Consider the following 63,492-nt stretch of genomic DNA (forward strand, 5'->3'; position numbering starts at 1 on the left):
GTACTTGATGACCTTCAGAGTTAATACTTGATTGTTCCTGCGGACAGAACTCTTAGTAATTTTATATTTATCTGCAGGATTTATTACTATCAGGTTTTTGTGGAGGAACTTAATATTATAACAACTGCCGCAACATCAACGCATTCTATAACGAGGAACTGTTTGAAAAACATCAGTCCTTCCTTAAACAGAGGAGTATATCAGTACCATCTCGTCACACCGACATACCACAATTTTACTGGATTCCAAAAATGTATAAATCCCCATATAAAGCTCGCTTTATTGCGGGGTCAAAAGGCTGTACCACCAAACTTGTATCCACTCTCTTAACGAAGGCACTACAAGAAGCAGTCATTTTGGAATAAGTACTGCCATGCAATTGCAAAACTTCAGGCGTCAACCGTATGTGGATACTTAAAAACTCTAAACGTCTCCCTGAAGAACTAGACGCTCTAATACACGTACCGCATAATGGCACATCTACTTGGGAATTCTCCACTTTCTATACTACTATACATTCCTCGCACGGATTTAATAGACAAAATTCCATCACTAATTATTTCGGCGTTTAATGAAACCGGTCACCGCTATATTAACGTCAAAAGCAACAAAACATTCTTCACTTCCCCTACATACAAAGGTTACCACTCGATATTCACTGAGTGGCTTGAATTTCTCATTAATAACATCTATGTGAAATTCGGGGAAACCATATATCATCAGTGCATAGGTATTCCGATGGGTTCAAAGTGTGCCCCGTTTTCAGCCCACCTATACCTGTTCTCACAAGAATACAACTATATGCAGAAACTACTAATAAGTAATCCTCACCAGACCCGATTTTTTCTCATTCACTAAACGGTATATTGATGATCTTCTTTAAACAATCCATACATAGCAAAACCTGTGAAAGCTCTTGACCCACCTTGGATGGATTTAAAGGAAACCACAGACACCAGATGGTACATCTTATATGGACCTATATTTTATTATAAAGACCAAAAGGGTTTCCTCTCTCGCAGGCTTTTCAAGAGGGATACGGATATATATACGGATCCTGAGTTTGGCGTACATATCTCGCCTTGTAGTCAGTGTCAGGGTTATTCCATCAAACGCCTTCACTCCAGGTTTTTTAAAGCTTTACAACGTAAATACAAAGCATCCAGAATCTGAAGCGTCCTGCTTTATGGTCGTCTAATTCCGTTTATCCCGGGGGTAGAGAACGAATATTCATCCTGTTGAATGAGATTGCCACGTTGGATATATCAATAGTTGCAATCAAAGTGCATATATCACATATTTTGTTATCGAAAAAAGAAATTCTAGCATGGTACACGATTTGAATACTGATTTCAGTCAGATCTCAGTCGTCTAGAACATACCTTGCGTCTCTCCAACATCAGTGAAAACTGTTGACTGCTTCTCTTTGCACGATTCCGTCCTATTTTCGTACTTAAGATACTTTCTTTGGTTGTTTGTATTAAACGTTGGTTTGGGAATTGACCTTGCGATTATTGACCTGGAACGTCCTTATTGGCTGATTGCAGGTATACCAATGTCTGTTTCGACGCATGTATTCACCTGTTTTCTATGTGAAGTATAGTTCCAATGTATACTTTGTGTCCAGGTTTTCCTTACTCGGGACGAGCAAATTTGTAGGATGGGGTTATGTGGCAATTTCGAGACAATGCATTCAAACATGTCAAATGATTGCATGGCATTTTAGGGGTTAACCACTGCCTTGCCCATACAGTGTAGATATATGTTACCTGTGAGTTTTCGTATGTTACACGCTACATGCGATCATGGTTCATAGTGAACTGACGTTTTACTGATTAATGTAATATTTTTACCATACAGGCTCATCTCCCTTTTTGGACGATTCATATTTTCATTATTAAAATCTATTTGCAATTAGATTTTTGCCTCACAAGATTACATGCAGTATTTCTCTTTGATGATGCAGTGGGTTTTGTATCACCCACTCATCAGTGCACCGAGAACCATCCTTGGTACCTCATGAATATTTGTAAGGGTAGACTATAAATACGGGGCAAATTCACACGTTTATCTCGGACCGGCTTCACGTTCACATATCAAATTCAACTTTGTTAATGTGAGGCAGGCATTTTGCATATATAGCAGCAGATAGACAAGTTGTCAGCTTTGAAGTGGGATTTCCGCATCAGAGCATGCAAAGAGAGCGATGACACAGTTATTCCCAAGCAGTGGGACTGACTTCCACAGTGATTCGGACAGACTTTTCCAAACCGTGATACAGACAATTTGTCTTAAAGTTAATAACTGGGATATTCTGGACCAAAAGTTTCCAATTCCTAAGTCTGTGCTGTAACTTTTATAAACTAAGAAAAGTTGCCTACCCGGAATATGAAATAAGTTTTCCTGGGTAAATGCGACTGGGATTTCCATTGTCGACTTAGTGAGACCTCTAGTCCCAAATTTTGGACCAAGTACGCACGAGTTTACAGTGGACCCTTTGTGGAACGACATCCCCCATAGAGGAACTGAAGGCATTTTAGATGATATTCTCCCAACCATGGATGACATGATGTCTATTTAAATATGGGACTAACATAACAGTGCCAGTTTAAATCTAGTACGGGTATCAAATCAGAACCAAGTTTATGCCACTCCCACCTTTGATATATATGTATAACGCAGTGAACCTGCATCAAATAAGGTACATGCCATTTCATTCGCATGTATACGAGCACACACATATATACTATATCTGAACATACTTGTCTTACATTTTAATAAATTGTTGCCCTTGTTTGTTGAAACTTGAAATCTAATTTTTCTCGGTTATTCGAAGTTCAGAGCTAACAACTGGTTTCTCACATATGGTATTAAATGACAATAGACTGACCGGAGCTGACATTTAAACGAATCTACGTCTCCTGGGGTTCCACAGTTTGACATTGGATGTTTCACGCTACCAATACTGATTTTGACGGGAGTATTACTGAAATGTGGTTTCACTAGTGTTATATATTGTGTCTAAGAACTGAAATATCTATCGATTAAAACTGAGATGGAAAACCGCTACAATATTTTAATCATACATCAGAAATAACCCCTTATTATAATGTAAGGAGCAAAAAAAGCTCCATTTTTTAATTTAGAGCACAAGGTATTTTTGCCTATTTACAGATGAAATTATATTTTTCTTCCTAGAAAATAATTCTTGTAACTTTCTTGGCATAAATCTACAGTCAGGTGGAACTTCATGCAAAGCTATAAATACAGATGCCAACCCAAAGTTGTCACTCTTGCTTGTAATGAGCTCAAGTCATGACCAAAACTGCTGATACATGTAAGTACTATTTCGGCAATTAACCAAACTTAAGGTAATTTTAGAGCATCAAATAGATTTTTTTTTTTTTTTTTTTTGATTGGCGTTTTACGCCGTACTCAAGAATATTTCACTTATACGACGGCGGCCAGCATTATGGTGGGCGGAAACCGGGCAGAGCCCGGGGGAAACCCACGACCATCCGCAGGTTGCTGCAGACCTTCTCACATACGGCAGGAGAGGAAGCCAGCATGAGCTGGGCTTGAACTCACAGCGATCGCATTGGTGAGAGACTCCTGGGTCATTACGCTGCGCTTGCGCGCTAACCAACTGAGCCACGGAGGCCCCCATCAAATAGAGGGATTCTGCTTAATTAATATAGATTCATGCATATAATTCTGATTTGTTTATGAATATAATATTGCAAACTTATAATCGACACAAACTGCAGTTGTTGTTAAATGTAAATGTATTTAAGGCTGCCTGACACAAACTGTGTCCAGTGAAGCGTGATGACTTGTTTAGAATACGGTGGCCCATATACGACATTTTCCTTTTTTTCTTAACTTTTGTAACTTTTTCTTAGGTTTTCACCCAGGTGAAAACCTAAGAAAAAGTTACAAAAGTTAGGAAAAAAGGAAAATGTCGTATATGGGCCACCATACCAGAAAGCTTACAACCAAGAGCATCGTTCTAGACTTAAGCTCAAAACATGTGCATTTGGTCTTGATATCGCTTTCAAACGATATTTTCAATCATAATCAAGATGCATTATTGGCTCAGGGAATAGGTGGCTGTCACTCACACTCTCTCTAAAAGGACATGTCAACAATGGTGTAGGTTGAAAGGTAAGAACAAAATAATATTTGGAATATTTTAATTACTTAATATCATAAAACTCCGTAAATATACGCTACACTAGAAATTATGGTGCATCTATATGAATATTCATCATTTAAATTTCCTTGAAATATCCTCCTAAACTTTGAAAAAAACAACTAACAACAGTTAAAGACGATCGCAAAAGACAAGTCTGGTTACCGTAATCAGACTAATGGCAAAGGTACGAGTCATAAAATTTACAACAAAAATCGGCTAATAAGAAAATGACGAGACCTTCGAATATATTCAATTACCTGACGGAATATTAAACTATAATGATCGTAAAATAAAAAGGTGACATATTCATAGAGACAAAATACACCGCTTAGCCTTATCAATGACCATGGCTTGTCCCTTGTTCCATGACAATTACTGTTGGATCTCAACGACCAGAACTCCTGTGTGGCACACATCTCCATGTTCTCTCTTTGAATAAAAGTAACACCTTTTTATAAAGAATCGATGTCGCTAGTAAATGTACGGATCTGGTCAAAATGTTTTAAATTTGCTGCTGTAAATCATTTACCAAACTTCAGAATCCCGAAAAAGAAACCGGGAGGCAAAATTACAAAACGCGTACTCACCTGAAGCTATCATCGCCACCTAAAGTCAGATGGAGTGAGCCAACCAGACCGCGTGCGCTCACAGTCACTCCTGCTATCCTAATGTCAAAGACAGAATGATCTGATACCACACAAGTAGATCAAATGTGTTTGTGAGGATTGACAGAGACCAACGAAGCTTACTGTGTGTCATATTCGATTTCATACGCCCCGCTTCCAAAAATTGCCTTAAGTCTGGTCAACGCAACTGGTCATGAAGATTTCCCTACAAGGGAGATAACTCGCAAGGCGAACAGGTTACTTCTGGGATCTTTGGAGATGTTCAAATTGAATTTACGTAAAAATTTCAAAACCAAACCTAAATTGAAAAAATATAACCAGATAATGAGTTTTTATTCCATCGACGGGCCGAATAAGGGCTTGTCCAGACGGCTTCTATGAGTGTTATTACACTCATAGTATCAACTGGTGGCCTATCTCCTCATTCTTTACTCGATCACCCACTGATAGATAGGCCTATAGATCCATTCTCCGATGAAAACACCTTCGTAACCCAGCTATCGGAAAGCCATTCAAATGGAAGAAATGCCTGGGGCCAGGACAAATCCATACACAAAATATTTTTGGACAGTTTACCTCTTGTGATCAAATTGAAAGCTGACTGGCTCCACGTGAGTGCCAGACAACTAAATAAATTATCATTTATATCAATAAAGAAATCTCAACATTGATATACTGAGCTGAAACTTAAGTTTTTCGGATGGCTGGCCAGGTAAATAAGGAAAAAAATAGGCCTGTATGTTCGCCGACCGACAGTGGAAAGTCAGTGTACTTTTGCCTTGTCGAGCGACTCGAAGTCATGGCAACAACAACAACAACCGCCGATCAACCAATATTTTAGAAGATTGTTGTTAAAATATTCCTAACGGTCAGTAAGTGGATAAACATACTACAAGTGGGTTTCCAGGCGTGAGTGTAATCATGGTAATCATGGACATAATTGCCACTGTCAGGCTAAACATTCTTCGTACAACGGATGTGTAACCATGTTTCATTGGTTGACACAACTTTTAAAGATTCATGTCATAGGGAATTCCCGAAGTGGACCTATAATGGCTCAATATTTATCAATGGGTGATCAAGTAAAGATGGACTGTATGAGGTTACACTTCGTTTTGTGAACAGGCCTTGCGATTCTTGACCTAGAACGCCCTTATTGGTTGACGACTGTTTCGACGCATATATTAAAAAGGCTGCACTTGCTTTAGGCCTATATGTGAACTACTAGTCATTTTCAATCCACTTCGCTCTTTAATTGTCTCAAAAGGATGTTACGATAAGTTTTTCCACATGCTGTCGTCGTTGTTAGGTGCGCAATCATCAGAAAATTTGAAGCCCAAGAAAGTTTTTGATTCGCTTATTACACAGGTATACAAAAAAAACCAAAAAAAAAAAAAACATCCATCTCTTGTGGCTGTATTCTGCGCCTGTTCGGCGAATGCAGTGTTTTATCTTAGGTGGATTGTCCATTCAGAAAAATTCAAAATTTTCTCTGAATTTTGATAACAGATAACGCATCGTGCCTCCTCTTTTCGTGACGGACTAATTTCTTGTCGGATTGGGCCTTACGGGTAGGCCTTAAAGCCAAAGAAAACATTGAAATAAAGTATTTATCAGATGAAAGACCATTAAACACTGTTCAGGAAAATAGTGTCATTTATTTTTTTAGAATTTTTCAAACCGACTAAAATGCATTTAAAACATAGGATTCTATGCTGATCTGTTAGGACCCAGAAGGTATCAGTGACGTCACATCAATTGTTTTGGCTTGATTTGGCTTGTCCATTTGTTGAATGCATTCATGCCTCTCAATGAAGATGCATTTTGAATGATGAAATATGTGTGTAAATTGGCAAAAAGCTGAAGTGATATCACTGGCCCCAATATGGTCAGAAAAGGTCATAGTAGAATCCAAAGTTTTAAATGCATTTTACCAGGTGAAAAAATATTCTAAAAAAGGATAATATTTAACGGTTTTCCATCTGACATGTACTTCATGCTAGTGTGTTCTTTCGCTTTAAAGTATACGTAGATAAGAAAAATGTATAGCATTATTATCCAGATAATGTATTTAATTTATAAATCTGAAATAAATCCCAGCTGGAAAACTTATGTATTTAAAAGAATATTCATTGTGAGCAGGATTCGAATTCCAAAAAGATTATCAGTTATCAATGAGAGCAGCTGAATCTGAGTCGATGGACGCTTTCATGGAGCTGTATGCCGATTTCCTGGGGCCGTACGGCGCAAGATATCGGGTATAGTTGAGCTGCAAACCTGGCCCCATTTTCACAAAACTTCGTAAGTCACACACACCAAATAAAGTGTTACTGATTAACACGTTAATGTGTTCAAAGTGCCCCAGTTATTAACACTCGTGTTATTCTGGTGACATGCATATGTTGATATGATAACGTTTGTGTTAACTGCGAAACGGATGGAAATGAAAACGAGACCCTTAACACTTTTAGCCCGGACTTTGGAAGGGGCTCCCCGGGGCTCCAGCCCAGGGCCCCGGCGCTTTAAGGGCCCCGAATGTTGTTTTGTATTTTTGTGCATGAATAGTGTGAGAATGCCTTAATTTTATCACAGAGGATTTTGACGTTGAAAAATGTTCTAATTTTCTTTGACAAACGTCTATCATGAATGCTTGATTCTTATTGGTCCAAGTTTGACGCATCTTACGCATTAGGAGGAGCATCAGTGAATATTTTCTCACGATGGCAGACAACAGAAATTATGACAGTGGAGCGCAGAAAAGAAAGAAAAAGAAGATCGCGACAAAGAAATGACAAAGAAAATGCCCAAGCTGACAGGCTTTTTTAAACCTCTTAGCGGAGATGGAACAGAACATCGTTCCTCTCCGTTCCTGAAAACGTTAGTGTTGCTGCTAACACCGGCACTACGGTCCCGCCAGAACCTTTAACTGTGGCTGAATCGATGGCTGATCTGGCGCCTGTGGAATCAGAGGCGCCAGATGTAACGTCGCCAGATGTAACTTCGCCAGATGTAACGTCGCCAGATGGAACTTCAGCAGATGGAACCATGATCATGGATAACCCATACAGTACTGATCCTGCGCATTGGGGGAAAATTGACGAGTCAGTGCGGGCTTACTGGGCTGAGCAAGGACTGGGGAACTGTCAAAATATGAATGCTAGCTTTCAACCATCGGAACGGGTGTACAAATATCAGAGGCAGCTCTTCTCCAGATCGCACTTTAAACGTAAGATCGCAAATGGTGAGTACATCCAAAGACAGTGGCTGCTTTACTCTCCATCCTCCGGAGCTGTGTTTTGCTTTGCATGTCGCATTTTCAGCGATGCTAAAACCCAGTCATGCTTTGAAACGGGTTTCAGTGACTGGAAGCACGCATCACAACGCATGAAAGAGCATGAAAACAGCGAACATCACAGAAAAGCAATACTGACATATATTACACTTGCAACAGCCAGCGGAAAGATAGACACAGAACTGCAGAAACAATTTGAACCAGAGTGTGCTTATTGGACTGAAGTGTTGAGAAGAGTTGTGTCTGTTGTCAAGTTTTTGGCAGAGAGAGGACTCGCTCTTAGAGGCTCCTTTGACATTTTTGGCTGAACTGATAATGGGAATTATCTAGGTATTCTGGAGTTAATCAGCGAGTTTGATCTCTTTTTGAAGACTCACATAGAGAAATATGGAAATGCAGGTGCAGGGACACCTTTATATCTTCCAAAACATGTGAGGAGTTTATTCACAGATGGGTGATCGTGTTCTATCAGAAATAGTCAGTGAAGTAAAAATGGCGAAATACTTCTCCATCATTGTTGATGCAGTCATACTGGGAAGCTTTATGTGAGTCTGTATTCAAGGTTTTGGAAGAGATGGGGATTGACATTGCAAACTGGAGGGGGTAATGCTATGATAATGCTGCCAACATGTCTGGAGTATATAAAGGACTACAAGCACGAATAAAAGAAATTAACCCCCTAGTTGAATGGGTTCCATTTGCTGCACATACCCTGAATTTGGTCGGAGTAAATAGTGTTAATTGCTGTTTTGAGACAGCTGATTTTTTTCCAGTTTGTGCAAAACCTATTTAACTTCTGCTCTAAGTCCACAGCAAGGTGGAAGGTGGTGACAGATGGACTGCAGCCTAATGCAAACAAGCGCATTGAAACATTGAAGTCTCTTTCTAACACTAGATGAGCTGCACATGCAGATGCCACACAGGCAATGCATATTAACTATGCAAACATTCAAAAATAGTTGAAGAACATTGTAAATGACACAGACCAAAATGCAGCAACAAGAAATGAAGCAAGGTTACTTGACAAAAAAATGGACAAGCTTGAAACAGCCTTTATGTGCACATTGTGGCATTGCATTCTGCAGCGCTTTGAAAAAGCAAGTGTAGCTGTGGATTTGGTAGGATCCTTGCGGGACTACATTGGAGGTCTGAGAGATCAGTTTGATAGTTTTGAGTCTCAAGCAAAGGAGTTGTCTCCAACAGTTTCACCGGTTTACAGAGTTAGCACTCAAAGACCAAAAAATCCAAAAGCTTTTTTTGGAGAAAGCGCCACCTCAGAGGTTGAGATATCAGCTCGACAAAAGTTCTCCACCAGTGTTTTTTGGTGGTTGTTGACAAACTACTTTCTGAAATCGATCGCAGGTATGCTGCATATGATAACCTCAACAACACGTTTGGCTTCCTGAACAATTTTTCTGATGTTACTGTTCCAGAGCTAAGAAACAAAGCATCTCATCTCCAAAGTAAATATTCAGCTGACCTGGAGATGGACTTTGTGGAGGAGATTGTCCAGTTTAAAGATTTTATTCGTAGTAAAGGCATCACATCTGCTCCATTGCTTTTACAGTTCATTAGGGAAAAGAACCTGCAGGACATCTTCCCATATGTGGATATTGCATTCAGGCTTTACCTGACATTTCCTGTCACGAATGCAAGTGGTGAAGGATCATTCTCCAAGCTTAGAATAGTTAAGAACAGGCTCAGATCCACAATGGGACCATTTGACTCTCATGTCTATTGAGAGTGATCTAGTGAGAAAGCTGGACTTTAGCGATCTTGTCATGGATTTTGCTGCAAAAAAAATCCAGAAAAGTAGGCATCTTTTCAAGGTTTATGCCAAACTAATGCCTATAAGACTTATCCATATTATAACCCTCATTACTGAAAGGATTTGGTATTATTGGTTAGGGTATTCCTTTTAAACTTTAAAAACTTCAGTATTGTCTGATCTCTTTTTTCCAGGAACGTTGTATTTGTTTATATCCATGTTCTGTCTGACTGGCAGGGAAGCACAAGTAGGGCCCGCACATTGGCTTAAGCCCAGGGGCCCACATCCTCCTAAATCCGGCCCCGGTTATTACCTGTCTATATTGTTTTACATGTGTATTATTTTTATATTTGGAAACTTTCTGATCATTATGAAATGATGTTTGCCAAAGGCCGATTTAAAGGACAGTGGTATTAAAACGCATTTTGTTTTAATTTTATCATGAAATGTTGAGAAATAAATATAATACATGTCATATAATATACATTAAGTTGGACTTAAGTATGCCTAGTTTATCTTTGAGGCGTACTGACAAAACTCATCTTAACTAAATATATTTGTATTTAACAAACAATGAAAAAAAATGATAGGTATACACAGGTGTTAGTTAGTATTTATTTTCAATCAAGATTTTAATAAAATACTTCCTAAACTCGAAATTAACACTAATGTTAAACCGTTAGTATTGACTTCCGCTGAGCGTTGTTCAAGCACGTGATCGTATATTCCAACCGTTATATTTTTTAAATGTATTACCGCCATCGTCCGTTACTAGTAAAGGTAAAACATAAACTTGCTACTCTTACGAAAGGAATGTAAGCAGCAAAATTCGTTTCATCGTGTGTTTGTATCGGTTTCGTTTGTAAAATTCAAAACAACTACATCTTATCTTCAAGAAATACACATGGATGATTACTGTTGATTTTGGAAAGGTATGCATCGTCGTTTTTTTTCGGTTTCATTCTGGGTGTGAAACTTATATGCATTTCCACTGGGCTAAGTTGGCGATACCGCATGGTTCGAATTAATAAGTTGAGAAGTTTCAGTCACCAACCAGTTCAGTTATTTGGTAAGTCCGCATTGTTTTTTGCCAGTACAACATCTAACAGAGATGTTTGTACATTTTGTTAGTTAGTAAGAAATGATTAACGTCAATTCGGCCATCGGAAAATATAAATATATGTTGTTGTTGTTGCGATACTATCTCAATGTTAAAGAATAATACATGCTTATTAGCAATTTTCCATTAAACATTTAATATCATATTAGCGTAACGCATTGCATAAGCATGAAATGAAACTGTCTGATGTATATTTATTGCATTTAATACTTAAGCCTGGTCCTAGTAAAAATTTGTTTGGTAGAAATGTAGGCTTATGAAAGACACACACGGGCACTTGATTGGCATGCGACAGTGTCTTAAAACAGACACCAAAATGAAAGATATCTTAACATTAAAATGTACAGGGAAGTCAACAAAAATTAGATATATTCTCATACATGTGGCTGATAAATAATAATCGGGAATTATATCGTATGTTAGATGCCAGTACAATCTGCGAAGCGTATGTAAATTGAAACAAAAAACACAAAAGTCAACTAAAAGAGCTCCTTCCAAAATGTCTTTATGAATAAATATTCCAAATTATATTAGAGATTATTTTCCAAATGACATCAGAAGTCACTATCGTTTCTTGCAATACACATTAACTTCAGTTTCAATTTAAACAATATAATTACGGATATGTTGAATTGAAATGCAATATTTATTAGTTATCTACATGGTTTACTGTGTTTATAAAAATGTGTGTTCTTGCATTTTCAGGTTGCTATTTGTATGTGAAAAAAAAATACATACCACAGCATCTGATGTTTCCACTGAAACTCACCAGTACCCTAAAACAACTTTATCACTTACCCTTACATACATACATACATACATACATACATACATACATACATACATACATAAATGATTGGTGTGGAAATTTCACTTTTGTTCACTGCATATTTGGCATACATGGCCATGGAACATCAGTGTCCAATGTGCCTTTTCTGTGTTGAAGATTTTGCAGCTCTTACTAACCATGTAATTAGGGTACACAAACATGACCCCAGGTTCTTAGTGTATTGTCAGTTTGAAGGATGTAAGTATAGCACAAATAAATGGTCTTATTTCAAAACCCATGTAAGTCGGAAACATAAACAAACCCATATAGATTTTGATGGTCAGGATATCAATAATGAAACTGATGAGCAAATTTATGATCATGTCAGTGATTGTGGACCTCGGTCAGCTCTACCTGAACATTATTTAACTGCAAGTTACTTGCTGAGACTGGAAACTTCTGCGTGCTTGATGAACTCATTTGATACAGAATATTATAGAAAGTGTTTCTACAAAACACATAGTAAGATGGTACCACCTGTTGGCGTAGAGTTGGGAACAACACTAAAACAGCATCTGGGCAAAGTTAGATCTGTAAGACAATATGGTTATCTTGTAACTTTTGTAGAGCTATAGTCCAGTCCCGAGTTTAAATATTGGGAGGAAAATCCTCATAAAACATCAAATGAAAATGTAATGTTTGATATTTGTGATGGGAAGTATACGGAATCCTCTGGTCTTACAAATCATATTTTATACATGTAAACATGTAGCCCCATTCCCTCCAAGACAGCCCAGAAGTCAAGACGTGTTTTGCCAAGATCACAGCCAGTCTTCATTCATACATTTCACCCAGGTAAGAATTTAACCCTTGTGGTCTCAGAACACTTCCGTGACATATGTAATTGTTGTTACATATCCACTAATCTGACTCTGCCATATAGGATATATTATGCACATCTTTTTGAGTAATTTAAGTTATTACTTCGGGTAGCCATTCACAAGTTAGTGTGATCTCTGCAAAGAGATACACACAGTCTAAAAGGATTGGCTGAATAGATTTCAGGAATTTACACTAAGAAACAAGTGGGATAACTGCTTCTCTCATCAACCTGTTTACAGTGAAAATATTTGGTTAGCTGTGTTATTTTTGGGTAAACCTCCACATTGGAACTATTAACCCACTTAAGTAAACTAGTTTTAAAAAGTGACCACTGTTTACTTGAATTAATCTGGAATTTAAGGATTATATGTATCAACTACTAGCTTTCGCCTAGACTTACTTGATCTCCTAACTTCCAAAACAGATAGTTCCTCTTACACTGGTTAACACATGGTCAAGCCTAATTCCTTTGTTCGAGCTGACCATGCCAGCCTCCAGTAGCTACAGATGTGTATTGCCTCAGTGTATGTAAGCAAGGTGGCAGCACATCTGGAATGGATTAACTTCTCCTTGGCATCTATTGCCCCCAATGACCCCTGCTGGTTAATCCCATCCTATCAGCCCAGCCTCTATCAAGTGGCTAAACAAGATGGAGGCACCAGCAGTACACAGGCCAAATGAAAACTTAGTACATCAGCAACCACTTGTAACTGTTCTGAGTTTCTGTATTTAGTTATGCCTCAGTGATTGTCCTAACACAACACAATCCTCAGAAATTATATATCACTGCAGATGCACATATACTGGAATTTATCATACTTTTGGACTTAGACATTTTGAGTCCAGTGAACATGTTCTCTATGGCCAGTCAGTAAGCATTTGTTATTATTGTTGATAGATACATATATATAGATATTAACTTTGTATATACAGTTAATATGCATATGGGCTATCGCGTGGTAATATTGTGTTTAGTTTATAGATATTATCAAAATCCCCTATCTGACAAGCATGTTGATCTTATATTGTCCCACTGATGTAGACCTAGTCAATTATTGTTCCCTTATGAGGAATTGCATACATACATTGATAAATGGTTATCATGTTTAAATGTTTCCCTCATAATTTGTTATTCTGTCTAAATGCGTAATTTGACATTTTGACTACCTTAAGAACAAGGGTTACCAGCACATACCATACAATGACATGTCACATGCATCACATAAATGTGGTTATCATGCGTGACCCGTATCATTGTTCCTCATGCGGTAACCGTTCTGGGTTGTACAATATGTATACAGCCTCTAGTATAAAAATGTACCACTCAGATTATTATTGTATACATTAGTCTACACTCTTGACTTGTAACCTGTATGTTAAATGATCGAAAGAGTGATTTAAGAATGTTATGTTTTGGTTGGAGGTGAAGGTCAGCTGGCATAGACCAGCATGTCTTGTTATATATGAGATATGACCTGGCATCATAAAATGCATTTGTACCCATCATGTGGATACACTGAGTCATCTAAATTTCTAATGGGGGCCCGGCCCCTTATTAGCCTGGCAACGTACTCGACATTATGTTTAGATGCCTCTCTTAAACAGGATACCGGTAACCCTGTGGCCCTTGGCCTCTCTTGTATTGACTATATTGCAATCATTGTTAGCATGATGTCACTTGGTTTTCTAGATGCCATGCTTAAACGTCACATGCATTATGGTCTGACTGTCAGGCTGACCTCTCAACTTCAACCTACCTTGACCTACATGTATGTGTACAGGTCGCTGTGTATACATGTGGACACACATGTAACATGTCTATTATATAATTGGGTTAATACTCATATCCAACGCCTTAACTTGTTTAACTTACCTGTTATGATCATATGGCATTTCTATTAAGTCTTTGAAAGCTAAGTTCTAAATTATTTACTCATTAATACTTGAAAGCTCTAGTAGCTCTCCCCATTCCCTCCAAGACAGCCGAGCAGTCAAGACGTGTTTTCCCAAGATCACAGCCAGTCTTCATTCATACATTTCACCCAGGTGCTGTACCGTCTTGACTGCCAGACGTTACTCTCTAGGCTGCTTCTCCTTGTAAGTCCCTCAGCGGGAACACTGTCCAAACTCAGAAGGAAGGAAGGAAGGAAGGAAGGGAAGAAACATATTTACAGATACTCCTACTCTTATACTGATTACCTCTGTCTCACGTAATAAATTCCCAGGCTGTGGCAGTTGTGAAAACCCACCAGAGCATTTGCGTTTCTTTGTCCAGCATATATTTAATACTTGTTTCCCCAAAAGCCAGTCACGTGTCCACCCGACAACGTAAGATAGTCTCGCAGGTGATTGAACCGCAGACAAACAGGTCTTACATACAGATGATATAGAAGTTGTAAATCCATTGGGAACACATGTTGAGAAACACAAGCTGACCATGTTCTGTGCCACTTTTGGAAATATACCACCAGAATATAGATCAAAACTCAGTGCTATGTATCTCATTTGTACAGCAAAGTCCGTCCCGCTTAAAACGCATGGCAGTTTTCGTCTTCTTAAAGACGTTATAGGCACGGTTACTAAACTTTCAAGTGGAGGAGTGACCATTAAAGTGGATGGACAAGACAAACTGATTGAAGGAGCACTAATTATGCGTTTTGAGGCCAAGCATGGCCACATCACATTTCATAAATGGACGAACTTTAAGAACCTGCCTCTCAGTTTATCAAACCTTCACCAAAAATGGTTGTGCTCCCAAATGCACAAATGCTGATCCCAAATGCTGACCCCTCTTGGGACTCATCTAATTTTTTTATATGCTGGAGATCATGTAAAAGGAGGAGAGGTCATGAAAGTGAGAGAGTTGCCCATTTTAACACAGCAACTTATAGTCTTCTCAGAAATCGCAACATATGAACAACTGTACAAAACCAGTGAAGTTACTGTCCATGGTTGTACATTCCGGGAAGGGTGTGTAGTTACTCTTGGGTATGACAGTGATCACTATCCATGCTTTGGAATGGTAGAGAACATCTTTGTCAGTGAGCAGAAGAAATATTTTCAGGTGCAATTGGCATTGGTGGTTGATGTGTGTGAACATGTTCTATCTTATGTCGTGGAATTTGGAGACAGCCGTGCCATTGTACTATATGAGCGTTTATTCTGCAAAATGCCTTTGTCAGTTCATCAGTATGCTTGAAGAAATTGCATTTTGAACAAGTATGGATATTCTTCCTTCAACATTCAGTAGGAGCACATTTACAGTAAATCTGATTTCTAATTCTGTTGTGTGGATGGCTATAGGTGAAGACTACTTTCAAACTCTGATAGTGTAATAATACCAGACAGTACTAAGATGATTTAGATTGGGATCGCCTTGAGCCATATGTGTGCAATCCAAAATGACTACCACATCAACAAACAACACAGAATTTTAGGTGGGGGACATAGCTCTGCAGTGAGGGCCGATTTGTTTCACATTTTTTTTCATTTTACTCTTTCCTCAACACGTTGCATTTTCTGAAGCCAAACGATAACATTCAAATATTTACATCACAACACTTTCAGGATATTTTCTTTTGGATTATCAAAGTGCTCTTTTTTTATATATCCACCTGCAGCTAACCTTGAGCTGGGTTCGACTTGTACAAAGCTCGTATTGGAAGAAGATGGCACTGATATTGATGACGACGAAGTATTGCTCGAGTACAAAACCAAAAGCCTGAATGCATTGGAAGATGGAGAGGTGTGGATGTCCGTAAACCAGAACAGTGGAAAGCCATCTGAAGGTTCTCTGAGAGCTGAATGATCAACAGAAACCCATGGACCTGTCAACTCAGCCTCACAAGGCATATTGCTCACTGCGATAGTATTTTAACAGATTAGAAACATATTCTTATGATATGTGTTACATTTACAGGGGTGTGAATTTTTTCTACGTAACCCATGCTGGGTCTCGCAAATTTACCTATGGTAACCCATAGTAGGTCACGCCATTGAAAATTTATGGTAACCCATTGGGTTACCTTGAAAATTTATGGTAACCCATTGAGTTACCTTGAAAATTTATGGTAACCTATTGGGCTGCCATAAATTTCAGTGGTGAGCCCTGCAACTCACGGTAACCTAGGTCTGAAACTTGAAGTTTGAAAGCTAAATACCACAGTTTTCGAAAATGTACTTTAACAGTGCGTGGGTTTTGTTAATTCATGTGTTCTGGATAAAATATCATGGACGCAAACTATTGTAGGTACTCCACGATCATCTGCCAAAGAAATGCAGATGATCCGGACAGTGTGCGACCAAGAATACATACAAGGTTAGAGTGGGCCATGACGATTGCTGAGGACAAAAAATGGGCCAATGGATGTAAGTAGAAGCTCACTGAAAAAGAATGCTGTTTTATTTCTGTTTGTCTTGGTAAGGATTGGTACTGCTAATGTTAACACCACATAGCTGATGAGATTTAATATATCGGGTGGGCATAAAAAAAATGGACCATACTTTGACACTCAGTATCTCCGAAACCCTCTTACGGCAGCTTCTAAAAATTTACTCACTGAAAAGCCATTATGTCCTAAGTATACAGACCAAATTTCAATTTAATCCTTTAAGATTTCTGTGTACATACTACTCAAGCTATGATGTTGAAAATTGGTCAATATATTAACAAAATCATGCCATTTGAATGTCTAAAGTTTGAAAGGGTTTTGAACAAAGGATAATGGAGAAATGCAGCATTAAAATATGACCAATTTTTTATGCCACACCCGATGTATCTGACATGTAACAGCATGCCCCCAATTCTGAAGTGTTGAAATAAATCACTCAACAGTTAAATCTTCAGAACATATTATTTATGTATTTCTTGCTGTATATGTACTTCTGAGCAGCACTCCAAAGAGCAAAGATTTAGTCTTGTTAAATTTCTTTTTAGGAAAGTGACACTATGAGGGGGAAATACTGCTCATTCAGCACCTTTGAGAAACTCGTCATGAAGGATCGCGGCAAAGGGAAGAAGTCTGTCCTGCCTTTCCATTATCCAGGGCAAGTGCAAGGTGCAACCACATACTAAGTGCCATTATCAATTGGTAGCCTTGAAAAGTGATATCATCTGGAGATCAGAGTCTGATCAGATTTCCACTGACTTTCTGTTAGACGCTGACATCATTTTTGCCTATGTCACATGACGCAATTGGAGTGTAAGCTTCTTCAGATAGGAATTTATGAAGTTAGAGAGCAGAAAACTGACTTCAGATAATGTGAAAGCAGATTTAGCATGAACACAAATTTCTAACAGAACTTAGAGGTGGGGGAATTGTGAATATTCTTTGAATATAGCAAACCATATATCCAACAATATTGACGAAAGTGCTAATTTACATTTGTTTTTATATTCTTCAGATTCAGCAGTTGGATACAGTCCCCGGAAAAACCTTCAGAGTGCTCCCTTGACACCTCGATCTCTTAGGCTTTTCCTTGCAGGCGACACCTTCAAATGTGCCTATGTGTTGGCAGATCAAGAGTTCATACTTGCAAGCACCGAGAATGTCTTCAACATACTAACACTTCTCATGGCTGTGCACTATGTTTTTGATATGTCCTATCCAGCATATATTCCCCTTCCCTGGGTTATACTACAACACTGGGTACTGGAGGACCCCTACACTGAGAAGATTTGTTCTAACTGGATAAAACTTTCAGAAGTATTAAACCAGGCTACACCTCCTGTCTCAGTAGTAAACTGATCACACAGAGTAATAATATAACACGTTACTCATGTGTAAGGCGTTTTTGATCCACTGACCAATGATAAATTGTGCTTGTTTGCATTTTGGTGTGTGTGTGGGATTCCACTGACTCATGATAAATTGTGATTGTTTGCATTTTGGTGTGTGTGGGAATCCACTGACTCATGATAAATTGATCTTGTTTGCATTTTGGTGTGTGTGGGAATCCACTGATTCATGATAAATTGTGATTGTTTGCATTTTGGTGTGTGTGGGAATCCACTGACTCATGATAAATTGTGATTATTTGCATTTTGGTGTGTGTGGGAATCCACTGACTCATGATAAATTGCGCTTATTTGCATTTTGGTGTGCATTTTGACTAGCTACCAAATTAACTTTTACATCATCCCATGAGAACGTGGGTTTTATTTGCTTTTTCACCGCTACTTATGGTTTTAAACCTGAAATTTTTTCGTTTTCCTTTTTTATATGAAAACTTTTAAAAAATATTTTTTTTTACATGTATATTATATAAACCACAATTGATGAAAGAAGTATGTTGCATCAAGCAATCTATTGGCTAATTTTTGATTTGCTAAATGCATTTTGGCCAATCGGCCTAGAGTACTTTGTAATTTCAATAACCAGAAATAAATGTTCATAAAACTTTTAAAATACGGTTTCCGTTTTTTTTTTTTTTTTTTTTTTTTTTGAAAATGATTTAATTTTATACATAGCATCCTTATGTATAACCTAGTATAACCTCGGTGTTGTTGATTTAACATCTAAACATGGTTTACGCGTTTAATTTCGTGTGTTAATTAATAAACATCTTATTTCATCGCGTATAAGTGTTACTAACAGTGTTATTTTAATAACACTTTTATTTGGGGTACATTTCTCGTAATTTTTTTCAGAAAAGACGTTGTGGAGGTTACAGTGCCATAAGGCGACGTCATTCACGAGAAAAGTTACGAAAAACGGATTTACGAAGTTTTATGAAAGTGGCCCCGGGTACCCGTTTCACAAGGCGAACGTATCTACCATGGCGACGTAATACTACAATACTGGATGCCACGGAAGGCATGTAACATTACTTGCGTTTTTTTAATTGGGCCTCAGGGGTGTCACCGGTGCACAATATAGTCTTATTTTCCTAATGTGTTCAGCTATGGAGTATCAACCAATAGAAAAGCAATATTTTTTCCTCGGTCAACTTCTTACATGTCTGATTTTACATGCTAGTTAGGAAAAGGTGCATGTAGGTGTCAATGTCATAAGATCCTCTGCGTGTTATCAGACAGACAAGCCATAAACATAACTAGCATCACCCTATTTTAGACCGCGGACATCCGCACATTTGCAGTTATACTCGCGCCAGTATCCTAATTCACTCACACACCGCGGTAAAAATATTGTCAAAATAACATGGGGAGTTAATATAAAACTCTGCTTCATCGCCTCATAAATCCAAAACCAAGTTTTGTTGACGTTCACAATTTATATATGCTGTGTACATCGTACCGTTGTCTAACATACCATAATTTCTGGTTATTATCAGCCGCACTTCCCTTAATACCGTCCAATGTTGTTCTTTTCTCTATTCCGTCCGATGTTATCTGTCATCGCGTCGTCTGCTTTCTGCTGCCGCGAATGAGTGAACTGCCCGGATGTTCGCGGTTCTAAATATAGCAAAGCTGTAAAAGACAGTTTACAGGCGCTGTACATATGCAAAGTGTGGTCTTAACAGCCCTCAACCTACATAGAAGCCAGATAATGGCATGTATGGTATTGTGCAAACAAAAACGGTGAATACCCGCATGCGTTTTTGTTTAGTATAGTGTTACACTTACTAGTGTTTAGTATAGTATTAGCCTAGACTATTCCAGGATATGATTTGGTTGACGTTACGTTCTCAGGACAGAGTTTCACTAGCAGTGAGAACATCCAAACAGCGCATGGCAACGTCATAAAGGGAGCTGATCAACCAGTCAGACTAGACGCTGTCGGTCGCCCTTGATGTTGTTGAAGTGGACCTATATCGAGAGTTGTCTCTTCCTTCTATGATCACCTTCATAGTAGGCATATATAACTATCTGTTTATTCCCCACAGATTGGATTACGTTAGACGCTATGCAGAGAGCCACCCAAGCCGTTGCCCTTTTGTTTTTTCTGTCATTTGCAGGTAGGGCTACTCTATTTGTGAATTTTATAACCTGTGGATTTATACAATGTTTTGCAGTTTAAAATTGAAATACTCTCAAAATGCAATTCTGTACAAAAATACGCAAGATATAAACCACATGTACTCATTAATTGTTACAAGTTTGCAAAGGAACATGCATTAATTTGTACCAAATTGTGTACCTGAGATTCACATTTTGTTTACATGGCGGGCTACACAAACACATGCGCACAAAACGGTACACATTCCTGAGAGTAGATCTACGTCTTGGGATCATTTTATGCTATCGAATATCATCCCGTTACTTCAACGTACATGTAATTTTTAACGGAAGTTGCACCTCCAGGCTGCAAATAACGGATTGATCCAATGATCGTCAGGCTAGTTTTACGCAGCAATCGTAACTTGCGGAAATCAGGATCCTTCAGACTTTCTTCTGTGATTTCGGGGCCTCCGTGGCTCAGTCGGTTAGCGCGCTAGCGCAGCGTAATGACCCAGGAGCCTCTCACCAATGCGGTTGCTATGAGTTCAAGTCCAGCTCATGCTGGCTTCCTCTCCGGCCGTAAGTGGGAAGGTCTTGCAGCAACCTGCGGATGGTCGTGGGTTTCCACCCACCATAATGCTGGCCGCCGTCGTATAAGTGAAATATTCTTGAGTACGGCGTAAAACACCAATCAAATAAATCAAATAAATAAACCTTCTTTGATTTCAAATAGGTTCATTGGAGCATAACGCTTGTAGCTCAACAGAACTGTAAGGCCCCTATACCTTTATTGTAGCAGTAGACGGCTTAGGCCAGTGTTTGCGTCATTTTCTGGCCTACTAGTCCTAGGACTAGTGAGATAGGTGAATAAGGGGATCTTTCTCTACGTATCGCATGTCGGTGTATAAATCTATACACAGTTTATTCACAAACATGGCTCACAACTTTATCAAATCATGCCGGTAAACGTGCACTTCAAAACATATACGGGATCAGCAAAGCATTGCCCAGGCCCAAGATCACAAAGCTGTCTTAGACTTAAGTCAGACTTAGTCTTAACTTTTGGTATTAATTCTGTACTTAGACCCGAACTTAAACACATTTTTTATTTTGTCGTGTAGAACTAAAATAACTTTCAGTATTGACAGTATTCCTCATGTAAATCACAATTTTAGCGTTTAGCGTTATTTTGAAGTTATAAGACTAAAGTCTGACTTACGTCTAAAACAGCTTCATGATCCTGGGCCCGATGCCACAAAGCCCTTTATGACTTAAGTCAAACTCTAAAAACTCTGTATGATGTTAAGTTTTAGTATTGGAAGTTTAAACTTTGACACATTTGCCTTAGATAACATTGATGAGCTGTACAAAGGTTAATTTCTAAAACCGAAAAGTAAGCGCTGAGATCGTATTTCAAATTTTGAACCTTAAAGGCCATTGCAACGTAGGTTGTAGATATATAAAGTGCACCAAGCGAAGGGCAAAGTACGCTTTATGAAACAAGCCCCTGTCTTCTAAATAGCTGTAGTGTCATTATATGTATACTAACTGTAGAAGAACAAAACCAGTACAGCGAAAACAGTCCTACAAGCCCCTCCGGCAGATTTGTTGGGGAAAGGTGGGGGGGAGGGGGGAGATAGGTGTAGGCGGTGCAGTGATGTTAATTGCATTTTCATAAACTTCATTGGTGTAGAATTACTGAAAACACTGTGTGGTCATCACATTTAATAAACAGTGACATGAAAACAATCATATAAACATCTGCATAATTAGGTTATAAGTTTGTACAACAGAATGGCACATACCGATATCATGTCAGTATGTATTAACCAGTCATAAGTTTGCCCGTCATATGATATCAGTATATATTTATAAGCCAAAATTTACATGCAATATCCACGTGCTCCATGTATGACTAGAGAAAGAACGTAATCCGACATCCATGTAGCCGGTATACTAACCAATAAATATATTAAACCATTAAATGTAGCCATATAAGCTGGCATAAATAAACTTTATTTATGCAAGTTAAATGTTGAATGTATTTTTGTTAGCAAAACTTCTGTTATAAAGATATGTATTAATGGCCACTTAAGTAAATATCATGGCGACTACATGGGTATGTAGTTAGTTTCATGTAGCGAACTGGAGGGTATAAATTACACCATGCCACGTTTCTTCTACCCATCATTAAACTGGAGGATATAAATTAACCCAGGCTACGGATTTTCCACTGATCGGTAAATTGGAGGATATAAATTACACTATGCTACGCTGCTTCTATCGATCACTAAACTGGAGGATATAAATTACACTATGCTACGTTGCTTCTATCGATCACTAAACTGGAGGATATAAATTAACCCACGCTACGTATTTTCCACTGATCGGTAAATTGAAGGATATAAATTACACTATGCTACGTTGCTTCTATCGATCACTAAACTGGAGGGTATAAATTAACCCACGCTACGTATTTTCCACTGATCGGTAAATTGAAGAATATAAAATACACTATGCTACGTTGCTTCTATCGATCACTAAACTGGAGGATATAAATTACACTATGCTACGTTGCTTCTATCGATCACTAAACTGGAGGATATAAAATACACTGTGTTACGTTTCTTCCTCGGGTGGGTAAACCGGAGTATATAAATTAACCCATGCGACGATTCTTCCACCGATCGGTAAACTGGAAGGTGTAAATTAAACCATGCTACGTTTCATCCACCGATAAGTAAACCGGGGGTTTATAAGGCTTAACTGATATACAGCATATCTGCTTTCAATTTTAGATGCCATTAAGTGCAGCTTCAGGACTGTGTCCGACAACAACACATCATACACCGAACACTTGTTTTACTGCGTCTCAGAATGCTGTGGTGATGCATGCTGTCCTGCAAAGCCCTATATTTACGAGTGAGTATAATGAGCAACGTGGAACTATAAAGGGTGAAGTTGTCAGCCACACCTTGGTAGTCTATGCGGATTATTTTCTGCAAATCCTTTTCTTTATTGAGAAAAAAAATCGGAAAACTCTTCCACGAAAGTTTAGGTGTGAACCTATTTTTCGCAACGCCTAAATGACGGAAAGACTAAACATCTCGATTTATCCCAGCTGTGTGTCAATTATATTTGAGCACATGCACTATATTACTTACAAAATGTAATTTTCTTTCAGCACAAAAGTAACAGAACGATTAGCTGCGGCTTTCGCCTGGGTGTTCATTGCAGCCACTATCGTGATCGTGCTGTCCTGGACCAATTTGAATGAGCATGTGGCTAGATATTTGCGACGCTGGAAGGTTACAAGGGAAACTGTATCTTGTAATTATTATCGTTTAGTTGTTAGATGTTGTATCCTATTTTCAAGCAGAGCACTACATTTAAGTGAGAAATAAACTTTTTTTATTGTAAGCTTTTATACAGAAAGACTTTAAATCCTTGACTGTAAGCAAGAAATGGGTTATACTGTGTTAAGAAGTTTGCGAATGGCCATTGACCTATAGGGTCTATAACAATGTTTGGCGAAAACCCATATGAGACGAACATGTTCATGTACACCCTCATTTAATCAGCGGCTACATATGCGGACACGTCTTTCGTGTAGGCAATGAATATGACCGGTAGAGAAGTAGCTGCCAATGAAATGAGTCTCAGACACATAGATTAATTGATTTGTGCACTAAATTTGTCACTATAATGATGACAGTCGGTTTTATGGGTGGAGGAAACCGGAATGCCGGCAGTAAACTACCAATGTTTGGCATGCTACTGACGTATTTCTCCACGTGTGGCGTATAGACTTGCACGCTGGGTTAGTGAAAGACAAATCATCAACGAAATTGGGTTTGCCAACGACTGCCTTACAAGTACCATCGACCACACATGTCGCTGTAACCTCACTAACAGTGAGCGTGGGAGAACAATACTGTATGGGTTAGAATGGGAGACTCGAGGACCAGCAACACAGACTGTCCAAATGACAGTAGAACGCATCCTTTTCGTCTGTGACCTTGTTGTGCGTGTGTACTTCATATATGTTTTATGAGCGCTCAAACACCGATAATTGTGAAGTAAAGGAAAGGAAAGAACAAATGAACTCACGTCTTGATACAGACGGGAAAGAGTTTCACGAGTTCCCATTTATTATTACAACTTTCATTTAACCGACGATGTTCTGCTTTTGTGAACAATGATTACTTCGCAACAGTAGCAGATAAAGAGACATTTATATGAAATTGTTTATCCGTAAACCTGTTTAATTTTTTTTTTGTAAACTGTCTGTTTGAATTGTATATCAAGTATATATTGGGTATTCTTTTTAACAGTGACGTCCGTTGATAACAGCCCTCGGTCTATCCCTAACTACGACATTCCTTCGATGGCACCCAACCTGTACACCCAGATGCCAGTCCTAGTCCCCGCGACCACGATCGACGCTAGTAAACACTTGGCACCAACAGACAAAACCAATAAGTGTCTGAGCAACGAGGACAAAACTGCTCCTTTGACAAGCCCGCCATCTTACCCTTCGGTTACGGGACAGCCGGAAACCGAAAACAAGTCTGAGCCTTCCAACTACCATAGCACTTCATCGGGTGAAATGGTTGAAGGAGGCAATACAGAAGCCGAAATTGGAGACAGAAGTAAACTGTTACAGTAATATAACACGTATGTTGAGAATCGAACTTTCCTGTAATAAAACTGTGTAATGACATCGTTCTATTCATTGATTGAGGCTTCATCTGTTCTTGCCAACTTCAGTTGTCTTTTTCGATTTTTCCAGTTGGAACATATGCAAGTTATGTAACCAATTAAACAAATATTAGATTGTTGTGTGCCAGCATTTTCGGATCGTTCCAGCTTCATAAAACATATAAGCTTTTCTATTTATTGTCGTTGAAATTCTTTACTGGAAGCATAAATGTACTGGTGTCAAGACGAGCCCAACAATGTAGGAGGAAAACGTCAAGTCGAAGCTTTGATGTTTATCTTCGAGTTTCGCTTTAATAAGGAAGGTCAACAGCCAAACAATATGTGGGTTTTACTAAGAATACATGTAGGAACACCCATATCATATAAACACAGCCTTAATTCCGCCAGCGAGTTGGTCTAAACGTAGTCAGTATTCCATTTAACTGTGGGTAGGTGAAACCTGTTTGGAAGTTAATGTGGCATAAGCTAGTTGAAGGTTAAGCAATAATTAATTTTAAGCCATTCATACTAAATTTAAAAATAACCTAATGGAAATAGACGTAGATGGCTATACATGCACAACAGCGAAACAGCTTCGGCGAGCTTCGACAGGTATGTAATTTATACCTAAGCTGAAAAAGATGTCATCTGAATAAGATATGGGACTCTAAATGTTTATTGTCATGCGTTTCGGCAGTCTAGCATATAATTTCCACTGTTGTGACACAACCTACTTATGCTGCGTGGGTCTATACTTCAGGAGGAAGTGTGTCATTTTTCGTAGTTTCACGCCCCCAAAACTAATTGCGCGTTGCGTCTACGGTGACGTGTTAAAAGGGAGACAATTCGGTTGAGGTCTGTAAGTTTTAGTAATGACAGTCGCCATTTCCGACCAGAATTGTACACATGGTTCAAAATCCGTACCACGTGACCCATTATGCTTTTCTTTCCTCCGGAGGCAGATTATAGTACCATACCGTCACTAGAGCCCACCCAATAGGTGTTCATACAGGAACAATCTGCCCCAGGTTAACTCGACCGTGGGAAAAAGGAAGGACTTATCTTGGAAGCGTAGAGGCTTTAAGTCACACTTTACTGTGTAAAGACAGCTCAACGCCATATGTGGGATACGTTCCATTTGCTATCCTATGGACATTTGAAGGGACAGTGTCCACTGACTCGGAACTCGGCTCAGGTAAGATCAGCTGAGGTGTTTCGAGTGAGTGGCCACTGATGTGTTCCATCTGCTACCCCGTGTCCAGATTGAATGTAGGTTTTTATGCTGCATTCTGAGTTTAGTAATGCGTTTCCCCGGGCTCTGGCCGCTTCCTCCCAATTTATAACGCTTGCCGCCGTCGTAAAAGTGAAATATTCTTAAGTACGGCGTAAAACACAAAATAAATAAATAAATCTCATCGTAACGTCATTGTATTGTGGTGCTCGTCATTCATGCTTTAAAAAATGTGGCAGTTTTGGTAACGTCGTTAACGGTGTTCAAACGCCCGGAGTTAAATGTTCCCTTTGTCATGATGACGTCACGTCAAACACAGCACGACGCTACAGTTGATACATTGAAACGTTGTAGACGTTGCGCCAGAATTCATTTTTAACGTAATGATGGCTCTAGGTACTGCTTTGCATTAGCAGCAGCTCATGGGATTAAAAATATGCCACCTTCCCGTTATATATTGCCCATATTTGTGTGTGTGTTTTTGGCCAAACTTAAGATATATATGGCATACATTTTAATAACTATTAAAATAATAGAAAAATGTAGCACAATAAACACATGAATTAAATCTTAGGACATGTTCATATCCAAAATCTTTTGAGTTCATATTTAACAGAGGTTTCTGTGAACTCTATTTTGCGTCACAATAAATATTCTATTTATGTATAAGATGTTCTTAAAGAGCAATGTGTAATGATGTCTGAGAAATAAACGACGCTCCGTGCATGGATTTGAAATCAGAATTATAATCTAAGTTGTGGGCTTAGAACTTACTATAACACCTACATAGGGTTATAGTTGGCCATGGGCAGTACAGACCTCATTCTTACCCTGTTGCTGTCAATGAACGAAGCAGGTATGCAAGACATTAGGTTATTCAAATGAAATCATAAAATCTTCCTGTGACTGCACAAGCCCTATATTCTTTTAAAGTCAAACAGTATTGTGCTATATGACTTAAACAGTAAGTGTGGTGATTTTCTCGTATCTATTTGCAACCTGCAACCTGCGAATAAGTACCAGCTCCAGTTTGTCATTTTTGTGCAAAATCTGCAAAACAACAGCTGATGTTTATGCCTTATCTTCCTTACATCTGTGTGTAACGCCTGTAAAACAACAGATAATGCAGTTTCCGCTGTTTCTTCTTAACATTTGTGTGCCAAGGCATGTCAAATAGTAGCTGGTACAAATGGTAGTTTAATCGCTCTTCGACGCACATCAGCGTGGGAAGCTATTTAATATAGACCTTTGCAGAAATATCTTTGGGCACATCGACGTATGTGCGATATTTCAAAAAAAGTGAGAGGAAGTTCGAAATAGTTACAGTATCATATCTTCAAAAAAGACAAATTAATGTACCCATTTACAGTATACATCTGAAATTATATGCGAACGATGTAATTGTGAATGGTAAGAGTAACATGTTGTGTAGTGGATGTGAATTTCAAGCACATAAACACAAGCTAGCGAAATGTCGTATAGCCACATGACAATATGTTCAGGATTCGCCTGGGGGTAGGCAGTAGACTGGAGCATTGTAGTGCTGGAATGGGGTGTTTGATTTACTGTATTTTTCTAGCATTAACCTATGTAACGTGCGCAATAACCTTTTCAGTTATGTAGCATATTCAATCATATACTGTTAATGTTAATAACTAAGGCCTGTGTATAAATGTCTCGTTTGTACTTTTCCCAGTCGCCAGCTATGAGCACGAGTGTTCCGTCACAAATTCGAGCGAAAGCTGCGTGAGGGAGTGTTGCCGTGCAAGTTGCTGTTCAATCGGGGAAGGATGCTGCCAAGAAGACTGTTGTTCCAAATTCCAAGTAGATGGAGGGTACAAAACCCATTCGATTTTTCTGAATACACAAACAGATACTAACCTTAAGGCATAATACAATGTAGATCTGAGATCTGTGTCCTACTTCCCACTATGCTTTCAGAAATACAGCTCTCTTACTCTTAACTCTATCACTAACCTGGAACTCGGCCTTTTCGAATGCGCTGTCCTCAACATGTCAATACTGTACTGCTACAAAAACATGTTTCCAGTAATCCTTCAATAATTCTTACTCGATATCACCTAGTTATTCATTAATAATAAAGTCCTTACCGTCACAATTAACACAAATACACTTGTTACATTGGCAGCAATTTGAGCCGGCCTCAGTATAAAACATTTAAACCAGAACTCGTGGAATGGTTGGAGATGTACGCCATCTAAAGAGCGATTGGCAAAATTCTGGAGAGTCTTAACTTTAATTTCTTTGTTAAGAATGAGCAGAATGGAATATAACCAAAAACTGTGAAAAACACCAATGATATTAACTTTGGGAGGAGCGGCCAAACCCACCATGGTCGGGTGATGCGAAAATGGCGGTTTGTAAAGTTCTGATGCTGTCCAAGTGGCTGCATACGTTACATTTCAGTTAAATGCGATGCTGGGGTCTTTATTATTCCCACATAATGAGTTGATATGAATTCAGAATTACTTGAAGATCACAGGACACCTTTTTTTGTGACGTTCAGCGTTGGGAATTCGAGGATAGGATAGTGAATGTAACGATTAAGAGCGGTTACTTGTGGAAGCTAAGTTTTACTGCCGTATGTGAAAATAATACTTTTAAATATATATATATATATATATATATATATATATATATATATATATATATATATATATATATATATATATATGAAAAGTGAAACCTTACCGATACACGATTTGATTTTTTTTTCTAACAGAGACTGGGCTCTTCAGAACTCAGACTTGATCGGTTACATCGTGATATGTGCATTCCTGGTTGGTTCCCTGATTTACTACATTTACAAACATCGTCATCGCCCTGCAGTTGCTCGTCTTTTAAGAGTTATAGGACTGGATAGATCTACTAATGGTATTATTTATTCTTGTATCATACTTTGTGTAAGTTTCTTGTCCTATGGTTAAGCCTGATGTTATGTTATCATATGACTGAGGCACGTTGACCAATTCAAGTGTGAACGCTTACTATATAACTGCAATCCTGGCAAAAGCTGATACACATACAGCTCGTCCGATAAACAAAGAGATCCCACAAATGTGACCCAGGACGACGGATATGGGGGTCGGATGAATTTCGTATCTACCCATCTTCCGTCAGTGTTGAGAGCTATACGTGATTAGCTTACGACTGTTCATAGATGAATATCAGCCAATGAAAAGCTACACACGCGCCGAATTACTTCGCCTGCATTGAGTGCAAATGTCTTACATATGTTGACTGTATAGTCAGAGATACTTTGGAAATTCCTTAATTAGTTTCATCTTTAATTGTTACGTAAGAATGATGTTGCCATCGAAGTTTTTAATCTTCTTGTCTGGCATATGTTAAGTGGCATTTCAGCTGGCTTTCTCATTCAGGTAGACATGCATGCCACGCACTCGTGACATTATCGTCGTCGCCGATTTTCCCATGACTCCTCAAAGTCGCCCCTTGACAACCATGTTCGTAAACTCAAAACAACCATCTGCCACTCAGTTTTAATTGTGTACATGATAATATAAAAAAAAATGTCCACAACTTCCGAGGGTGAACTCTTTTGTGTGGCGAGCATACTTTTCAGAAATGTTGCGGTATGCTCTGAGGATGAAAGACTGACGTCACTTACTTAAATTACTTCGCGCTTCTTCACTCGCCTCTGTAATCAGAAGCACCAGACAAAAAAAACATCGCTGATTTGAGTCATAATTTTGTGCTTGTAGTCCATGTTCCATTTATGAGATAAACAGAATCTCCACCTCGTGTAGTATCAAATTTATTAAACGAAAGTTTACAAATTTCGTTTGTTTCAAGTCTCGGCGAAACAAACGAAAGTTTTTAACTCTCGTTGAATAAATTGGATACATTAGGGGCACTCGTGGAGATCCTCTATTGACAACCTTAGCAAGCAGTCAGTCGTGTCAGTCAAATATTTTTAAGTACGGAGCAATCTCATTTCTTCCAAAGCTATACCGGTATGAGCATGGGAGTTAGTACCAACATGTAGCTATTGCTATTGTATGGTCAGTGGGCTTACTAAAGGCTGCGCAGACTATCGGTTTGATTCCATGTTCATATTCATACTCTTCTTTCAGGCCCTACCGGACACAATCAGACGAATAATATATCACCGTTACCTGGAGCAAGCGGAGGGGTTTCGCGTGGGTTTAATACTGCATTTACAAACACTGGAGCACATGTCCAGCCATCATCATACCCCTCAGCCGGCTACCCTTTGGCTAGCACAAACGTTTCGAACACTCCATATGTGGATGATGATATACCAACGGTGGCGCCTCCGTCCTATTCGGAAGCCACCGCTACCAGATGATGGTGACGTCAGCTTATGATGAGTGCATGAGCCGTTACCATAAGCTCGTGATATGCTGAGGTTCATCCCACATTATGTCCATGCAGCTCTGACCAATGAATTTTGTCGTGGCTATAAATGCAAGCCACTTTATCTTTGGTTTGAATTAAGCATAATCCAATTATGATGCGAATTTTTCCTATCGTCTTATTTTTTAATTACATGAAAACTTATATACTTCCAACCAAACTGCCAAGTTTTGATATATATTCTTATATAAAAAAAAATGTCAATCTTATTCCGTCGTTTAGGTTTTATCTTGTTTTATCATTATGGTCTACGGCAATGATTTCTTCAAGGCATATAGCTTATCACTAATATTTTTGGGCACTGCATCTATACCGTCAATTCATGGACCCAAAACACCCGATGTCCGGTTACTGAGCACAGTGGGTCTGGTACACACTGCAAGATTATCAGTTCGCTGTTTCAATTTCTGTCTTCGACGTAGGACCTGACAGGAAAAAAACACGTGAAATGTGGATTTAATGTACACATTTTATGTTTTTAACGATTGTACCATCATTAGCAACTCTCACATTGCATGTCGATTACTACCACTCGGAGTCATAAACAGCATCGTTGTACATGTTTCTTCAACTGGAGAATGTACGGAAATACACCGTAGTTACATTTTTGTTTTGGTTCAATCACCCAACCCAAACCAACAGATTACCTGTGTCGGACATGTTTGTTAATTTTACGAGGTTACTGAGCCTCTCCTGCTTTGATGAGGTTTGGTGATAGTTTGAGATACGACTTGCACGTTAATCATCCGAAATGGGATGGAGATAATTACCCGAGTGAAATTACCGTCGTAAAGGCATTTTTAGTAATCGGGTAAATGCTACAGTTTAGGTTACTAGGATAGAACGTGGTGCAACAGTTGTGACCAGACGTTCCCAGTTGTGTCTTGATAGTTGATTGGTTGATTCTCAGATGTCACATGGTGCTGGTATTCGGAGGTCGGCAAATATGAAAAGGGCTGCACGACGGGGGGTCGGCGCATTCGGCACCTGAGTCAACCACACAGTCTAATGCGAGGAGAGCGGGATTTTCCTTAACGGTACGATTACATCGGAAATGGATAATAATAAAGTCTAGATGCTTTAATTCTGAGTGTTGCCCCAGTGTCAAAAAACAAGTATAAATGTTTTTATACTGTAACTGACGTCCGGATAAGGACATGTACATACAATTGCCCAGTGGTCTTATACCCCGTTCACACTGGCAAAATTTAATCCGGATCAAATATGAGCCGGTTTAAAAGCCAAGGATAAAAATGTGTGTGTTCACACGACCATATGGCCAAACCGGTTTTAAGCCAGTTCAGAGATTTACCCTTTCACACGGTCACATTTAAACCGGTGTAGTAACTGCACCGTCATGCTTCACTGACCTGCTTCTTGTCTCACACCTTGTTTCTTACATCACCATTCAATTGTTGTTTCATGATGTTACAAACAGCCATTAGTGCAGACGTTTCTTCGTCGCCCCGTTTATCCCTCGACTGTTCCTCTTTGAATGACGAGCTTGTCAACAATTCCATGTCCGCATGCGATTCAAAAATGCATGTCCGCGGCGTTTAATCCAATTATCGTTCACACGGCGCAAATAAACCCGCTCAAGCCCTGGAACTGGCTTGAAACATGAAGCTGAGGCAAATAAACCGGATTAAATGTTACACTCTGCGTTCAGACGGGCGACGTCAAAGCCACTTTCGCAAGTTAAACCAGCTTAATTTTGCCCGTGTGAACGGGGTATTGTATATCAGGTTAACGTGATAACCTGTTATACACTATGATGAAGATGGGAAAATAGTTGCCATTTACTTTCACAGAATTGACGCGTTATTCATCCGTTATGACGCTTAATATCTTTTATTTATATATTAATAAACTAGCTACATCTGTTGTTGTCTGTTCATTGCTTCATGTCGGTTACAGGAACCTGTAATGTCAGAAGTTAATTACACAACAATGGACGATTTGTCCTAATCGCCTTCCTGACCGATCAAAGGATATTGATCAGCTTAACAATATATTAAGTATATAAATAGTGCTCTAATACATATATCTTAATATGAAATACCCAAAGCCTATAATCGAACGTATGGCATGCTTATATATGTATTTGGAAATTAATTGATCTACGTTTAGGCCCTGGGCTAGTAGCTGAAACAGTAGCAACAATTTCTCAAATACAGTCAAACCTGTACCTACGGCCACCGTAAACGGCCACTCTCTTCCGCGACCAAACAATTTTCCATGCTAAACGACCTGTAACATCCGGGCACCTGTCCAACGCGTCCAGATGCCAAAATATTTTGCAAATTCTATATCAGCCTGTCCTGATCGGTCGAGACTTTCAACAGAAATGACGATTGCCGCGTTGGACATTCAAAAATTTCAAAATGGCGACCACAAGCTGCGGAAGTGTTTGTAGTGATTAAAAGTTACAACTTGCCACTTTGTGATGACAAGTGAAGTGTGAACTTTATTGGTGAATGGCAGTGAAAGTCTATTGTTCTTTAATGAGGCCCAGCTGGCTATAGTCCGGACACTCTGGAAATCCACTGCTGCGGTTGATAAGCTCCATGCTGAGGTCGGAGCTATGAATGCCATAAATAGCGGGCAAACTCAGATAGGCCTATAATCTGACCTCCTGTGGTTCCTGCCATGAATGGTTTCTCTGACAAATTATCTGGCTTGCTTGACGATTATCTTTGCAGGGAAATGGTGTTTTCATTTCGCGTTGCCAAAATATTGCCTGTATCGAACACATGAAGAAATTGATCTTCCTTCACTCGTACATTTAGTTGTTGTTGTTGTGTCACCGGTAATGGCAAAAATGATTGTCTGGATTTTCGAGCATCCCAGCAGTCTGCCATTTACAGTCCAAAAATTTGTTAGAATGGTCATTTATACCTACGTAGGCCAAACTAGCACAAGGCTATCTAGAGTTTGACAATGATGGGAAGAAAGTTCTCCTGTCATGCGTGCCCTGACCTGAAACTCTTTCTGTAAGTGCCCGATGAATGCGTGAGGTCCATAGGTCTAGCCTACCCCACAAAACTTGAAATTATTGAGTTATTAGGCCTATTTCCCTACAACTGTTATATTTCTATGAAATGTGTGTAGCAGAACAGATTAGTGTTTTAACAATTATCTACAAGTTGACTATGTACATGTGTAGATTTCCTAAAAGTTAATTCAGTTGTGATTTGGCTTGGTCTTCACAACCTGTCTTATGTGGCCAACTGTCATATGCGGCCACTTTTTACGTCTCCCTTCACTGGCCGCATAGAGCAGGTTTGACTGTATATACATAAATTTGTGTTGTTTCATGTTATGTATTTCCCCAATCTTCTACGTACTTTAAATACGATATGGCTGTGTATAATCAAGGTAGAATTATGTAGTCTTAATTGTATGATTGTTCCATCTATTTCACACCCGTCTACAGTGTGCAGACAGGAAAAAGAATTTGAGAATAATAACAAGTTATTGAGATACGATGCTCTACTTTTTTAGTACATGTGTGATATTAGTGAAATAAATCCAATAAATACACGCAGTGGAATCAGAACTTGTTACAGTCTATGAACGCATTAACCCCAGGTTAAATTTATAACTTCCTACAATGCATGGTTAATTCGCATGTCTGCACATAGTTACGACATTTTTGCATGTTAATATTCAATTTAAGACACAGAGAGACTGAGAGAGTATACGTGTATGACATATAAAATTGAAGAACATGCTGCAAAGCATAGCATATAAATGACTTTCTGACAAACTTGACAGCTGGGTAAATGTTTCACATCCGTAATTGGCAATCGAAACGGCCTGAAATCTAGAGAGGTTTGTTCCAGGCTCTGTCCGGTTTCTCTCTCCAGAAAAATTGATTCACAACATTTTTGTGTACAGCATTGTTGAAGATTTTATAAGCGCTAGTGAAGAAGTGCACATCATATTTAAAAGAAATATTACTGATAAAAACTGCAATAAAAACTGAAGGAATAAATTAGGTAGACCTGCTCCATGCATTAGCTCTAGACCAATGTTCGATATATCTGCTTTTATTAAAGGAGGCTACACTGAAAACATTGCAGCCTCTTACCAGGGATATGGCTGACCTGTGGCATTATGTAATTGGATGTGTTGATATAGTTGCGTGGTAATATAAATATAGGAATATGTATAAAAAAGATATCAATTATTTAACCACCAGAGCTATATATAAAATTTATTATTTCAATATACATGTATATGACATATACAGAACCTACCTGGGCATATGAAATTAAGAAATGATGTTCCTGCTATGGGTGCCTACCGGAAGTTTTACAGTGAACCTTACGCAGCTTCCTTACGACACAAAATCAACATTACTCGTTTGAACATCGCTTCTAGATTTTGTGGCTCTCGATCTACCGTTGTTGGCGTGGGAGCTCAAATCGAAGCTACAGCGTTAAGGTGTACTACCGGGAAGAGCTGTAAATGAAACCTAAACATTATGTTCCAATCTGCGCGTGAAATGTGATTCCAGTATGATTTCACACAATATCAAAGGCTTTCATTATATATGGTAAAATAACATAATTTTTAATTTGATAACCCTTGACTGATTGGGTGTTACATATAAAGAAAGGCGATAAATCTCATGTTTTACACCCTTTTGTGCGTGCAAAGCGCTCGTCCGAGCCTTCGACCTAAACTAATAACCTCGTCCACTTTACTTATCTTGCTGCAGGGAGATTGACAGGTTTCCATTTGTGACGTAAGAAAGATAGAACGTATATGTGCGTTATCCTTTGAGAACCTGTCAAACGCCTGACAGCAGGACCTTGACGTCGTTTAATTGACGTCAAATGTTCCTTTCCTGGCTCATCGTGATGACGTCACAGAGAGTACAACGTTACAGCCGAAACTGAGATATTGTAACATGGTAGACGTTTCGTTACAGTCCATTTTTGACGTATCTGTGGTTCGATGTCCTGCTGCGCACTGCCTCGTGGGATTAATAGATACGCCGCCTCACTATTGCAAAAGTGTTGACACATGCGTGTGACAGTTCGTCCAACGGCCCACGTTATAGCTTGGGCCGGTTCCCTCCCCCTGACGTCATTTGGCGCTAATCATTTGTGATGTCGCACTCAAGGTACACAGAATACGTCAGGGAATCAGACTAGTAATCGCTTAATAATTAGTGCACATCGTAGAAAAGTGCTGAAAACACGCCTTTCTAGTTTAATTCGTCATCAGCTACTTATATTTAAGCATACAGTATGCAAAGCTACTTTATTAATTCAAGATATATAGAAGTTGCCATACTGAATGGTCTCCCTTTATAAGCAATGACGTCACATACAGAGAAACCTCTATTGTACGTAACGTCGTTCGAGATCAGGCCACTGATGAGACAAAACGACTCGAACTTGACGTCAGCACGTTGATGAAACGCCAACTGAATCTCGTCCATTCAAAGAATTATTTCCTGTTATTCTCCTAATGATGGAAGCTTTCTTAATCTGCTTGCTGTTTTCATTTTTGACGGTAACAGGTAGGCCTACTTTTCACGCTTATTTTTAGCAAATTTTGTTTATGTATATTAATGCATTATATACGGTTTTACTTTGTTGTTATTGTAAGTGAAATGCCAGTTACATCGCTCGCCCTTTCGATGGAATAAATACAACTCATCATGGGCGTCGCTATGGATTGTATGGTGGGGTCAACTATCCTGTCTTATAGGCCACCAAGCAAAGGCCGAGGAAGTTCCAAGGCCTTACATTGGAGGAGACGCGTTCTGCAAGAAATCGGGAGTGCGTGTGGTAGGGGGTGTTTTCGGGGTTAAGTAAGCTCGCCAGATAATGAAATTTTCAGAGTCTGTGGAATATCATCAGTTTTGGGGAAGAATGATTGGAGAGACCTTAGGGCACTCATACGCTCAAAATACCAGAGGACTATCTCTATTAAGATTTTGTTCATGCAAAATACTAAATTCAGTCCTAAACCTATTTTCATGACATTTATCATACATCTTCCTATCTTGTAATGCTTAAGTTTAATTACAGTTGGGTAATCATTTTCATAAGTATTCCCGTGCAGATACTCAGTGCAATAATGGATTTTCATATTCACAGATTTTGTCATTGCACCACTGTACCTGAAACTTTATGTATCTCTTTTATATCATCTAAACATGTATATACTGTCTGATTATTATTTTCATTTTAATTCTCTTTCTTTTATTCTTGGAAATGTTGAGGGATAGAAGGGAGATATTTCGGACATCATTCGAATTTTAGTTCAAATTCATTTTAACCCAAACAGGAGTGTCGTTCGAACCTGGCGACGCCCCCGAGCATATCTTACAGAAAAATGACAAGAATGCGCTCTACCAGCAAAGGGATATTATATAGACAAAAGATAATTGCAGTCACTAGCCTGTCATTGTATTTTCTGCTTTGGGATTTACAACTAAAATATTCTGTGGACTAGATTGACGAAAATTAATTACTTGTATTTTCTTTCATACAGCTGCCAATACATGTTCATATGTCGTAAACTGTGACGTGTTACACTCTGTGTGCTGTACACGTTATGACTGCTGTGACGAAGCCTGCTGTGCAGAGAAGTAAGTATTCCTAGTATACTTTTGTGTGTATCTGTGTACATATATTATGGTTTAAATCTGTGCATTCCTTCACTGTATCCAATCTTTATGAATCCCACTGATTTCCAACAATATGAAATCTCACATTTCCAGTTTTTGCTTACAACCTGGTCCAGTTGCATGTAATTCATTAGACCTCTTCAGTAGCCTAATGGCTAGACCATCCGCCTCGAAGTCGGGTGTCAGTACAATGTGACTAGGTGGGGTGTCATGTATGATGTCTTAGGCATGACACTTCAGGTGGGGGGCAGCACTTTGCCGGCATGGATTCGCCCTGCGGGGAATCAATATAGGTACAAGCACCTAATGACACCTGTCCGTCATATGACTGAAAAATTGCTAAATACGACGTAAACCCCGAAGCATAATTTTGACACGTGCGTGAAATATTCTTGAGTATGGCTTAAAACTCCAATCAAAGAAAACAATTTTCAGAAATGGCTTGGTGAAAATTATGAAGGTAAGTGCACTTCATGACTGTTCATCACACGTTGTCATGGTAGTTAATTGCTCATTTGTCTATAAGTGGGCTTTCGACCCGTTTCACAAAACGCATAGGGTTATGGGCACATAACTTCCATGACGAACAAGGCGTGCTTACATGAAGTTATCTTGACGTTACGTTCACCTAACTACCATCGCAGCTGTATCAAAGGGTCAAGTTGTTCTCAAGTATTAGCCCACACCGGAATTAAGTTATTTTTTATATTTAAGATTTTAGCCAAATTCAGCAGTCAATACAATTTTCTAAAGCAGCAAATTTAGGCCATATTTAATATACTGTTACGCCAGTATTTTCGGACTAAGCACTAAATTGAAGACTTGGCTTAAAGTTAAATCTGGTATTAAGTCTTAAAACAGTTTTGAACTACCGGGCCCTGAAGACATTACGTCGTCATGAGAGTCACGTGCTTGCAACGTTAAGACGACTTTGTGCAACAGCACCTAGGCCGTCTTTCACGAAAACTTCGTACATGATTTTTTTTTATATCCTTTCTCGTAAACGACATCTTAATGTGGCGCTATAACCTAGAAAAGTGTGAGGTGATGTACACATCGCTAACATCAATCTTTCTGTGACTTTCTTGCTTTTGCTGACAATGAAACAAAAGTGTGCAGTTTGCACGTACTTTTCTGAGCGGCTCCTTCTTCCTTTCAGGGTATTGCTCATTAATATTGACGTTTTCAAGAAGTTTCATAATTAGGGTCAAAATGGACTAATAAATATCACGTGATAAATTGCATAATAGAGCAAAGACTCAGCTTGATTTGCCTAAATCTGAGCGTAAATTGTTCGATTTTTATACTCTTTTCAAGTAATAAAGCCAAAATTTTACTTCTTTGGCTGTACCCAATGTACATATCTTCTTGAAAAGTTTTACGTACACTTAAGTGTTTTTATTTTTTGTGTAATATAGGTTCGCCGAGGACGAGGAACCTGAGGAAACTGATTACACAGTTTTATATATAATAGTAGCATTTTTCGTTGGAATCTTGCTGGTGAAGTTCAAACCTACAAAGGTACTGAAGTGTCTTACTTGCGGCAAGTGTTTCAAAAACAGTGGTGAGTATATATACTGTCTGTGTTCTTTTAATGCCTACGATATAAAAGAGTATGTACGTCAGTTTCATATGTGAGTTGGTTATTAATGCCATTTGAAATCCACTTTCCAGCCCCAAAACTCGTGTCGATGTCGACGTTTTGTGTCGAGTCTGCACGCAATACGGCCCCATGTAAAACCTCTACATCGAATATCAAATGGACCTTTAACTTGCAAAAGCTCTTCGCACATTGTCGACATTTGAAAGGTGGCGTCGACCTTTAGCGTGGAGTTTTTACATGTTTAAGCCCTAGAGCTAGACGTCGAATTCTGAAACATTACATTGAAACGCGACATCGAGTTTTAATGGGCTTTAACATACATGTAACAACTCGTCGCCAACCCCTTTGACGTCGACGAGTTGAAGGTGCGTCGAGATTTGGGGGTTGATACAAGTGTATTTTCGTGGCACAACGAAGACAATAATTTTACCTTTATTCTTACATAAAGGTAACCCCGGGTTCTGCTCGGTTTCCATCCACCATAATGCTGACCGCCGTTGTATAAGTGAAATATTCTTGAGTAAGGCATAAAACACCAATCAAATAAATAAAGTGTTATAAAGCAGAAATGGTGCAATAATTGTTACACAAGGTAATAGTATTACCGTACCCATCGCGACAACCTTTAGAATAATATTAGGCCTATTTCATTAAGAGATGGTACTTGTTACTGTTATGTGTATGCCTTTCAACTGGAGCTCGTTTGGTAGCTCGCTATACACAGGTCAATGCATGATTTGCGCCTCTCCTTCCCTTTGGCTCTTTTCATCGTCAAAACTAACGATAACTGATCCGACGCTGTTCACCTTTCACTTCAACAAATATTTATGATATTCAAAAATCACTAGACAGTATGTTATGTTACACTATACATCTTTTACATATATAATCATGAACTGCAAGCACGCTCTAAGACAAGTAATTTCTTCACCTCTTAACACGTATATGTAACATAAATGTGTCACTTATAGATTGTTGTTTTATCAGCGTTACATTGATAATGTTATCAAAAAAAAAGACGGCACTGAGCCCGTGCTAAGAAGTGCAACGAAACGTAAGAAAGTTTCCATCATGCCGACTATATGACAAATTGGATTGTTTCAATTTTAATATTGTAAATTATACTTACTTGAGTAGCAATATGGCGTGTATACATCTCATCTTAAAGCATTTGCTAGATCTCTGAGTTATAGAACGATTAACGTCAACTATCGTCAGTTATTGCTGCAAAAACTGGTGAGTCAAGATTTTTCCACTCAAAGGCTTTCATTCTAATTTTCCTTAGGCTTACAGTGAGTATAATTCTCTTATAACTAAATATAAACAAAGTGTCCAGAATCCCGCATCAGTGGTTGTATATTCGTCTTGTTGAATTAGGTCTCCACATTGGGTATATAAACAGTTGCAATCAAGCGCAAGTAAGATAAATATTGTGATTATCGACAACATAATCTTACATGTTACACGATTCGGATACTGATTTCATGCATTCGCCTAGCACATGAAAACAGGAAAAATATCGCCATTACAGGCATGAGTAGGAATCGAATAAAATTCATTTTGCACCATTATAAAGGTTTGCAACAAAATGTAAAATGGCTGTGCCTGTGGCCCTAGATATTTACTGGAATCGGTCTAAATGGTGTCTTATTTGAATTTTAACAGATTTCTGTTGTGCCGTTTTTGTCGTTTGTTCATTTTATCTCAAGAATATTACACTTTTACGACGAAGGCCAACCAGGGGGAACCAATAGCCATCCACAGGTTGCAGGCAGGCATTACCATGCATTATCGGAGAGGAAGCTAGCATAATCTGGACTTAAACTCACAACGATCTCATTGATGAGAGGCTCCTGGGTCATTGTGCAGCACTATCTTACGAGACGAGCCCATCACCAAGGCTCTTAGTGTTATGAAAACTTGTACAAGGGGAGGAAGATGAAAGCTTTTCTTCGTCGCCAACCATATGGCGTCTTGTAAAAGATGCACAGATGAAATTCACTTGACTTAGAGTGATTTGGGAACTTGAGTGCGAACTCCCACTTTAAAAACTTTCATGAAACCGACCCCAGGCCTCTGAAATGCTAAGTCCACGTGCACAATCCCGATAAATGAAATTAGCACCAGTAGCAAGCCAGTACCTCATTGATTTACATACCGATGTACAACCTCTTCGTTCTGCCTACAATGGTTCTCGTCAAAAGGCTGATGACAAAAATCACCGAGATTAGACAGGTTAGGCAATTCTTGAACAACCTACGAGTAACGAGTGACATCGTCGTTATTTGTGTTGCTTAGTTTCTTATTTGTCATGCTATTTGTCAGTCTAGAGGGCGTTTTATCTGTCTAAGCGCAAAATCCTGTTGTATGGACGTGATGGTGTACCTGTAGAAGAGATATGTGGGACCTATCACAAATGCTCGAAAATCAGCGCAGAAACCAGATTTAATTATTATTAGCTCGTTAATGAGTAGCTTAACCTCTTCAGTAATAGTAATAATCAACGAATTAAAACTATTACTGAAGGGATTGAAGCCTGAATGGTAGAACACCTAATAAATAAATAAATAAATATTTGTCTCTCTTTATTTTAGTTGCTGACTCAGAGGCGCCTTCACAGTCGCACCATCCCACGAAGACACCGCCTAATGACTGGGGCGCATCTCGTCCCGTCGAAACACCACCACCTGACGCCGTCTCGGTCAAGGCTAAATCCGACCTTCCTGCCTCTGACTCTATGAGAACACCATCCTCTGAAACAAGCGATCCCGAGACTGTGACCCAGCATATTGCATCTGACCCTACGAGAACACCGGCCTCTGAAACGAGCGCTGTCAAGACTACGTCCCATCATATTGCCTCTCACCCTGCAAGAACACCGTCCTCTGAGACTGGGGTAATTAAATCTTCGTCCCACCATTCTCCATCTTCATCCACAAGAACACGGCCTCCTGAAATTAGCGCAGTCAAGATTTCGTCCCATCATCCTACTTCTCACCCCACGAGTACACCGTCCTCTGAGACTGGCGCAGTCAAGAGTAGGCCTATCTCCCGCCATTCTCCATCTCCATCCACGAGAACACTGTCTCCTGAAACTAGCGCAGTAAAGATTTCCTCACACCATTCTACACCTCACTCCACGAGTGCACCGTCCTCTGAGACTGGCGCAGTAAAAACTTCGTCCCACCATTCTCTATCTCCTTCTACAAGAACACTGTCTCCTAAAACTAGTGAATTTAATCTTCCGTCCCAACACACCGCGAGAACAGCGTCCTCTGTCACAAGTCCAGTCAAGACTGGCTCCCGCCATTCTCCGTCTCATTCGACGAGAACACCATCCCCTGTCACAAGCGCAGTAAAGACTACATCCCGCCCTTCTCCATCTTCATCCACGACAACACTGTCTCCTGAAGCTAGTGCACTCACGATTTCCTCCCACCATTCTCTATCTCACACCACTAGAACACTGTCCCCTGAAACTAGTGCAGTCAAAGTTTCGTCCCACCATTCTGCTTCTCAGCCCTCGAGAACAGCGTCCTCTGAGACTGGCGCAGTCAAGACTACGTCCCGCCATTCTCCATCCCCATCCACGAAAACACAATCCCCTGTGACAAGCGCAGCAAAGACTTCGTCTCGTCATTCTCCATCTCCTTTCACGAAAACACTGCCTCCTGAAACTAGCGCAGTCAAAATTTCGCCCCACCATTCTGCTTCTCAGCCCTCGAGAACACCGTCCTCTGAGACTGGCGCAGTCAAGACTACGTCCCGCCATTCTCCATCCCCATCCACGAAAACACAATCCCCTGTGACAAGCGCAGCAAAGACTACGTCCCACGATTCTCCATCTCCATCCAAGAGAACACTGCCTCCTGAAACTAGCGCAGCCAAAATTTCATCCCACCATTCTTCTTCTCAGCCCTCGAGAGCACCGTCCTCTGAGACTGGTGGAGTCAAGGCTACGTCCCGCCATTCTCCATCTCCATCCACGAGAAAATTGTCTCCTGAAACTAGCGCAGCCAAAATTTCGTCCCACCATTCTGCTTCTCAGCCCTCGAGAACACCGTCCTCTGAGACTGGCGCAGTAAAGACTACGTCCCACGATTCTCCATCTCCATCCACGAGAACACTATCTCCTGAAACTAGCGCAGACAAAATTTCGTCCCACCATTCTGCTTCTCAGCCCTCGAGAACACCGTCCTCTGAGACTGGTGGAGTCAAGACTACGTCCCGCCATTCTCCATCTAAATCCAGGAGAACACCGTCTCCTGAAACTTGTCCAGTCAAAATTTCGCTCCACCATTCTGATTCTCAACCCTCAAGAACAACGTCCTCTGAGACTGGCGCAGTCAAGACTACGTCCCGCCATTCTCCATCTCCATCCACGAAAACACCATCCCCTGTCACAAGCGCAGTAAAGACTTCGTCCCGTCATTCTCCATCTCATTCTACAAGAACACCGTCTCCTGAAACTTGCCCAGTCAAAATTTCGCTCCACCATTCTGATTCTCAACCCTCAAGAACAACGTCCTCTGAGACTGGCGCAGTCAAGACTACGTCCCGCCATTCTCCATCTCCATCCACGAGAACACCATCCCCCGTGACAAGCGCAGTCAAAATTTCACTCCACCATTCTGATTCTCAATCCTCAAGAACAACGCCCTCTGAGACTTCGCCCAGTCATTCTCCACCTCCACCCACGAGCACACTGCTTCCTGAAACTAATGCAACCAAACTTTCGGCCTGCACTTCTGCTCTTTTTTAGCCACCGAGAACAGCGTCAGCTGACACAGGTGCAGTCAAAGTTTCGTTCGAAAACCAAAATACCGTCCTCTAATGAAGTCGCAGCCAAGTCTGCGTCCCAGCATTCCGCATCTCACCAAACAAGTAGATCGTTGGCTGACAAACATTCTCAACATTCCTAGCCTCACCTAACCAAAACACCGTCAGCTGACACAGGCACAGTCAAGGCTACATCTCCTTATGCCGCATCTCACTCGGCGATCCCTGACGCTAGGTACCCAGACACCAGTGGAGATCAGCCTTTGTCCGACCATCCTTCACCTCGGTCTCCCAGAACACAGTCCCCTGTCACCGGTGGAGACCAGCCTTCGTCCGACCATATGGCATCTCAATCTTCAACAATCTTGTCCTTGGATACTGGTGGAGACCAGCCTTTGTCCGACTATTCTGCAACTCAAGTCACGATTACTGCGGATAGCACCCAACCAACAAAATCCAGAAGCCAGTGACCCCATTTAGTAAACCTGAAGGTGAATGCGTTTATAGACTGACCGAAAGACTTTTCTACGCTGTCCATCTCTAATTATATTTTACGTGTGCCAAATTTAGCACGTCAGTTTGATTCGTATCTGTCCTAGCCAGTCACGTCAACTTAAGGAGCATTAACACAGACTACTACTTTTACAAAAAGTGTAATGTACGAATATTGTTGAAGTCGCTCAGCCAACATGGTCTGTCGTCAAATCAGTATTGATATTTGTGTGACTTATGTATGTATACAGACATTTAGGATGCATACAAGATGTGGATTATATGAGTTTCAAGGATATGATTCAAAGTTTGGTGATTAAATTCTGGGGGATGTTTCTCAAATGTGTCTTAGCTTTACGACAGCGTAGGATATTTACGACGGACTAACTTTCTTTGTCACGTGAGTTGCTCAAAGCACGCCTTCAGTCTCTCCAGCGGGCGAAATTTATACGACCTATCAACAACCTAGTATTGAACAAGAAATTAAAAATGTGAAAAGTACAGTCACTGGGACAACAACAACAACAAGTGTTGACAAAAGGCGGTTACGTGTGCAAATACAGCCCTAGTTTATTTTCTGTAGCTGGTTACAGTAAAGTGCATAATGTTTGTCTGACTCTTATCACCGTGCCTGTAAGTGACATTTGCCGTCACATTTGCACGTCCTGCACGGCCACGACCGGATTTACGCCACTTCCATAGTAGTCGGAAAATTTACGACCACGTGATGGGTGTAGGTTTATTTTGAAAGAAAGTGACGTCGTAAATTTTATGTCTATGACGGGTCTACGCCTAAGGCCGTCGTAAGTCTCCTTTGAAAAAACATCCCCTTGTAGATGTTTTCATATTCTTCAAAGATCTTTGAAAGAGCTTGCAATGAATTTTTGATTCGTGCCTTAATTTGTGTCAAGAGGACAGAACTGTCTATTTTAAATAATTGATAGAATAATACACAATGAAATATGGTTTCTTGGGGTTTGAAAACATTTTTTACACTTGAACTATGACGGGAAGAGGAAAACGGATTAAACCAGTCACCTTTAACAAGTAAAAATGCTTTTCATTGCGTTTGTAGGCCACAGTTGGCATCACATTTTCAGGTGTTTGCAATGTAGTATAACGGCATAGGTGGGGAATCGTGTGTGGTGTCGTGATATGGCTGAAATGATCTTGACAGCGATTTGACACCTGAAGCGAAAAAAACAACCCACCAAACTCTTGATTACATTCACTCCACATGTTTTTGCCTTCGTTTTCAATAAGGTTAACATCGCCTTGAGAAGCAGCGAAGCTCTGCTGTTCAAATTGTATAAGTAGTTAAGTGTGCCATTAAATTTGACTTTAAGTAAACTCCAAATAATTTTATACTGATCAAGAGCTGTTTATTTATTTATTTCACCGTTGTTTAACTCCATTCTGACGGACTTTTCACTTCAGTCGTATGACTCGAATCGGTATCCGTTTTGAGGATCTCTAGTTGCTGGAAGTTCCACTCCTTTTGAATGATTTCCGGGCTGATGCGAACTAGGAGTTAGAAGCGAAGAGCAAACGAACGAAAGTCGGGGATATAGTGGGATGTCGACCTTTCGTGGTCTCGTCCTTTACTACGTTTAATATTAAAATAAGATGGTAAGAACGAAAAGGCGAAAGAAAAGTAAAAAAGAAGTTGCGAAAGATCGAAAATGAGAGGTAGCAAAACACAGTTCATATATTCGCTTCGCGCTTTCCTACTTTCTGTTCGACTTTTCGTTGTTTCACACATGATCCTTTCGTGTTGTTTTCAGATATAAACAGGGCAAAAACAGCCACCGAAAGTACGGTACAAATGGTCGTAACGGGCTTCCGGTAGCCGGACTCGTGATCTGGATCGCGTGAAATCACGAGTGAACACAGACAACCATTACAACTTCGGAATGTAATTCTGTGTATTTTAGGGTGTAAAGTCTTTTTGTGCTGCCAGTCACCGAAATAATATTTTCCAGTGAATGTTGTCTTTACATCTGGGTGGAGGTTTCTAACAGGTTGTTGAAAGACGGAGCGCATTATTGAAAGTCACATCGGCGACGACAGTGTGATAGAGGGCAAATGGTCACACGTAGTAGGTGAAATACGGCCTCTTGTCAAATTAGTTCAGTCAGGGTTTATTCTGACTTCATGTAAATGCTCATACATTAGCAAATTAGCAGCCTGGCTGAAGCAGAATTACGTAAAAAAAAAAAACAAAAACGCAGTGATGTCAATTGCAAATTATTAGACGTCACTGGTCTGAAATTACTCAGACTTACTATCTTTAAACTTGTGTTCACCTCGTGTATACATATACACGATTGCATAACAGATCCCACAGCTTCCATGGGTCTGGACGCAAGCCTCACTGGTTGGAAGAGTGCCTCCAACTCCACCCCGCTTCCTATACACTTCCTATATAGATAGGCGTATACGCATGAGCCATGGCCCTTTGTAGTTTCGTTTTCAAACAGGTCTAGGCCTATGTGCTCATTGTTCAGCTCCTGTATTGAGAACAACTATGTGGGCCTAACAGGTCTCATGTCTCAGGGCAGATGTTAGTGTTGCGAATGAAGTGCTTCATAGACTATAATTAAATTGTACACCATTTTCGGGATGTAATTTGCTGAAGATGCATAGATATACAAAGACTTGATTAATAGGATTTATGACCACACAACACAAAACCGCTACCTGGAGGTTTAATTATACAGAAAACTAATGGCTAACAGTAGCAATGATATAAAGGTAACATAACAAAGAAATCATCTATAGCCGTAGAATTATCAAACGACGATAAATTAAAACTTCGATACCTTCAGGCCTACTATAAGGCACTGCTAAACCCGCGTTCACACAAAAGATGTGATTTGTCACATACCGGCTGGTCGAATTCGACAACTGTCATGAAAGTATGACAAGCGTGTTTAATAAATCGCGTTCAGAAGATACGATTTTTCCAATGCTACAATCGTATGGAATATTGCATGTCCTGTTTTCATTCGATTTGTCGATTCGACTATGGCACCGTATGAACGCGACTGTACAGAATTCATGAAAAACGTAATGACTCATTCTTTCTTTCAGACCGCCGCATCTGGTTGAGCATTAGAGCAGAGAGTGTCCGTTATCCTTTGATATGAAAGTTACAGATGTTGTGACAAATCTTGCAGTTTTAAAATGAGTAAATATAATTATAATATTGATTATGCCGTGGAATCGCAATTGAGACATACCATGTTTATAACTTTGATATAAATATTGTATACTAGGATACTCTATATAGGTCATGAATATCGCGGTGCATCCTTACTTAAGTTTCAGCTAAAATTACAATGTCAGTAATATTATGGACAGTTTCTTGGGATGAACATCTTTAGCTACAATTAAATTGCATTTTTCAAAGAAATCTGAATACACAAACATCTTCAATGGAAATATCTTGTCGTGCAAGACATTGATATTATTCGTTTGCTTTCTTTGTTTGTGACGCATCAACCAGCAAAGAATGGTTAAGTGAGCACTACTTTGTCATTTTCATACCGGTGATGATTGCACTGTGTTGAACGGAAGCTGGAGTAAGCCTATAGGATACCTTGTATTGTTCACATGCGTCCATTAATGGACATTATACACTGTAAAGACGTGGCTGCAGAGTATTGCATGAAAGATCTAAAAACAAATAAATAAATAAATAAAAAAAATAAAATAAATAAAAACACGAACTGTACGATTCGGAAGCTGCCCCGAACCTAAGGTAAAACATATCAATGCACTTTTCAGTACTGGGTGGACCCAGGATCCCCACACCCTTGCGGTCGCTGGGAGTTCAAGTCCAGCTCATGCTGGCTTCCTCTCCAGCCGTACGTGGGAAGGTCTTCCAGCTACCTGCGAATTGTCGTGGGTTTCCCCGGGCTCTGCCATAAGGCCACACTAAATTCAAACGCTTTTCTTAAGTGTTAGAATGAGTACAGATCTTTTGTATGCAAATATGGACAGAGTGTCCAGAGATCTGTGGCACCTTGCTTCATTCTGTCTAACTCCGATTAACTTGGGGTTAGGGGCTATATATTCGTCGTGTTTAATTGGAGGATCATAAATATTTAGACTATCGACGACTTATGAACTACCATGGTTCTACTTATTTAAGTCATCCACCTATAACATTCCTGTTGATTTTCCATCATCATTAAACACCCAAGCACACACGCACTGACACGCACACAAACAGGCATGCGTAAATGCAGGTTTATGCAGTCGTGAATACTTACACACATATGTATATAAGTGCATACATGCATACATATGTACATCAGTACATGCATACGTACATAGGCCTACATGCATGCATACCAGCGGACCGGCCCCGATAGCACAGTTGGATAGTACAGTTTTTATGGCGTCCTCTTCCGAGGCGGTAGATTCAGGGTCAATCCTGGGTTGGGTCACACCTAAGGCCTGACAGAAAAAGAGGAAGTTGTAACTTCCTTGCCTTCGGTAAGTCGTTGAAGCTGCACTAGATTAAGTAACAGTGGAAATCCGTCCTGCAACAAGGAGGCACATTACACGCCCTTTAAGGACCTTCTTCGTCGTCATATGACTGAAAAATTGCTAAGTACGAGGTCAAACCCTAAGCGCTCCATTAGTCACTCACCCTTTCCAGCGGTAATTCAGGCTAAAGACGCGTAGTCTATAGTTCATGCAAGATTTGCCGATGACTATCTGTGGGCAAACTGATGATAACACGATATTATAAAAAGAATATTATAAAAGAACAATGATGAGTGCGGTTTAGACCCGAGTGACCATTGCACGACAATAGTAGGCCACGAAATGATGACTATGGCCAAGAACTCGTAATCTTGGCACTGCTCTGCTGAGGGCTCACTGTGTATAGGGCTAAGCCAAGAATGCCTATTTACAAAGATCGGCACTTATTTACAATGATCGGCACTCATATGCAGGCAAATACACGAACAATTAAATTGCATTAATCGGATGAGTTATAGCGAGAGCCTTGGTCGAAATAAGGCTGAAAATTAATGTGGAATAACCTACAATGTTGAAGACACTCCTAGGGCATTCGTGTACATTAATGTTCAAAGCATATTCTTTCCCTAAAGCAGAAAGACATTATGCAATGACGCACTTTATCTACATTGTTTATCTGTGCGTCTTGCCGTTACGACGTCACGATGGATTTTTTGCATTATGACACCAAACCGCACGCCACGAAGACGTCAAATGGAACAGCCGCCATTTATGGGGTGGTGGCATATTTTGTGATACCGTGAGGTGGCGCTTGTGTGAAGCAGGGCCTCGAGCCATTGTTATGTCAAGAATGCATCGTAGCGTAACGTCTACACCATTACAATGTATCTGTTTCCATTGCACCATCGTGCAATGTGACGTCATCATGATGAAAACGTCTATAAAAGAGCAAAGCAACGTCATATAGGTCGAATAGCCATGCAGGATATACTGCTGCTTCCACGACGCTGACAGTTGACGTTAGTTTACGTACACTGGACGCCATTCTGCGAGTAATACTGATTTTGCATCACGAGTACGATAGATCATGTAGCCTGTCCAACACGACTGAATAGTACATATACAATTGTTTCTACAAGAGACCAGATCTATACGATGGATACAGTCAAGTGGTCGTTGGCATTTGCGTATCTCATTCAGGAAATAGGTAGGCCCCTTGGTTTGGTTGACATTGTAATTTGTATGAACAATAACCGTTTTTGAATCATGAATTTTCACGTATACATTTTATTTCCTGCACAGGTTAATAGTCTTTAATGTAATGAATCTCTCAAAATATTTACAGTAATGCACTGATGATCAGGGCATACATCGCTCTGTTCAAGGCTCCTGTGAAATCTGTTTCTTTTCCTATAAACAATATATATGCCATCGCAGGAGAAAGAAGTGACAATGTAATAACAATGTTGACATATAATGATAGCGATTTCAACATACACATAGCTTAGGTTATGTATGTATAAACTTAATTGTACACTGTTTTACCTATACAGTTGCTCTTCAATGTCCCAGAACGAATTCATCGACAGCAACGTGTCCTACATCATGTTGTGATAGTTCCTTTTGCTGTGCTGGCGAGTGTTGTGACTCCGTATGCTGCGCTCAATAGTAAGTCAAACGTGTTCAAATGTGACCTGCTAACCTTTCTGGACTTGAACTGAAATTATCAGGTCAAATACATGATGATGTTTGTGTTACATTAACATTTCTTACAAAGAAAATTTCGAAAATTTTACACAATAACAGAACCTACCTTTCATAAAATTTCCTCTTCATCTGTGCACGTTTTACCATTCAAAATCCGTAATAAAAGTTCCTACAATTTATAAAGCGAGTCTCAATATAAATTTTTTATCAGGCTTTACAGAATGATTTTAACACTATGTATAGTGCTAAGGCCAATTGAAAGGCAAAAAACTGAGAAGATTTGATTCTAGAATATGGATTTTTCTCCCAGAATCCCTGGTATAGCTTCTATACTTATGTTTACATGCTTGCGACTGATGTACAAGGATTTGTTATTACACATATAAAGGCAATACCATCATATATAGTGTTAACACTCTTAGAATGCAGTTGTTCATCGATAGGCCTATACATGATGAAGTAGACAATATTCAAAATCTATACTGGATTGTGTTTTTCATTTTCCACGTTTACATAGTGAGATCAAGGAGATTTTGATGCGGTACTACTACGTATTTCCGATTTTCGTCGTTGTATGCGCCACAATAGTGATCATTTGGAACCACCGTGACGCCTGCAGGCGGGAAACTTCCCGAGGTAGGACAGAGGACAGGTGTTCGGTGTACATAATGAATTTGACAAATTACACAAAGTGACTGTGCGAGGTTGGATCGAAAATCAAGACATTTAGTTTAGATTTTAAATACTTTCAAATTAACCCCTTGTTGTTTATGTCTATGTGTCATATGATTGATCATAACATAATATCTGTTCACAATTTATGCACACCTATACAGATGTAAGTGTTTTTTTTTCCCTGCTTTATTTTGTCTTCCTTCCCGTTTTTCTTCTTTACAATTCTTATTTTGAATGTCAAAATGGTAAGCGTCATTTCTTCATGCCAATTAACCTTATTCTGCTGCAGATATAAGGGTGTAAAGGTGACATGATAGGTCTGCTCTGATATTTGTACATTACCGGGCTAAATTGGTATGGAATGCTTTGTTGTGGTCTGTTTCAATGAAAATTTTTCCTTGTTATTTAACAGTTCGGCCAAAGGTATCAAAACCGAGACGAATAATGGTAAAGGAGCGCTCGAGTCAATCAATAACGAAGACTTCATCGAAAATCCCCGAACATTCCAGTGCCGACCTTCCCGGAGCAGTCCCGGAACCTACGAGACTTTTGGAACCATGAGAGATCATGCAGGCAGAGGACCACCACGGACACAGTTGTGGAGTAGGCCCATGTATACGCTGGAACACTTCAGACTATAACTGTGCCTTGTTTTGTTGCTAGAGATAAACCGACCTCGTCCCGATTGTTGCATGCATGTAACAATATCAGACTTGTTTAGGAAGTTACAGTTTTTTCACTCCATGCATGGCACGACAGGGTATAACCTTACTTGGACATTAACGAACCAAGGCCAGCCCGGCGTGCGGTAAATCATTGTTGATGTGAAGAAGGGTGCCAAACGTAAAACTCGGATACAAGATTGTTCTTGTTGTAGAAAGCCATCGCACTTGCGACCATCATGGAAACATACCGAGACAACGAAAATATCATGCCTACGTGGAGCTTCCATTTTCATCTGAGGGAGCGCTATATGCAGCCATACAGGGACCGTCAATTCTAATTGTTTTGGGAAAACCTGCATGTATGAAGCTGGAGTTCTCCATGTATATGCTTTTGTTTTTTAAAATATCAACTATGAATATTCAAGACGTTTCTTTCATGATACGTCAAATTTCCATTTACTCACATATATGTAGCTTACCAATAGTGGTCTATATATACAATATACTTTTTTTCTCTTCTTAATATAGGTATTCTTCTGTTTGTGCAAGCGTTTGGAATCCGTGTAGAAATAGAACTAAAGCTTGTCCTCAGTAATCATCTTGACTGATCCTCTGATGTCAGATTGATCCTCTGATGTTGTCGAACATTACGAACTTGACCGAATGAAGATGTTAATAATAAGCATAGGTATAGGAATATATTTCAATAAGGCATGCAATATAACAAACTTACAGCATAGAGAGTAAAATCACAGCAGCGACAGTGTGATATTTGGCAAATGGTCACAGATAACCGATCAAGTACGCCTCTTGTCAGTTTACGTCAGTTAGGCTTTTATTCCAACTGTTCATGTATGTATAAGCTTGTAATGTAACAGCATACTCGCCCCTAGCACCATGGGTCTAGTAGAATAGGTAAAAATAATAATGTTTTTAGGAGTTTATTAAACGTCACTGGTCCATAATTATATTCAAAATGCGGAGTTATCTTCACATTTAATATACGACCACATTAAATTCAAAGGAACCGCTGGACTCTGGGAAGCTTAGTTCACCAACAGGATTTATGCATGGATATAATGTAAACGATTACACCATAGACTAAAACGAGAGCAATGACGGCAGTGTGATAGTTGGCAAATCGTCACACGTAACTGTTGAAATATCCATCTGTTAAACGTTTTCGGCTGTAATAGTGAATCTGAGATATGTTTCTTTCTTCCAAGCTTAGCTTTCAGAAATATAGATCACTAACTTCGAAGTCGGCGTTTTCGAGTGTGCCATCCTTAATATGTCAAGGGGCCTCCCTGACCTGGTGGTTAGCGTGCGACAGAGCAGTACAATGATCCAGGCGCCGGGGTCACGATGCGATCTTAGACAAATTCAATTTTAAAGTCAAAATTACTTTAAAATTTTTTTAAAAAAATTTCTTGCGTAACAAGGTCAAAATATTGTTTGACGTACATTCTGGGGAAGTTATTATGCAACAGTTTTCAACTATAACAACGGAAAGGAAGGTACCAAATTTATACACTGAAATTTAGACTTAAGAGACTCTCACAAACGCGATCGTTATGAGTTCAAATTCAGCTCATACTGACTTCCTCTGCGGTCGTACGTGTAAAGGTCTGCCAGCAAGCTTCGGATGGTGGTCGATTTCCACATGACACTGCCCGTCTTCCTCCCACTATAATTTTGACCGCCGTTGTATAAGTAAAATATTCTGGAGTATAGGGCGCAAAACTTCAATCAAATGAATAAATGAAAAAGTGAAAGCCGTAGTTACTATAACTGGTTTCCTTAAATTTTGACTTTATGCCAGGTATTTATTCGTGAATGATAAAGGTAATCACACGACCATGTCTGGTGCATCGACAGCTAGCCAAACTTCGGCATCCGCCTAAGCCTAGGTGATGTGAAAGGAATCGATTCTGTCTAGTTGAAAGTTCCCGCCCACTTGACGGCGGCCGCATTTGTCCATTCCAAGGTGGTGGCCTTTACCTGCTCCCGGTTTCGAGGATGTCACTTCAGGTTTTGTAAAAATTGCAATCTCGACATCGGCGTTGAAAACTGCAACAGATGCATTTTTCCCACGGTGAAATTTTAACTGTGAAGCGGTTAGCGCCAGGTAAACTACTTTCTGCCAGCAATACAGCTTGCAAACTATCTGAGAAAGTTCAGCACCATTTTGCCCAAGGTCAGCGTGTGACACCTGAAAATATTCTTCGACTTTCACACATAAAACTCACTGCCATCGTATGTAAGTACATCGTATATAAGTGTATCGTTAAACATATCCGACATATTTCATTCTTCCCGGAACCCAACTCGCCGATCTCAAGAGCTTGACATGAAACAGAAATCAAATAATGAAATGACAGATGGCTTTAGCACTAATGAAAAGACTATCATGAGTGAGTTGCTACACAGGTACATGTTACGTACATGTTTAATTGGTGAACTCTACGTTACACATGTACACATCTACAGCTACAGAAGACATGCTGTATACATCATGCCGATTGGCTTTATTTGATCAAAAAATCATTCTGTACAGGGTAACCACCGATTACATGGTTACATGGCAACCAGTCTCGCATGATTATTCTCTTTATACAGGGCATCGATCCTATATACACATCAATAAAATATCATTTGGTACAATGCTAGCAGTACGAAAAAAATGTGCAGTGCTGTCAAGCGTATGGGGGCTGTTTCTTAAAGGTGTCGTAACGTTACGCCAGCCTAATCACCATGACGTCGAATACTGACGCCATACCTCGCCTTGGCATTTGCGAACCGGCGTAACGGTACGACCCCTTTGAGAAACAGCCCCCAGGATTAAAAACTAGGTCATTTGTTAAGACAAGCAATGAATTAATTCCGGAAACACGCAGTTCGTAGCTACGTTAAGAGACAAAAATGTGGCTACTTTCACAGAAAAAAAAATCGTTCATAGCACATCTTCGACTGTTCCAGTGTGATGGCGGTTTGCATATACCGAAAAGATGGTTATGTTTTACACTGCCACCTCAACGTTTGAAGCAGTGCACAAGTAGTGTGGCAACGAAAACCACACTTGTGATTACTACTCAATTTTCTCATGATTGCAGAAGACAAGCAGAAATCTTATGTCACAATGAACTCGTATGTCTCTTTTTTTCTGGGAAAAATGCTGTACTTGCACATTTAAATGAGCCGTGAATTCTTTCTTTTTCTCACATACAATTCCAAGGAAAGTTATCACAGAGCGACTGATCACACTAAATAATTTATTACAATTTATTCACACAACTAATGAATATATACACCTGACGGGAAAAATGTTGTTAGAAAAACTACATAGCTGATGTGCAGGGAAAGTCTTGAATGTGAAAAATCTATAACATTTGCCTGAACACCATGTATGTATACAGCTTTTGTACTTGAAGCCTAAAAGGACAACTACCATGTTTCAAGTAAATTCTGCTAATTTTCACTTGCCAAAATGTTATTAATCTTAGTTTTTTTCACAAGACTTCCTCTTGCAAATTTGTATTATCATGGCCTTGTGTTGTGTATGTAATTGATCTAAAACTTGGATTAAAAGCTACGGCAGTAGTGTCTTTTACACTGAATAAGACCCATTGGAATACAGAGGAAAACTTGTAAGTAGGGGTATATCAAACACCTAATAGCATCATTCAAACTAATAAATATATATGAAGCAGACGAATCAACTAATATTAATCAATAAGCTAAAGTATCGCTAGAGGAGGTCAACAGTTGTGGACAAACCCTCTTTAAAACAAAAAAATTCAAATATGAAAAAAGATGTGGGGATCAGAGACAGTGGTGTAGCCTGTATGCATAGAAAACATGATCATGTCATTGGCTTGATCATGAACAAAGCTGACAGCCAGCCATTTATTAGTTTAATGTGCACAAGGATTTGTGTAGATCTGTGTAGGTAGTGAAGTTTTTCTACCAATCGTTGTAATTTAACTTCAATCATTGGGCAGTAAGACAACCAAAAATTAATATAAAGGTTTTATAAAACTCTTATTTCTGCATGTACCTATAGGTTACATCGTGTCTAACTTGTTATAGGGGAAAAGGCCAAACTGTGTCTAAAGCTGTCTGAGACCCAAGTGCATCTAGGTCAGCTTGGTAGCCACTGGGCCCCTGCCTTATGGCCTGGGATTCTTGACCACCATTTAAAAACTCCTGGAAACGTCCATGTATATACCAGACACTAAACATGGTCAAATTCCAGATTGCCCATGCACAGCACCATCTCCCTGCATATTAACACGATAAAACAGGTGTATGCGTGGACAATGACCTAATGCTTGGTGTAATAATCAAACACATTTCAATCTATTACTTACAAGTAAAAACACTCTTACTCCTTATATATATATATATTTAAATATATATATATATGTATACACTCACCGAGAAAGTATAAAAATACTGTACAGTTATGTAATAAATAAGTATCATTCAAAGTAAAAAGTTCACATTTTGTGCAAAGAAAATAATAAATCACATCTCCCAAATGAATGATGTCCATAAAACAGATAAGTCTGTACACACTCAAAGTTTATACTATCACATACACCTAAATCAATGAGGTGTAAACACCAAACAAAAATACAAGTACATCACAATGTTCATACGTTCATACACCTCCACTGCTGCTCCATTTACGGTATTCCTTCTATATTCAATTTAGTAATTTTAATTAAAACCAAAAAAAGAAAAAATGAATCGTCAACTTTGTCACTCCCATGAAAACGTTCCCTTCACTCAATTAAACTGGGCAGACACAACATGTATTATGGAAGATGACTGCCTTGTTACAGCTCTTTTGTATGCTACACCACAAGTGAGGACAACTGGCATTCCTTTCTTGTCTGTTATAACACAGGTAAACCCATATTCAAACTGCTTTTATTCGCGCGAGACTACCCATATTCCATGTTTCATGTAGAAACTGACGAAAGACAGTATGGATGAGGTTGGCTTTTCGTGCACCTTTCTTGGAAGATGGCTTACATTCTTTAACTGCAATGCCATTTTGAAAATGCAAGGTCAATAACAGTAATGTTACTCAGGAATACAGAAAGCATGATGGCTATCAATTTTGGCCATTTTAGCGCAGTTTGAACAGTTACAAAGACAGTTTTTGGAAAATAGTGTTTGAATAAAATTCTGCACCTTTTTCCCCCGTAGACATACCATTTATTTTGTCCTATTCATTTGTTTTGGCAAACATGCTTTGAGATAATTTTCTTTCATGCACATGCACATTTCACAGAGAGAGTGTAAAGTGATGAAATATTCCTTTCAGCATGAATTTCCAGTCTCTTCCTTCAACTTGTCATTTACACATTTCATAAAAAAAGCCCATGAACTTAATGAATTCTCTATGCCATATTTTTTCAGTTCAATTTATTAAGTACGTCTCATGGTTACCCTTCAGACATGTTTCAGAATATATTCACATTATTGGTGGTAACAGGGAGGGGGGGGGGGAGATTTTCAACTACATGTAACACTTCATGCCACAAAGTTTCAGAGTTTGATGAAAAGAGTAAATGTAAGGACAATATGAATATAATCAAGTTCAGGTGACACAACACAACAATATAAGAAACTGCTACTTCATTCACAGGGTTCATGATTAAACTGCTAACCTGTCACAAATGAATTTCCTGTATATGGGTCAATCATGATCACAGTTCACAAAATGGCAACATTTAAAAAATACAACCAGACGGTGCATACATTGGCTTCTTGATCAATGTGCACTTACACATTGTCAGTCAGTAAAAGATGGAACTACACCGTCCTAAAGCTTACCAATGTCACATAAAAGTTTCTTAAAAAGACACAGAGTTCAAGATAAACAAGCGGTCCTCTTCTCGTTTTATCCAGCGTAGGAGTTTGTTTATCGCATGAATAGCTGCTGGTTTTGTAACAAGAGGTCCAAACACCAAATAAAGCTCAAACCCTGTTGTAACCTGAAATGCAAAGTGAAAAAAATACCTCAATGACCAGTTTTAAAGGCATTTGCCTAGTTGGTCAGTTGTGTATTAAGAGATGAATTTTTGTTCTTGAAATTCCATTTGTTTAAGATGAGACTAATATAAAGATTTACTCATTTATTTATTTATCAGAAGCTTACCCAGCCAAGCAGTGTCTCGTAAGGTCCTACATGGTATAACAACTTCAGCGGCCTAGACGTGGAATGGATACGGTGATGCAGGTATTGATAGAGGCCAAAGAGTCTTTCTTGCTGAGTTGGAGCAAGGTATGGTGCATCTAGCTCTGGACTCGTGTACTGGGAGGTGCTTCGAGACTTGTACAGGAAATGTCGTAGGTCATTGATTCCGCATTCTTGAGTGCTGTAGCTTGTTCTCGTTAAAGACTGGCTGATAGCATTCAAACAGTTATTTTTGTTGAGTTTCTGAAAAAAAAAGTTCACACAAAATTTTACTACAAATTTGATGCAATTCTTCAAAAGGGTAAACAAAATCTGCACATTTATTTTCTTTTATTGCATAAATAGAGGTCGAAGAGAAGATATATTACTTTGGTAAGCTACATAAAAGATTGCTACATATAAAACATAGATTGCAAGCAGGAAAACAATATTGCACTTTACAGAATTTTGGGAAATTCAATACTGCTTTGTTTCATATTATTAGCGTAGCTTTATAAAGCAAATAAAGAGGCAATATCTGCCTGGCCCAGCGATATGCATCAAATTTCTAATCACATATCAGCACATGCTTCCATTTTTCTTTTTGGACATCATAAAAAATGGATATCCATCAATGTTTAATGGCTTTTCTAGAGTAGCCATCTTGGTTATGCAGGTACCTGGACATTCACCTAATTTGTTTATTTATCTGTTTATACAGTGTTTTACGCTGTACTCAAGAATATTTCACATAAACGACATCAGCCAGCATTATGGAGAGAGGAAACTGAGCAGAGCCCAACGGAAACCCATAACAAACCGCAGGTTACTGGCAGACCTTCCAACATATGGCTGGAGAGGGAGCCAGCAATAGCTGGACTTGAAATCACAGCAGTCGCATTGGTGAGAGCCTCACTGCTACGCTTTTAAATACTAATCCCCAGTTCCTTTCAATTTGTTAATGATTTTACTTGCCGGCCCTTACATTATGGCACATGTAACTTCAGACAACTATCATTAACACAAGAAAGAACAAGCACAGAAAGTGAGTCAACCTTAATTCACTATGTTTTAAGCACTTGAAAACAGAGTACATGTACATGTTTAAGAATATGCCTAAAAATAGCTGCTTACCTCAAATATTTTTTGCTTACTCTCAGAGAGAGTAAAGAAGGAATCTCTGTCAACCGTAAGTAGCAATAGGCACACCTGACAGCTGTCATCCAGGTAGGAAATATGAGCATGGAGAAACCCACTGAAAGTACAATGCACACAGCTTAACAGATCTATTGTTTGTTTATGTATTTATCTAATTGATGTTCAGATTATTTCACTTGCATGATCGAGGTCATTTTCATGAAGCCTACTGTGTTTCAAGTAGGCCTTCGCTAAGTGCACTTCCGGGCACAGTTGTTAAAAAAAGTGCATTAGTATTACCCTAATTTCTCAACCTTTTCACATGTTAAACAGCTATTTTCAGTGCTATTTATGCACATTTTTAAGCTTACTTTGGAGACAAAGATGTATTGGTTGGATTGGTAGATTTTAGTCCAAAAGAATTTACTTCCATCAATGTACACAGTCTTCACAATATTCTTGAAATAAATACCTGAGAAAAGGTTAAAGAATTGCAGTATAAGCCTAGTATTAACTTTAGTCCAGGCTAAAATACCATTTACATCATATTAGGACTATTTATCAAATTTTGTGAAAAACAAAGGGATCGAATCCTCAAAAAGTTTTAATACAGCACACACTTTTATGTCATATTGAAGTCAATTGTTTTGGGTAGCCCCTACTTCTGGATTGGAAACAAACAAGTGAACAACACACAGGTCTACAATACCTGGGTTCAAACTTTGGTAAGCAGATTGGCGTCCAGGACTCTGCAGCCTTGAAAGACTCTGATGCATTGACGAGATTAATGATCAGGTGAAGGTCCATGGCATGGAGATAATATTTCTTCATCCGAACCAATGTAACTAGCTGGTTATTGGCAATCATAATGGCAAATACTAAATCCTACACAAAACCAAAACAATAAAAAAAAAATAAATCAACAAATATATAGATAAAATACTCTCTGTATTCCTCTAGTGGGGTTTTGAGTTTGAACTCTATTGCTGTTAGGCAAAATTTGTAGACATTAATTTACTTACAGTGTTCCAAAGTACCAAATGACACCTCTTTCCGTCAAGTTCATAAACGTTTCACTCCTCAATTTTCTCAATGTGTCTACTTTAATTATCTTTTTCAGACACCCATGTTACAGTAAATATGATCCTGCAATAGCTGGCGATCAAATTTTTTGCATTCTACATGATACTATAGGACTTTTTTACCTTTTTTACCTTCAGCGATAAAAGAGTTCGAACTCAAAAGTATTACGAACAACAGTATTATGACTGTATGAAGAACCTCAAACAGAAATGCACCTACAAGTACACATGCAATTAATTTTGAAAAGAAATATACATCCAACCCACATGGGCACAGTCATCACATGAACGCAGTCACCATATGGACCAAAGTCAACATATGGGCAAAGTCCTCATATGGACACAGTTCTTACATGGGACAGTCACCATATGGAGAATGTTCAACACATGAGCACAGCCATCACATGGACAGTCCCCACATGGGCACAGTCAACACATGGGCACAGTCCCCACATGAGCACAGCCATCACATGGACAGTCCCCACATGGGCACAGTCAACACATGGGCACAGTCCCCGCATGGACACAGTCACCATATGGACAAAGTCAACACATAGGCAAAGTCCTCATATGGACACAGTTCTTACATGGACAGTCACCATATGGAGAAAGTCAACACATGGGCACAGTCCCCACATGAGCACAGCTATCACATGGACAGTCAACACATGGGCACAGTCAACACATGGGCACAGTCCCCACATGAGCACAGCCATCACATGGACAGTCCCCACATGGGCACAGTCAACACATCGACAAAGTCAACACATCAACACAGTCCCCGCATGGACACAGTCACCATATGGACAAAGTCAACACATAGGCAAAGTCCTCATATGGACACAGTTCTTACATGGACAGTCACCATATGGAGAAAGTCAACACATGGGCACAGTCCCCACATGAGCACAGCTATCACATGGACAGTCGCCCCACATGGGCACAGTCAACACATGGGCAACAGTCAACACATGAGCACAGCCATCCCATGGACAGTCCCCCACATGGGCACAGTCAACATGTCGACAAAGTCAACACATCGACACAGTCCCCACATCGACACAGTCACCATATGGACAAAGTCAACATATCGGCAAAGTCCTCATATGGACAAAGTTATCACATGGACAGTCACCATATGGAGAAAGTCAACCACATGGCACAGTCCCCACATGAGCGCAGCCATCACATGGACAGTCCCCACATGAGCAGAGCCCACATGGGCACAGTCACCATATGGGCAGACCCATCAGATGGACAGTCCTCACATTGGCACAGTCATCATATGGACAGTCAACACATGGGCACAGTCACCATATGGGCACAGTCATCATATGAGCATGGTCTTCACACAGGCACAGTTACCATAATCACATACAGAAGCAAGGGGGGACGGTATTTCAAAGCTAGAAAAGGAATCACATAACACTAATGAACAATAACATTTGATCTTATTAATATCGTTCAAGTAAGAGATAAAATAATCCGTGAAACACATCTCATGGTTTATTCTTTTAACCTTCAAATGAAAAATGCTTCATGGTAATCAAAACTAGTAATACACTGAAAGAGTGGCCTTAACACAAGTGTATACAGTAACAAACATGTTGCTTATATGATAATGATTGAGATATCGTTCCTACCCCCGCTGTGAAGAATCACGGCCGCCATTACGTAACTGAAATATCCTTGAATATGGCATAAAACACCAATCAAATATATAAAAAAATAATCCTTTAAAGGACATTTTTCCAAAAAAGAACATTCACACATTTAAACAATTCACATATCAGGTATACATCACTATTACCTGAATTTTCAATTTACCTTTGTTTTTGCATATTGCACTATTGTTTGAGCGACAGTGTCTCTGACACCGCTATCCAAAGGCAGGCATCGTACTGCTCCCAGCATGAAACTTGATCAACATCCATCATATTCAGCAAATTGTCAACAAAATTTTTCTGCACCAGTCAGAAGGACGTCGTAAGTCATAATTTCTTCGCTCTTTGAAAATTCCGTGAAAGTTGACTGTGAGTGAGCACACTGAGAAATTTGATTATATACATATGTTAACTGGTGCACTAACTGGGCGGAAGAGTCTGTGCCTCCTGACACTGCCACTAAAACAAGATGGTCTCTTGTTAAAAACACAAATTTGTGATCCCCTGCCACAATGGAGCGGATACTGTCTTTGGAGTCTTGAACAAACGAAACAAGTGCCTGCATCACACCCATTATCGTCACAAGTTTGTCTTCATTTCCATGCCTGGATCCAAAACAGAAAGCTATGAGGTATATACATATACACATATATATTTTATTTTCTTGCTGTTTTTACCCAAGAATACTGATAGGGAGAGATGAACAAATAAGTTAGGACTACCATTATTACATCAACATCCAGAAAGTATAGATTACATTGACAAGGGAAGTAACTCTAGCACTGACATTTTTGTGCAACATATAGAGAGAGCCACCGCATACTCTTTTTGTAACTGTATGAAATAACGCAAACTTTAAAGCAAAATCTTGGTGGTGAAATACAATTATCAATGTGACTATAATGTTTAAACTGTGCTTTACCTTTCTGCAAACAAAAGGAGAAACTTTTTTTCTGTTTTCATTGAGTATAAAGGCTTTACTCTGGATTTGGACAGTTATGAGTCATTCATTGCACTCAAGAACCTTCTGAATACCAAATAATTAACTCGTAATTATCTATTATAGTACTTAAACACCTGCGAAGTTTTGACAATTTACTAGAATCAACTAATACATTGTGACTTACAACATCTTTGTTATTATACGGACTAAACTTAATTCACACCATATGAATAAATTAACAGTAACATACTTTGTATTTTGTGATGAATTAAGACTAAGGATCATAAAAAAACTTTACTTACCCTAAATGACCATCTGATCAATTTCATCCACTAACACTGACTAACTTGCCCATTTTCCTGATTTTGAGACTTCTAATGATTTTAGATAGGTGTTTTGAGGTTTTGTTGGAACATAGGATGTGATTATTCTGGAAAATTTTAAGGTTTCAGCAACAAAGTAAAATTTTGAGACATTTATTTGCATCTGAAAATACACTGTTG

The 63,492-nt window shown here is 39.3% G+C and overlaps 3 protein-coding genes and 1 long non-coding RNA gene across 10 annotated transcripts in view; 3 read left to right on the forward strand and 1 right to left on the reverse strand.

Annotated features, from left to right (window-relative positions):
* The first annotated feature begins 10,745 nt into the window (after positions 1 to 10,745).
* On the forward strand, positions 10,746 to 25,268 carry LOC135471399 (uncharacterized). Of its 7 annotated transcripts, none has more exons than XM_064750621.1 (10): positions 10,746 to 10,813; positions 16,273 to 16,500; positions 16,902 to 17,020; positions 17,589 to 17,694; positions 18,053 to 18,357; positions 19,302 to 19,467; positions 20,498 to 20,569; positions 23,345 to 23,474; positions 23,737 to 23,882; positions 24,887 to 25,268. In XM_064750621.1, the coding sequence occupies exons 3-10, from the start codon at positions 17,015 to 17,017 to the stop codon at positions 25,219 to 25,221; spliced, it is 1,266 nt and encodes a 421-aa protein (XP_064606691.1). In that variant the 5' UTR covers positions 10,746 to 10,813; positions 16,273 to 16,500; positions 16,902 to 17,014; the 3' UTR covers positions 25,222 to 25,268. The 7 variants fall into 7 exon arrangements, with proteins under 7 accessions (XP_064606691.1, XP_064606689.1, XP_064606693.1 ...); XM_064750619.1 differs by lacking the exon at positions 10,746 to 10,813 and adding an exon at positions 10,878 to 10,950; XM_064750620.1 differs by lacking the exon at positions 10,746 to 10,813 and adding an exon at positions 12,233 to 12,625.
* Positions 25,269 to 36,307: 11,039 nt separating this feature from the next.
* On the forward strand, positions 36,308 to 44,047 carry LOC135470569 (uncharacterized). The gene is made up of 4 exons (XM_064749589.1): positions 36,308 to 36,439; positions 37,420 to 37,516; positions 38,974 to 39,119; positions 41,753 to 44,047. Exons 1-4 carry the CDS (start codon positions 36,388 to 36,390, stop codon positions 43,918 to 43,920), a joined length of 2,463 nt encoding a protein of 820 aa, XP_064605659.1. The 5' UTR covers positions 36,308 to 36,387; the 3' UTR covers positions 43,921 to 44,047.
* A 5,958-nt stretch (positions 44,048 to 50,005) lies between these two features.
* LOC135470084 (uncharacterized) lies at positions 50,006 to 51,835 on the forward strand. The gene is made up of 4 exons (XR_010444374.1): positions 50,006 to 50,133; positions 50,480 to 50,594; positions 51,151 to 51,269; positions 51,721 to 51,835. It is a non-coding gene; the product is annotated as an uncharacterized LOC135470084 (long non-coding RNA).
* A 4,568-nt stretch (positions 51,836 to 56,403) lies between these two features.
* The window catches only part of LOC135470404 (vacuolar fusion protein MON1 homolog A-like), a 9,520-nt gene continuing 2,431 nt past the window's right edge, over positions 56,404 to 63,492 (reverse strand). Inside the window, 10 exon segments of the mRNA XM_064749326.1 lie at positions 56,404 to 57,981; positions 58,146 to 58,427; positions 59,298 to 59,418; positions 60,010 to 60,185; positions 62,210 to 62,304; positions 62,307 to 62,340; positions 62,342 to 62,362; positions 62,364 to 62,399; positions 62,401 to 62,433; positions 62,435 to 62,651. Of these exon segments, the coding sequence (XP_064605396.1) occupies positions 57,841 to 57,981; positions 58,146 to 58,427; positions 59,298 to 59,418; positions 60,010 to 60,185; positions 62,210 to 62,304; positions 62,307 to 62,340; positions 62,342 to 62,362; positions 62,364 to 62,399; positions 62,401 to 62,433; positions 62,435 to 62,651 (1,156 nt within the window). The 3' untranslated portion in view covers positions 56,404 to 57,840.

This window comes from Liolophura sinensis, chromosome 7 (assembly GCF_032854445.1).
Source record: "Liolophura sinensis isolate JHLJ2023 chromosome 7, CUHK_Ljap_v2, whole genome shotgun sequence".
NCBI lineage: Eukaryota > Metazoa > Mollusca > Polyplacophora > Chitonida > Chitonidae > Liolophura > Liolophura sinensis.

What these genes read in the sequence shown, in the direction of transcription:
- LOC135471399 (XM_064750621.1), top strand. An exon ending in TGTCCTGCCTTTCCATTATC is followed by an intron (nt 17,695 to 18,052) that starts CAGGGCAAGTGC and finishes TTTTATATTCTT; the next exon opens with CAGATTCAGCAGTTGGATAC. An exon ending in AATACTGGATGCCACGGAAG is followed by an intron (nt 19,468 to 20,497) that starts GCATGTAACATT and finishes TATTCCCCACAG; the next exon opens with ATTGGATTACGTTAGACGCT.
- LOC135470569 (XM_064749589.1), top strand. Translation starts at nt 36,388, where the DNA reads ATGATGGAAGCTTTCTTAATCTGCTTGCTGTTTTCATTTTTGACGGTA. An exon ending in TTCATTTTTGACGGTAACAG is followed by an intron (nt 36,440 to 37,419) that starts GTAGGCCTACTT and finishes TCTTTCATACAG; the next exon opens with CTGCCAATACATGTTCATAT. An exon ending in GAAGCCTGCTGTGCAGAGAA is followed by an intron (nt 37,517 to 38,973) that starts GTAAGTATTCCT and finishes TGTGTAATATAG; the next exon opens with GTTCGCCGAGGACGAGGAAC.